Consider the following 71853-nt stretch of genomic DNA (forward strand, 5'->3'; position numbering starts at 1 on the left):
TGCACAGCACACACTATCGTGCAGACTATGAGTGCTGGCTGTGGGCAAGGTTTCGCAGCCAGTGAGCACCCGTACAGAAGTGGTTAACTAATACCTTTAAACAGGATATTTGCTACAAGTCTACCACTAAACCCAAGAATATAGTACCTCAATACTTACAGGTAAATTAGTTTTGTAGCTTTGCCTTTGACATTTTGCATTTTACTCTTAGGTCATTTAGAAGATTTTAGAGTATTAATGAGTGCCTGTCTACCTCCGGTCCTGTTTGGCTTATTTAATTGGCTATAAGCCCCAGTTTAGCTCTTCAGTCCTCTTGGCCACAAGGGTCCCACCAAAGGACTGGATGGACCCAGGGCAGATAGCCATACCACCCTGGCAACGGATGGGACAAAATACAATTTGGCCATAGATGCTGCCTCTGACAGATCTTGGACAAAATGGGGGAATTGTAAACTAAAGTAAAATTTTAAGTCTCACCCCCCCACACACACACACCAGCTGACTAAATGGACCCCCTCGTGGCCAAAGGAATATCCTAAGACTAAATTGTCTGCCAGGAGGAGGAAGGTCAGACATGCCTCATCATGCCCCCCTCCCTTCTTGGGGACTTCCTTTCCAACCCATTAACAGGCCTAAGGGTATGCAAGACAAATCTGCAGGTCCTCAATTTACACAACAAATCTATGTTCTGTGGCTTATCTCTGATAACAGCTCCTTATGTTAAACATTCGAAGCCTTTAAACAAAGCTTCATGTCTTTAATAAATTACTAAGCCAAAGAATCTTTAAACCCACCTATAACCTGTAAGCCCCCCCCCCCTTCGAGATGGCCCACCTTTTTGGGCCAAACCAATGTATGCCTCTCACGTATTGATTTATGACTTTACCCCTGTCTCCCTAAAATGTATAAAACCAAACTGCAACCCAACCATATGGAGTCCACTTGCTCAAGACTTCTTGGGAGTGACTCTGGGTCTTGGTCCTCAAATTTGTCTCAGAATAAACTTCTTTCAAATATTTCAGAGTTTGGATTTTACCGTCCACACTCCATTAAGGAACTCTGTATTGGAGGCACATTAGAGCTGAATGATTAACAGTGTGGGCCCTGGACCAAGATCAGACCTATGTTTAAGACTAGGTTCCACCACTTACTAGCTGTATGGTCTTGGGAAATTCGCTTAACCCCTCTGGGCCTCGACTTCCTCTCTGGAAAATGGGGATAAAAACACTGCCTGACTTATCAGGTTGCTGTAAAGCCTGCCACCTGCAGTATAACACTCTTCAGCTGGACGTGGGGGGAGTTGGCCAGGAGGAAATGGGAATAGAATCTTTTGGACAGCTGTTCCAAATATAGCTATCCCTCCCTATCCAAATGCTTACTATCTCAAATCAAAAATGTATCCACTCAGAGAGTGAGGGATGCTTTCGTAAGTGTCTGGATCCCACTTGCCCCAAATATCCCACTCATGATCATCTGTATGCCAAATGAGAATCTCATGGGGCATGCTGCTGACGGGGGTGCTGTTCTATGCAAATACAGCCTACAATGACCTTTGTGTCTTTGGCAGTACTGTGTCCACCCTCTGAGGGTTCAGATTGATCTATCAGTGGAACCTCAAATAGACAGACACATGCACGAACATATCCTGCAATATTGACACTAAATCAAGGTTCTCCTGCCCCTCATTTGTACTTCTAGGCACATCTTTAAGGGATTTATCCCAGTTTAAACTACCTGCGTCAGGGGCTTGTGGCAGGATTAAATAACGTTTGTGAAGTGCCTGATGTAGTGCTTGGCAAAGAACAAGTGCCAGGTGAATGTAAGCTTGCCACCCCACCTAGGATGTCAAGCTCCCAGGTGCAAGGGACCTTAACAGCTATCGATTTTGTATCTCCGCAAAGTGCCCAGCACAAGGCTGTGCCCACAGCAAGCTCCTAGCTGCCTGCCAGCCCATTATCAAGTTTAAGGTGTCCTTGTTCACTGAGCTACTGACCCGGAAAAATTCTTTAGCTGAGGGCTCTGTGTACCTGGAACAATGTAACCTATAAAATGCAAATGTGTTGTCGGGAAGGGGAAACCTATTAAACAAGTGTTTAGTGCCCATTAGCTAGCTGGGGCCTGACCTATTGGGATTCGTGCAGGGTAATCTGTTGGAAGAGAAAAGGTGAAGGCAGGCAAGTCCTGATGGGGAATTCTGGACCCCCCCGGAGCACGAGTTGAGGGGCTACTGCTGACAAGAGGAGACAGATCTGAAAAGGAGAAAGAAGGGCGGGCCTGAAAGCGCTCGCCCCTTTCTGTCATGGGAGCTAGCCACCTCTCCGTATTTCTCTCCAGGCACCCTCACCTCCCCCTCACTGCCTTTTCCCAGGCCTCAGCGGCGTCCCAGCGCCCTGGTTTGCTGGCTGCCTTTGAAGGCTCTGCGGTTAGTGTGTGAGCTCGTAGCTGCAGCTAGGGGCTGAGCAAACAGGAAGCCGGCACATCCTGAGCGCCCAGGGACAGGCCGCCGCTGCGCAGGCCCAGAAGGTTCTGCAAGATGATCTCGCGTGTACGCTGCTCCTGGTCACCCGAACCCAGGTGTCCCTGGCGCCTGCAGCAGCGTCCCCTACCCTGGTCCCTGCTGGGGCTGCCCTCCCGCCCCTGATCATGTGGAGCCCCAAAGGCCCCATGGGTCCCTTACATGGATGTCAGGCTCAAGCCTTACGCCAGTTACTAGGATCGCTCTCTTACCCATAGGTAGCCTGGGAGGGACTTTCAGGCTGGAAAGCACAGGCCAGTGGGGAAGCAATCTGGGGCATGGAATCTTTTCATGAGTCTGCTTGGCAGGCTGAGTGGGCTGGAGCCAAAGAAAGTAAAGTTTCAGCTTGGGGGAGAAGGACCTTGTCTTCCCGGAGCTCACCCCAGCAGGTGGATGGTCCAAGGGCAGGCAGCGCAGTCAGAAGATGTCACAAGGACATCTTGGGAACAGGGGTGGACCAGCCCAGGATTTCACAAGTGCTACAGAATTGAAAGTCTTAAATAAGTGCATACCTTTTACCCTAGCAATTCCCCTTCTGGATATTTCTCCTAAGGAAAAATTGTGGATGTGAATATTTGCCATAAGGATGTTCAATAAATAACAATAAAGAAAAGTAAGCAGCCATTACAAATCAGGTAGTTGAAGAATGTTTCCTAGCCAGAGAAAATCTTAATGATACTGTGTTCAGTGTGAAAAACAGAGACCAACAGATTGTGAAGTATGGCCTTTTTTTAATTAAAAAAAAAATGAAAAACAGCTTTATTGAGGTAAACTTGAACTACAATAAGCTGCACATTTTTTTTTTTTTTGAGACAGAGTCTCACTTTGTTGCCCAGGCCAGAGTGAGTGCCATGGCATCAGCCTAGCTCACAGCAACCTCAAACTCCTGGGCTCAAGCAATCCTGCTGCCTCAGCCTCCCAAGTAGCTGGGACTACAGGCATGCACCACCACACCTGGCTAATTTTTTCTATCTATCTATCTATATATATATATATTAGTTGGCCAATTAATTTCTTTCTATTTATAGTAGAGACGGGGGTCTCGCTCTTGCTCAGGCTGGTTTCGAACTCCTGACCTTGAGCAATCTGCCCGCCTCGGCCTCCCAGAGTGCTAGGATCACAGGCGTGAGCCACTGCGCCCAGCCAATCTGGTATGTTTTGACATATGTATATACCCATGAAAGCATCACCACAGTCAAGATAGTGTACATATCCATCACCCCCAAAAGTTTTCTGGTGCCCTTTGTGACCTCCCCCCATCTCCCCAAACCAATGATCTGCTTTCTGTGAAGTAGGATTTTTGTAAAAAGAAAAAAAAAAATGTGTACAGACGAGAGTAGATAGATGCTTAAAACAGAAAAGGATATTCATCTAGGCAGTATGGAAAACAATTACTGGAGAATTTTTGAAATTTCTTATTTTTATTTATCTTTGCTAAATTGTATGTGATGAATACGAATTGCTTTTAGAATAAGAATAAGCCATTAAAGTTATTAAAATCTGCCACAGATAACCCACAAAGTGAACATACCGCATAGGCATTCAATAAATAAATGCCTGTTGAACGGACATTTGAGGGTGGTGCGGAGCTGCCTGCAAGTGCTTTTCAGCTGTGGAGGGGTTAAATATACTCGCAGTGGCTGAGGAGTGTTCACTAGAGGAGTGACTGCTCTAGTGATGATGGCTGTAGGTGTGCTCATGGCAATGTGGGTAACTGCAGCGCTGATGGCTGCAGGGGTGATGGCCGCAGGGATGTCACGATGGTTGTAGGGACAATGACGGTAGGGATGATGGTTGTAGGGGTAAGAGGGTCATGGGGCTGGCTGGCTGTAATGTCTGGAAGGGTGGCAGCTGTCGAGATGAAGGCTAGAAGCGTGATAGTGGCAACGGTGATGACTGTAGAGGTGAAAGCTGAGGGATGTCGACTGTAGAGGTGAATACGGTAGTGATGATAGCTTTAGGTATGCCGATGGCAGCGGGGAGGGCTGCAGGGCAGATGGCTGTAAGGATGATGGCCATGGGGTAATGGTAGTGACGACAGTGATGACTTTGTAGATGCAAGTTGACCAGGAGCATTGACCCAACAGGCAGAGAAATGGTCCAACTTCTGGTTTCTGGATTCTGTTCAGTGAGATAAAGGGCTTGGATAGGCCATATAATGTCAAGTTGATTGGCCACCTCTGGGGAAACGAGCAGAACTGGTGATGATTGACGTGAGATACCAAGGTAGGGACTTTTCTCTGACTGTTCAACCCAAGAGCCGTCTACATCAGAATCTCTGGAGGCTAAAGCTGGGACTTCCTTCCTCCCCAGGGGCCGGCAGGGGCTGCGATTGCTGAAAGAGCAGGTCACGTGGCAGGGCTTCCTGTAAGCTGCTGCCGCTGGGTGTCCATGGCCCGCACCCCCAAGCTGCCGCTGTAGCAGTCAGAGTGGCAGCCGGAGGTTCGGTCCATGCCGTACCCCCTGGACGGTGCTGGCAAGGCTGAGCAAGCAGCCTCTGCATCTTGACACCTAGGTGAGCAGGGACGGGGTCTCCCCAGGACGGAGGACCATGCTGCGCCGCAAGCCCTCCAACGCCAGCGAGAAGGAGCCTACTCAGAAGAAAAAGGTGAGGAGCATCTTTGGGAACTCACTTCTTCCCTCCCTCCTCTGCTTTCCAGGACTCTTAGAAGTGGGAAGAGCCAAAGGCCACATGTTGAGTCTGTAGGTGAGGGCCATTGCCCTCTGTAGGTGAGGGCAATGTGACAGGGACCCAGAGGTTACTAAAGTAACAGAAGTACAGAAGAGATTTTTAAAATTCTGGAGCAACAGAGTTACTGAATAGGCTCTCAGAAGTCTAGAGTTATAGAATAATTTAACCTTACATGGATCAGGTAAAGATCTAAACTTAGGGGCCAGAGTCCTAGACTAGAATATAAGAATGACAAAATACAATGCTCAAGTTGAATCTTAAGACTCTACTTAATTCTCTCTCCTCTGTGTTGGTCCTGCCACCACTTCTGCCCAAGTGTGGCCTCTCAGGAGCCATCTCACTCAAAGGGCCCCACCGGGCCGCCCAGCTTGGAGCCATGATGCTCCCAGGGCCCCCACCCTTTGGCCGTGGCCCTGGCCCTGCCTACTTGGCTCAGGTCCGTTGCGGCTCCCCAGGCCCACTGGAGATGGGGCCTGAGGTGATCTTCAAACTTGGGGAAAAGTACTTCCAAAATGGCAGTGGGATGCAAGGGGCATACAGGGTCTTCCCGGGCAGGGAGACGTTGTTTGTGAGGAATGAGAAATGCAGCTGGTGAGATAGTGAGTGTAGGAGTGAGGGCTGAGGAGGAAAAATTCAGCAGATTTGAAAGGCCAGGAGGAAAAGCAGTTATCACGGATGGCTGTGGTGTTCATCTTCTTGGGGCAGAAGGTAGACCAGAAGATTCTTTGAAGCCTCTGCCAGATCTAGGTTTCTCTGGTCGAATTTGAGGATTTCTAGACTTAATTCTTTGATTCGGTTGTCCCAGGAAATCAGAACTTACATCCTGCACATCCAGCAGGATTCTAAAACCATCCCAAAGCAGGCCTAAACCAGGTCCAAGAGGCTCAGGTTGTACCCTGCCAGTTTTCCCTGGAGCTCAGCCCAGGTGCCCTATGGTGGAGCCCCCTTGTCAGGGGAGCAGCTCCTAGGCAGAGGCCCAGACAGCTTGAAAGACTGAGCTTCGGGGCGCTGGGGTGTGCATCCTGCCCCATCTCTCAGGTCCTCGGGTGGCTGCCACTTCCGGCTATACTCTCCGCACCCCAGCTGCGTCTCTAAGGTTGCAGTGGTGGTGGGCGGGGGAGGGGGAGATTCATGAATCTTCACACGGGCCCTGTCACCCCTGTCCAAACCCTGCACAGCACTAGGCCCAGCAGGCCTGCCATTGGCTGCCACTCCTAGACGACTGGGGCCACTTCCCCTTGTTCTCTGGCTGGTGGGGGTGGGAAGCAAAGACTGCGCTATAGGTGCTGCTAGGCCCCAAACCACAGGGACGCTGAGCCGGAGGAAGGAGTCTGAGAAAGAGCTGACACTTTGACACTGGGACCCTGTGCCACCTCAGGTGGAGGTGCCCAGAAGCACACAGAAGCCAGGCATCCCCTTCTTCTTTCCCGCTTCAGTTACCCAGATTCTGTGCTTGGCAAGCAGATGGGCCTCTGGGATTTCCCCCAGGCCTCTCCCAGAAGAAGCAAGGTCCATGTGGCACTCTAAGGTCTACATCCCTTAGGGAAGGGGAGTCCAGATAAACCCCACCCACCCCTGCAAGAGCTGCGCCAGCCTCCACAGCTGGGACGAGTTTGCCTCCACACACTGTCATGGCCCCAGACGCCATGGAAATGCCTTAAAGAAGTCAAGCTTCCAGAAGGTAGAGACAGCATCTTCCCCAGGCCCAGAGCCTGTGGCCTGGCTCCACTACTGCTAGTCCCTTCCCCTTGGAGTCTGAGGTGACGTGGTGGAGGGGAAAGCACAAAGGCAGGGGAGGCCTCTCTCTCTTGTCCCTGCTCCACATCCAGGGCCTGCCAGGTTAGGATGTGCCAGGCGGGGGCAAGAAAACCGAGTTGGAATCCTACAATGTCCCAGCTGTAGGACCTTGGACAGTTCATTGATTTTCTTTGGGCCTCAGTCTCCTCATCTCTGTAAAGGGGAATAACTCCTGATCTGCCCCCTCAGGAGGTCGAACGGATCACCTTGAAAAAATGTCAGTAGGAGAGTTCTGTGAGGGCAGACCCAGAAAGCTGTGGAGTGATGATCCTCCAGGCAGCAGAGCAGAGGAGGGAGCAGAACCACCAGGATGGTGGGGCTGGGACATGGCACCTAGTGTGCACCATGAAGGACTGGAGAGGCCCTGGGGTTGAGGGACACACCCTATAGCTGCCCACTGGAGACTTTCACCTCCTTTAAGTTCTCGCTGTGTACTCCCTTTGATCTGATTTCACCCAAAATCCAATGTTGGGGTGTAGAAAGCTGGAAAGGGGTTTGTCCTGGACTTGACTTCCCTAAGGGTGGTCCAACCCCACCACGTGCCCACTTTCCACCACCCCCCAGAACTCTTACCAGGGACAATGGAGAAGAATCTAGGCTCCTGTCCAAGTGCCCAACTCTTCCCTCTTTTCAGTCTCGTCCTGCCCCTGTCTGCTGCATCCTGGCACATTTCTCTCCCCGTGGCTCCCTCCCTACAGCACACTTCAAGCATGACCCCCTCACCAGCATGCATTTGGTATTTTCTTTTCTTTTTTTTTTTTTTTTTGAGACAGAGTCGCTTTGTTGCCCAGGCTAGAGTGAGTGCCGTGGTGTCAGCCTAGCTCACAGCAACCTCAAACTCCTGGGCTCAAGCACTCCTCCTGCCTCAGCCTCCCAAGTAGCTGGGACTACAGGCATGCGCCACCATGCCCGGCTATCATTTGGTATCCTCACTGCCCACAGGACACTGCCCAAATTCTTTGGCATGGCTACCAAGATCCTTCCATGGCCTTTTTGTTCCACCTGCCGCCACAACCATTGACCTACCTGCCATCCCATCACTATGCCCACAATGTCCCTAAATTTCCCTCTTGTTCAAATCCTTCCCCACTCCACCTGGAGAAATCTTGGCTCCCCTGCATGACCCAGCTCAAATATGCCTCCTCTACAAAGCCCTCCTGAACCCTTCCCCCTTCATACTTCCACCCACCCTCCTGGGACCTATGTTCAAACACCATCCACGGTCAGCACTTCACTCAAGCCACTTCTGTATAGGTCGGGGGGATAACAGCATGAGTTCTGAGCGCCACAAACATAGCAACATGCATGGGCTTCCAGCGTTACAGACCTGGGTTTGGACACCTGCTTTTTCCACCACCAGCTGTGTAACTCTGCCTAAGGTACTGCATTTTGCAGCGTCTCAAATGTCCTCTGTGTGTGGATGTGACACAGGGCTATGGTGAGGTTGGAGGAAGCTGACACACAGGAAGCGCTCGCAGGGAGCCAGGCACATGGGAGGTGTTGAGCCCCTCCTTGCGGGGTTCCCATACACACAGAGACCTGGGCCTGGGGCTCAAAGGGTGCTCCGTATATACCTGGTACGATGAAGGAGTGGGGAGGGTGGTTCGGGAGACGCCTGGGGCAAGCAAAGTTTGCTTAGGAAGCAGGGTAGAGGATGCCACCTGGGGCAGACAGTGTGAGGCTCTGAGGGGGTGATCAGGGAGATTCACTGGAATTGAAAAACTTTTTTATCAAAGTAGAAGATCCATAGAGAAGTGCACAAGTCATAAGTGAATCACTCAATAAGTTTCTATAATGTGATCATCCCCATGTGGGCAGCACCCAGACCAAGAAGCAAAACACTTCCAGAAGTCCAGAAGCTTCCTTGCCAGTCACTACATGCCCCCATTCCCACAGGGTAAGCACTACCCTGACTTCCAGCAGCACAGACAGGTTCTGCTGGGCCTTGAACATTATGCAAGTGGCAGCATATTGTATATACTCAGCAGTATATATTTTTTTTTTTTTCAGGACAACTCAAAACATGGAGACTCAGCAGTATATTTGCAAGACACATCCATATTGTTGGGGCCAGCAGTACTACCTCACTGCTGGGTACTAGTCTTGTGTGTGATTCTGCCACAATTAATTTATCCATTCTACAGTTAATGACCATTTGGGTTGTTTCCACTTAAATTGGAATTTGAGGGAGAGGAGAAACTACAGTTGACAGAAGGGCAGAGTATTCCAGATGGGGAAATGCCCAGGGTAAAAGACTAGAGAGGTGGGTGGTCTGAAAGGCTAAGCATGAACTGACGTTCGCTGAGGGACTGCTATGCCAGACAATGTCCTCACTCATTTCATGCTCACAATAGCCCAGTGAGGTAGGTGCTTTTGTCTTCATTTTACTGATGAGGAAACAGAAGCCGAGAGAAGTTAGTAACTGACTCAGCTTTACACAGCTGGTCAGCCGCAGAACCAAGACGAGAACCCTTGCCATCAGACACCAAGCGAAGAAACTGACATCCAGAGAGGCGAAATAACTCGCCTGTGGTCACACAGCCCAGAGCTGAATTTAGCAATGTCTAAGTTGAGACAAAGAGAAATGCAGCTCTTTCCAAGAGGCCCATGTGCTCTCCTTAGACTTGAAAAAGGGGCCAACTGTGTATGGTGTCACCTCCCTTGCCAGGCATGACTTTCAGGAAGTCCTCATCCCAAAGGGAGGCCAGGAAGAAAACTCAACTAGGCTGAAGGATTTCAAGTCATCGGTGGGTAGGGGGTCACCTTTCACTGAAAGGCAGTCAGGATATTTGGGGCTTCCCCTGAGGTTGGAGGTAGGCTTGGCAATAGGCCACTCTGGCCAGCCCTCACCCTGGTCCTCAAAGAACATATATGCTACTCCCTTCCATCTCCCTGGGCTGAGTGCAGCCAACTGGGCCCAAGCCCTGGCGCCATCTCTGCTGTCCTTTAGGATCGCCTTCTCCCACTTTGGGCTAAAGCTGGGACAGAGGGGCCTTCACACAAGTGCCTGGGAGCCAAAGGCCCCTCCTCCCAGCCCCCAGGCTGCAGATTAATGACAGGAAAAGGCTTCGGGAAAGAGCTGTGATTAGAGGGCAGCCGGCGGTGAGTTTACCCTTCCCCAACAAAGCCTACTTCCTGCCCCACGCCTGCCCTCCTTCTTGCTTTCCAGCCTCACCAGTCCCTAGGGTGTCAGGGGCGACTCTCAGCCTCCTGGGCTGCAGACCAGGCTAGGGGTGCTGGAGAGAATACCATAATAGGCCCCATCCGCCTATAAATAGCAGCCTGGTGCCCACCCTCTCTCTGTTCCCTCTTTTCCATGCATTAAGAGGAGGAAGTTATCCAGGCAGCTGCATCCTAGCCATACAAGAGGAGGAAATAAATGGAAGGTGGAGGAGAGAAGGGGAAAGAAAGGGAGAAAAAGAGGAAAGAGAAAAAGAGAAAAATAGTGGGAAGGGAAAACCAAGGACGGAAGATAGAGGAGAAACATGGGAACTGGAATGGTCACCCCACAGTCATGCTTTCCCCTCACTATGCCCACTCAGGGTCCCCTTTTCCAGCTCCCCAAGGCAGCACAGAGGAGGCTTTCTGACGAAGGCTGCAGGCACCACACCCATGAGGCCCTGATGGTGCTAGTGTCTGCTTGGCCTGACCACTGACCTAGTTTCTGGGCAACTACCTTGCTGTGACCTCTAAGGGCATGTAACCCCAGACCCCCAATTGCTGACTTGGCTTTGGTCAAGACCCACCAAGAGTTCTAAACTGCTACACTGCAGTCCCCGTAACTTGGGGCCAATTGTGTGTGTGTTGGGGGGCAGGTGATATTGCGACTGTCCTGGGGGTTTGTCACTGGACACACTTGCCCCCCTTTCGTAGGAAAGAGGATGTGAAAGCTTCAGCTTTGTGTTAGTTTGGGGCTTCAGTTCCTCAAGTCCTTATCACTGTGTCTGTAGTTTATGCCACTCTATCTGTCTGGCCATCTGTGAACCCTGGTTCCTGTGTATATCTTCTGGTCTTGACTGTTTATCTTGACACAAGCTTGGCCTCAACTTCTTCTGTCTAAGGCCTACCCCTCCTTACCTGCCTTGCGCTGTTTTCTGCCTGCTATTTTGACATGTACATGTGTATGCAGTTAAGAAACCTCATTTCCTGAAAACAATCTCATCAACACAAACAAAACGTCATGCCTAAAAGTCCAAACACCGGCAGATGTCACAGTTGCCAACTCATCACATTAGAGACTAAGGTTAAATGCTAACTGTGCTGCTATAAACATTCGAATACAAGTGTATTTTTTATAAAATGTCTTTTTTTTCCCCTTTGGGTAAATACCTAGTATTGGGATTGCTGGATCAAATGGTAGGTCTACTTTGAGTTCTTTGAGGTGTGTCCATACTACTTTCCATAGAGATTATACTAGTTTGCAGTCCCACCAACAAAGTGTAAGTGTACCTTTCTCTAAAAGCTAAGATGAACAAAGAGAAAATGGGGTTTCCTGTACCAAATTAGCTCCAATCATTTATCCCAAATCAGGGCCCCCTTCTGTGAGTAAGCCTCTACTGTGGTTTTCCAAAAAGTATAATGGCGAGTCTTGCTGGCTTCTGGCCAGATTGTCTTGCACTTCTTGGGACATAGATTCATCAGGATGGAGGTCCCAATATGTTTACCCCTATTAGAGTGACTACAGACCTTGCTCAGAGCGGGCCCAGGGTATAAAGGCAGAGCCACAGGGTTTAGGAGGGATTTTCTCTGTTATGTAACCGGTGGTGCTCTTCTATGTGCTGAGGTATGTCTCTAGTAGCAGATATACGTTTACTTGGACTCATTTAGTCTTTCACTCCAGGGTTCTGGGGACCAAATGGGATACTGGTGGAAATTCAGGCTAAGTCTGAGTCTTGACGGAGGTGTGAAGCTCTTGAGGTTAGGAGCTTGGTCTGTGGCCAGAGTTAGTTTGAAGAACAAGATAAAGCCAGTAGCTCCAAGGACATCTAGGTACTTCACCCCATTAGCCCAGGGCCCTCAGGGCACATGTGGCTCTGCCCTGCCTGGGGCATGGTGTGGTGTGTGTGTGTTGAGAGGGGAGAACAGATCTGTACTTGGGCAGCCATTTTAGCGCACTGATGGCAACATCCCATGCTTCTTCCAGCTCTCCCTTCAGCGCTCCAGCAGCTTTAAGGATTTTGCCAAATCCAAACCCAGCTCTCCCGTGGTGAGCGAGAAGGAATTTAACCTGGATGATAATGTGAGTTTCAGAGCCTCCTGAGGGAACCTGACTGCAGGCCCTGGGCAGGGGAGTGAGGGTGGGAGAGAGGAGGGGGAAGAGGAGATGTTAGGATTGTTGAGGCAAAGCCTCCTTTACCACAGAGGGCCACCTCTCCCATCACTAAGCATTCACCTGCATTCTTTTCAACTACAAAATAAATAGCAAATTATTTATAAAGCAGTAGGGCTGAGGACAGGGTTGGGGCCAAAGGGGAAGGGGACGGTGGCCTCCCAATCCCACCCCCTCCAGCCTGTGGTATGACCCAAAGGCCTCCTTGTTGCCCCAAGTCCTGGACCACCAGGACTTGTCCAGGGTCACCAGGGCCTCTGAACCTCCTCTTTTGTTGTCAGATTCCAGAAGACGACTCAGGTGTCCCCACTCCAGAGGATGCTGGGAAGAGTGGCAAAAAGCTAGGGAAGAAGTGGAGGGCAGTGATTTCCCGGACCATGAACAGGAAGATGGGCAAGATGATGGTGAAGGCCTTGTCAGAGGAGATGGTGAGGCGTGGGGGTCCAGGGAGCCGGGGGTGCCTCTCTGGCAAGGTGTGAGCATGACTGCTTTGACGGCCACTGCTCAGGCCTGAAGGCCCTATTCCATGCAAGAAGGAAGGTCACACAAGAAGGGGAGCTCACTGACGGCCAGTCAGGCACAGTCCTGAAGGGACCTGAGGCTGGCTGGGAAAGGGGTTGGGTTTCAGAGAGATGAAAGTCTGGGCAACAGAAGCTTCCTAAGGCAGACCTGTTGGGAGGGGCAGCTGAAAGGGAGATGAGATGGCCTAAGGCGAATCCACCCACCTCAAAGCTTTGCTTGGAGCTAGCCCCTGGGAATGAGAAGGCCTGTTTTCCCTCATGGGATCCCTATGAGAGAAAATAGAGAAGGGTGGCTTTGGCCCAGGGAGGAAAGGTGGCACAGACAGCTGTGGGGCAGGCACAGCCCTAGTGCCTTAAATCACATACTCTGGTGTGCTCGTGGCTCTTATAGGAGGCAGAGAGGCAATGGTGTGCTGGAGTTGGCGCATATTGGCTCATACTGGGGCATAAAAACTCATGAGAGCAGCTGGTCAAAATGTCAGGAATGCTGTGAGCCAATTGCTAAACATGCCATTATTAAAAATCAAATTATTGGGGAGAAAGGGCATTTATTGAAACCTTAAATCTGTACCCCCATAATATGCCAAAATAAAAAAAAAAGACATGAACAACAACAAAAATCAAATTATTTAAACTGACAATTAAATAAATTCTATTAAAAACAAAGGTAAGCCAAGCGCAGTGGCCTGTGGTCCCCTTGGGAGGCTAAGGTAGGAGGATTGCTTGAGCCCAGGGGTTCAAGGCCAGCCTGAGCAACACAGTGAGATCCTGTCTCGAAAGAAACAAAAAAAGGTGATATAGTAAATCTTATCTTCAAAACCCATCACTCCTAATTCTTGCACTACCTTTCACTCTTATCTATGTTAAGGTTATTTACTTTATGTGGTGGAAATAGCATAGCTATCTCTTCTGACAAAGCATCCAGGCATGTCACAATAATAGTTTGACATTGGCCATGGTAGGCTGTATTTAGAACACAGGAATTGGCAACTCATCAGGGACAGTTGTTAAACAGTTACCACTATATGGAGGTGGGGTGGGATGGGAAGAGCTCTGGAGTCTGGCCAAGTTGGTTGTGGGTTCCTGTGGGCCTTGGGAATGTTAGTCTGCATCTGTAAAGTCAGGCCAACCATACCACTTACCCACAAGTGTCACTGTGAGGATTCAATGAGATGGCAGGCAGGCCTGGCACACAGAAGCACAGGAAAAAGTAATTTATTCCCCAGTATAGAAAAAGACTAGAGGGAGAGACTGCCTTCTTGCCTGCACCATAGCAATGGCTCTGAGGCTGGGCTCTACCACCACGGCCTTTTCTGCATATATATCAGCATTTAAAGCTGACAAAAGCACATTCACATGACACCCCAGTTGAGCCCCATTCTTTGAGGTAGGCAGGGCATGGATGGTCATTCCCATTTTTACAAAAGAGGAAACTAGGGCTCAGAGAATGTCATTCGGCCTGTAAGTGGCAGAGCTGGGGTTTGAGCCAGGCTATAGCCCTTTGCCAAGCCCAAGCCCGTTTCCTTGGCTCCATGTGCAACCCAGCAAGGCTGCTCAGGGCTTCCTGCCTACCCTCCCTGCAGGGAGATACTCTGGAGGAGGGCTCAGCCTCCCCGACATCTCCAGACTGCAGCCTGGACAGCCCCGGCCCTGAGAAGATGGCGCTGGCCTTTTCAGAGCAGGAGGAGAGTGAACTTCCTGTGCTTAGCCGCCAGGCATCGACGGGTGAGTAGGGGATGTGGGGGGACGTCTGCTGAATCAGGAGGAAAAGATTGGGTCAGGGCCATGCCAGTGGGCTGTCTGGGAGGGGGATAAGAGGAAAAATGTTTACTGTTTGCCTGCTGGGAACTTTCCCGGCCCTCTTCACATTAAATATTCATAACATTAAATCTTCACAACAACCTCGTGGGGCCAGTCCTATCATCCCCACTTGATTGATGTGGAAACTGAGTCTCAGCAGGTTAAGTGACCCAGTCTTGAACTCACATCTACCCTAGAGGAGCTTCCACTTGCTGTCCCCAGGCCCTGGAGAGGCCCAGGAGCAGAGGAAGAGCCTCATTGCCCTCTTGGACCAGCCCATCTTTATCCTTCCAAGGGGAGCTAGAGGCTACAGCTTCTTGTGCCCCTGACATGCCAGGGTCCAGGCTGGGGTGGGGGTTATGAGGTCTCCTGTTGTGAAGAGTTAGCCTTGTAGGCCCCAGGTCTTGGTTTTCTGGACTCAAGGTGCCACTTGGCATCTTCTAGAAGTCCATGGGGCTGGACAAGATGTTCCCTGCCTAGAGGAGGGGCCGTGGGCTGTGGGCTGCTGCCCCATTGAGCACTGCATTTATCATCCCTTAGGTCATTCTGAGTTTCCCTCTTTCTCTGGCTCCACAGACACCTCACTGCCCCCACCCCCACCACAGAAAGCCATTTAAAATGCCCATCATTTGTCCCTTCCCAGGGAGAAAGAGCCTGTCTGAGTTACCATGTGATATTGTAACTAAACATTGAGTTTTATTAAGCAAAGAAAGTAAATATTAACATAGGGTGTGGCTTCCTGGGTGGAAGGGGCACTGGAGTAGGAGTCGGGGAACCTGGACTCTAATGGCCCCAGCGCTGCCAATTATAAAGTCAGAGGCTTTGGGAGGTCACTTGGCTTGCATGGGCTCAGGTTTCCTCATCTGCTCATTGGGGTATTGGCCCAGGTGGTCTCTAGAGGCCCTCCGAATTTGCCCATTCTTTGGTTTGTAAGCAGTTTCTCCTGCTGCTACCAACTCTTTTCATGTCTGGGGCCCTGGAGGTGAAGCCATGCTCCTGCAGTGTGGCTGAGGCGACGGGTCAGAAGCGTACGGCCTGCCCGAGCCTAGCTTTCTTCTCTGGCGTGTACCCTTGGCATTTCTAGGCAGACCCCCTGGAAGGCAGCTGCTGGGCACTGTCTCAGCTGTCCTGGGACAAAGGTAAGCCTCCTCCCTACCTATCTCCTGCAGGCAGTGAGCTCTGCAGCCCTAGCTCAGGCTCTGGCAGCTTCGGGGAGGAACCACCTGCTCCCCCGTACACAGGGCCCTTTTGCGGCCGGGCACGAGTCCACACCGATTTCACTCCCAGCCCCTATGACCACGACTCACTGAAATTGCAGGTAAGGTCAGCGTCTGGGCCCCTCCGGAGCCTGGCAGGCCACACCCCTAAAGGAGGCTGGACTAACCCAGGGTAGAGAAAGTGTCAGAGGAGGCCAAGAGGCCACCCCCCTCATCTCTTCCCTGGTCTCCTCTCCTCTCCCCTCACAGAAAGGAGATGTGATCCTCATCACTAAAAAGCCACCCGTGGGCACATGGCTGGGCCTGCTCAATGGCAAACTGGGCTCTTTCAAATTCATCTACGTGGATGTACTGCCCGATGAGGCTGTGGGCCCTGCCCGCCCCAGCCGCCGACAGAGCAAGGGCAAGAGGCCCAAGCCCAAGACTCTGCATGAGCTGCTGGAACGCATCGGCCTGGAGGTTTGAGCTGGGACCTGCACTAGAGTCTAGTCTCATGGGAGGCACACTTGCCCCAGGGATGGGGACAGGGGTCAACAGCTATGTATAGCGGGATAGAGCCCAGGCAGGAGTGGCTTGTAAACAGCTGTGCCAGTAGCCTGCCTCTGCCCACAGGAGCACACGTCCACCCTACTGCTCAATGGCTACCAGACGCTGGAGGACTTCAAAGAGCTGCGAGAAACACACCTCAATGAGCTGAACATCACGGACCCCCAGCATCGGGCCAAGCTGCTCACGGCAGCTGAGCTGCTGCTGGACTATGACAGTGAGTGGCTTTAGAAGCAGGGTGGTGGGGGCATGTGCCTGCTGGCATTCCAGGGAGGGCAGGCTTGCCCTGGCCCCACCCCCTGACCATACTCTGCCGTGGGGTCCCTCTGCAGTGGGTAGGCACTTTCCACTTGCATTGGAATCTCAGGGAAAGTTTGTGGGAGAAAGGGGGTTGTAGGAACGATGGGGCCTTTTGGATCAAAGGGCAGACCTGAGGCCAGAGAAGGTAAGGCATTTATTTACTTGAGGCCTCGAAGCGAGGTAATAACAGAGCCAGGATTCAAACCCAGGTAGCCTGGCTCCAGCTTAGTGCTGAAGGCGTTTGAGCTCCTGGGCTGTGGAACTGGCCTGGAAACAACTCCCAGCTGCTTCTAAGCTGGAAGTAGTGAGAGGGGCAGGATGGTGGCAAGTGCCCAAAGGGAGAGACTGCCTATAGTGAACTTCCCAAGGTCCCTACACTCTCGGGGTTTCTGACCCCCTCAGCTAAGGACCAAGCCCCCCCCCATATTCTGAACTCCCTCCCTCACCCCTGGCAGCTGGCAGCGAGGAGGCAGAAGAGGGCGCCGAGAGCAGCCAGGAGCCAGTGGCACACACAGTGTCAGAACCCAAAGTGGACATCCCACGCGACTCTGGCTGCTTCGAGGGCTCGGAGAGCGGGCGCGATGAGGCAGAGCTGGCGAGCACTGAGGAGCAGCTGCATGGCCTCTCCCTGGCTGGGGCACCTTGAGGTAGAGGTGGCCCAGGCCGAGGCTGGGCCAAAACTGCAAAGGCCACAGGGACAGGCCCAGCCTCCTGCAGCAGCCTGGGCCCAGGAGACTGGTGCCAAGCCTGGCCCTGCTTCCCCAGGGGCGCTTAGGGCCACAAAGGCCTGAACAAGGCCCAACAGGCTCAGCTGAAGTGGATGAGGAGCTGCCCAAGGGCACATCCCACCTGCCCGAATGCCTCCCTCCACCAGCGACTGATGGCACAGCCCCTCCTGGTACCACCCACTCCTTGTCCACCACCACAGCAGGTGGGGCACTGAGGGACCTTGCCCTTATCCTTCACCACCAAGGACCCCAAACCCTCCTTGCTCCCACCCCACCTACCCCTCTTGCATTGCTCCTGAAAAGGGAGCCACGTCAGTATTTCAGGTCACTCTCAAAACCCTAGGGAAGCTGGCTCTTTAAAAGGACCTCAGCTGATCCTGGGTAAATCCAGATTTCCCTAAATAAGGTTTGAAGAAAGCCACGTGTACCAGTCTGGCTTTCTTTCTCTTTAACTTTTTTAGAGGTTCGGCCACTAAATCCTATGAGACTTGAACCAAGTGCTTTCCCTTTCTGGGTTTAGCACTGGTTGGGGTTAGAATGGGTAGTCACTGAAGGCCATGCCAGCTCTGACATTCTGTAACATTAAATGTCTGCTCTCCTGTTACCTGGGGCCTGGAACATCACAGGGGTTTATCACAGGGGCCAGAGCTTTCAAATGAAATGGCTCCTCCTGCTCATCTGTTTTATCCCTCCCTATGTAACTCAGGACAAGCTGCAACTTCTCCCCAGCTTAAAACAATGCCACACCTCGTCACAATCTGCACCTTCTTTTTCTATTCCTGGCCCCCTCAAGCGAGACTTCCAGCAAGGCTGATGGCAGATGGTCAGACCTGGCTTCCAGGGACAAAAGTGCCCCTTGGAAGCCAGATGCAGGTCTGGGTCCAGCCTTGGCCACTTGTGTAGGTCTTTACAAGCAAAAGAAAGCACTACACTTGACATTGGGGAGTCTGCTACCCCGAATTTGCTTTGCTAAAGTTTTGGTGTACACAAAGCTCCAGAATGAGAGTATCTGTTGGTGGGGGTCTCCCTTGACCCCCGTACCAAGTCTGTGCCCTGAATTTCCAGAGTAGCCCTTCCCTGGTGCCCAACTGGCCTGAGGACAAACAATGCCCACTACATGTAAGACTGCCTGCTTAGTGGACACACTTTTTTTTTTATGGCCATTTTCTCCTTCAGATGGACACACGTCTTGACCTCCTACCAGGAACTTTGGTAAAAGTTAGCTTTGGGGAAGGGCTTGGGTGTAAATATAAGGGGGTGGAGGGAGACAAGCTGGTAACAATAAACATGGGTAGAACTGAATTACTGCCTCCATTTATCTTTCCTATGGAGAGGGTTGCGAGGAGACAGATCTCCTTCAAAATTGTTCTCAGCAAAATGTCCCTCCGTTGTCCTTTCAGGGCCATCTTTCCCTTCCCTGACATGCTCAGTGCCCTTGACTCTGCTGACCTAAAGTTCCATTCCGAAGCCCAGGCTGGTCCTGGCTCAGAACAGGGCTCAGGATCCCATGGCCACAGGCCCTGCTGAGGGCTGGCAGGGAGAGCTATTTCCCCCTTCCTATAACTGCTCATTTTTACAGGAGCCTTGAAGGGCCTCACTCTTGTGAGGAAGGGCCCTCATTGGGGAGCTGTCCAGGGTCCAAGAGGGGGAGATTTGGGGTCAGCATTGCCTTTCCTCTAAGGAAAGGCAACTCTTTCTGGGCCCCACCCTGTGTCCACTAAAGCTGCACCATCTCTTGGGAAATGGGATGGAGATAAAGACCCCTGGTTTCCTTTCTGTTTCTGCCACCATGAACTGCGTTAGGAAGGGCAAACTGGAGCAAGAGCTGCCACCAGAGTGAGAACAAGGTCACTCGGCTTCCAGGCCTTGTTCTCAGCTGCACTCATCTCACTGTCCTTAGTGACTACGGGCCTCAGGAAACTGCAAACATTATCCTCACCAAAGAAACAAGAACCCTAACAGGCTCCAAGCCCCAAGGGCACTGAATAATTGCAATCATTTAGTGAGCACCTATGTTTGTGCCAAGCACTGAGAGCTCTGCATATATTAGTATTACCTCATATAATCTTCACAGTCTCTCCCTGAGGTAGGTACCCTCATCATCCCAATTAACAGAGGGAGAAACTGAGGCTCAGAGGGGTTAAAGAAGTTGACTAGAAAGTGGCAAAGCCAGAAGTCTGCCTGCCTTCAGAGCCCACATTCTTAATTCCTATACCACACTGCTTCTCAAAAGGCCTTTTCTGACAAGCTTTCAAAGGCCCTGGGCACTTCAGAGGACAATGTGACCCTCTGACCAGTCCATTTCCCTTCTGGAATTTGATCTACAGAAAGAGACACACAAGTGCACAAAGATACATGGACAAAGATATTCACAACAGCTGTGTTGTCACAATAAAAAATTGGAAACACCACAAATGGGAAATTAGTTAGATACGTTATGGTTCATTCGTACAAAGTCATGTAGCCATTAAACATGATGTAGAAAAATATTTAATGACATGGGGAAAATCTTTGTGATTTTTTTATTCTTTAATTTTAAAATTAGACAAATAATTTACATTTTGTTTATAAAAGAAGTTCCTGCTATTGCAAGGGGAAAAGCAAGTACTAAAACATTACTTATAGGGTGATTCTGGTTTTTTTTTTTCTTTTTTTTTGAGACAGAGTCTCACTCTGTTGCCCAGGCTAGACTACCGTGGTGTCAGCCTAGTTCACAGCAACACAGCAACCTCAAACTCCTGGGCTCAAGCAATCCTTCTGCTTCAGCCTCCCAAGTAGCTGGGACTACAGGCATGTGCCACCATGCCCGGCTAATTTTTTCTATATATTTTGTTAGTTGTCCAATTAATTTCTTTATTTTTAGTAGAGATGGGATCTCACTCTTGTGCAGGCTGGTTTCAAACTCCTGACTTTGAGCGATCCTCCACCTTGGCCTCCCAGATTGCTAGGATTACAGGCATGAGCCACTGTGCCTGGCCATGATTCTGTTTTTATTTAAGAAAAATAAAACACACACAGAATAAAGACTGGAAAGATTTGTACCAAGTGGCTACCAGTGGTGATCTTGGGAGGGACCTGGCACAGGACTGGGTAGCGAGGGAGAAAGGTGTTCACTTTCTTTTTTTTTTTTTTCTTTTTTAATTAATTTTATATTACTTTTTTTTTCTTTTTTTATTTGCAACAATCCAGTGCTTATTGAAAGAGGTGTTCACTTTCTACATTCTTGTTTTATTTGAATTTTAAAAGTATCCATTACTTTCATATGTATGAAAAGGGGAATAATATTTCAATTTTTGAAAGAATAAAACTAAATTAACAAATAAATAGGGCCCTAGCCTCTGGCCTCCAATATGGGGTAACAGCAGCAAAGTCATTATCCTGCTGCCTTTTAGCACAGGTTTTTGGAAAGATGAGGGGTGCATAATGCCCAAAGTGCTTAAAATTCATACATACCAGGGGGCCCCTATCAAAAGAGATTCTTAAACCTTGTAAAACTACTGGGCAATAGCTACCTATTAGCTCTAAGCTTGGGAAAGGAAAAGATCAGAAAAAGAGGAATGCCTGAGAACATGATGCTTTGAAATCCTCCCCTATCCTGGGGAGGAAGCTGGAGGGTGGGAGTATGTCTGGAGCTCTTAGGCTCCAGTTTGGCCTACAGGGTGATTACAGGCTGAAAACAGGCAGGCAAGGGCTCCAGTGACCACACGAGTCTGGGACAGGCAGGTGAGGAGGGGCATCAAGGAAATGTAGAACAGGCTGGGCCTGAGGGGTGACAAAAGCAGGGTCGAGTGGGGCTACGGGGCCCACAGCCACTCCTCCAGGCAGGGCTGCTGGAATCTCTTGTTCAGCTCCATGGACTTCTAGAAGATGCTAAGTGGCATCCTGAACCCAGCAACCATGGTCTGGGGTCCAAGAGGTTAACAGCTGGAGACCCTATCCCTCCACTCCAGCCTGGGATGTCAGAGGCCCAGGGAGCTGTAGTCTCTAGCTCCCCTTGGAAGGGTGGGGAAAAGCTGGTCCAAGAAGACAATGAGGCTCTTCTTCTATTCCCCGGCCTCTCTAGGGCCTGGGGACAGCAAGTGGAAACTTCTCTAGGGCAGGAGGCCTAGCACTTAGGAGCTCAGGCTGACCTGAGTTCAAGTCTTAGCTCTATCACTCACTACCTGGGTCACCTTAAACAAGTCACTTAACCTCCTTGAGCTGAAGTTTCTGTATCAATAAAGTGGAGATGATAGCATTAGCCTTATGGGGCTGTTACAAATTAGTTAATGAACTAGTATAGGGAAAGTACTTAGCATTGTGTTTAGCACAAAATAAATGCTCCATAAATGTTAACCTGTCTGATTGCCTCAATTTGCACCATCCTGATACCTTCATTTTGCTCTTCTCAAAGCCCATCTCACCTCTGAGCCCTAGTTAGTGCAATGCCCAACAGCAAAGGCTTTGGAGTTCAACTAAAGTGTTTTCAAATTCTGGCTCTACCACTTAATAGTTACATGACTTCAGGTAAGTTACATACATATACATTTCTTTTCTGTAAAATAGTAATAATGATCTAATAGTATCTACCTCCTTGGGTTGTTAGAGAAATAAATGAGATAACTCATATAAAGTTCCTGACACATAGTGACATTAAATGGTGGCTATTTGACCTTTTTGTAATCTCCAGGGTATTGAGCTCAAGACTGGGCACAAAGGCCATGTCGATATGTGCTTGTCTGCAGACTGACTGCCATTCGGACCTGCCATGGCCCACAGACAAACTGATATGTGAGCCCCCAGGAGGTGCTGGGATTCAGGCATAGAGGGTGCCAGCCCTGGTGCCCAGCGAGGCTGGTGACAGAGAGAAAGCCCACCTGAGTTGCCTAGGGCAGCCCTGGATGTGCCTAGTTCACAATAAGTTGATCAGCCCTGGGCATCAGACTTATATTGTGCAACTCTCTTGGACTTCCAGGGTCCACTAGAAGGAAAAGGATAAAGACCAGATTCAATAAGAAAGAATTAGAGTCTAGCCAGCCCCTCACTAGTTCAGAGTTAGAGCCACCTTCCACCTCTCTTTCCCATCAAGGGAAGTAGCTCAAGGCATTGGCACATCCTAGCCAAACTATCTCCCCTCTCTCTCGCTGGCTCTACATGTCACAACCTTACCTTAGACTATCCCAGGCAGTTCTGATCAGTTCCCCTAAAGGCCCCCACGGATTCCCTCTCCTGCCCTATGGCTCCATGATCTGATACATGGCATGGGGACCCCAGGCCCTGCGAGTTGGCTTCCAACTTCTCACTCATAGAGCTCCCTGCGCAGGCTCTTCACAGAAGTGGAGGCTGCAGTTGGGCTATTAGAGACCCAGGGCATTAAAACAAAGGCTAAATAAGGGTTTTTTTGAGGGGAAAAAAGAGTACTGACCACCATAGTCTCAAGAAGGCCCCAAACTTTCCCCCCTCCCAAGTCAGGAAACTCAGGATGAGGTATGAGGTTTCCCAGCTGGGAAAAGAAGTGGCTCTCCCACCTCTCCTTCACAATAGAGGCTACCTTAGCTTCTCACACAACGTGGACCACATTACATATTATTCAGCCGACAACACAATCAAGTGGGAAGGAACTACCTCCCCTCTAGACCCAGCCAAGACTTCTCCTCCAGGAAGGACCTAAATAAATGGAATTCTATAGCACTTGATATGTAAGTTTCACCTTTTCCTATAACTTCACAGTGACCAATATAGCATTTGTATACCATTGCCTCTGGGACCTGCCAGGGATAGCGTCAGAAAGAGCCCATGGCAATGGTCCTCACAAAGGGACAGCCAACTTGACTGTGGGAACCCGGCAAGGCAACTTCCTGACTTTCTGTGCTAAAGAAACCCACCATTAGTTCAACCTAAGTGCAGGGGTCTGGAGAAAGATTTAAGAGAGTTAAGTTGAAAACAAAAACCCAACAACCACCCCCAGATCAGCCCTACTATATATTGTCAGTCTTCTGTATACCTAAAATGGAAAGCTCATCAGTAATATTAATCCAAAATGGCAAATAATCCTAAAAGCATTGCTGTTTCTCAACTTAACGAGAGAATGGAGTTGGCAATGCAATTTCTCCTAAAGTTAACCCTAGCACACAGTATTCAACAAGTATTTATTTACTGAATGTTAAATAAATGAAAGTGTCATTTCATTCAAGTGACATCTGTAGTTATTCAAATTCTTATCTGTGTATACTTGCTTGACAGAGTAGCAGTGCATTAGGCCAGAAAGCTCTCTGAACTGAGAGTCAGTACATCTGGGTTTTGGTTTTGGCTCTACCAGTAACTCTCCCATCGAAGTACTAACCAGGCCTGAACCTGCTTAGCTTCCAAGATCAGACAAGATCGGGCATGTTCAGGGTGGTATGGCGGTAGACAAGTAACTCTCTATGTGATCTTGGGTAAGTCATGGTACTAAATTTGGAGAGAGGGAGGGAGAGGGAGGGGGAGAGAGAAAGAGAGAGAGAGGGAGAGAGAAAATCATGGACTACATGATCAATATGTTCCTTTCAGCTATGTTGTTCAACAGAACCTATATTTTATAACAAATAACTATCATGTCTCTTATTTGGGCACAAAACTCCAACCCTTTTAGCCAAGCTGAAACAGCCAAATAGCTGACAATGGGCAGTGGCTGGCAGAAAAGGCCGTGAGAAGGGGACATGAAGAAAGTGAAGGAAGGCCGGGCGCTGTGGCTCACGCCTGTAATCCTAGCTCTTGGGAGGCCGAGGCGGGCGGATTGCTCAAGGTCAGGAGTTCAAAACCAGCCTGAGCGAGACCCCGTCTCTACTATAAATAGAAAGAAATTAATTGGCCAACTGATATATATATAAAAAAAATTAGCCGGGCATGGTGGCGCATGTCTGTAGTCCCAGCTACCCGGGAGGCTGAGGCAGAAGGATCACTCGAGCCCAGGAGTTTGAGGTTGCTGTGAGCTAGGCTGACGCCACGGCACTCACTCTAGCCCGGGCAACAAAGTGAGACTCTGTCTCAAAAAAAAAAAAAAAAAAAAAAGAAAGTGAAGGAGCATTGAATCTCAAGGAGGTGATTCTACTCCATGTTCTAGAGTTGTAAAGTTACTTCTAAATCAAAGGCCCCCTCATTTCCTGGCCCATGGTGAAGTGTGAGTGCTAAGATCTAACTTATTAATCAATTAGAAAACATTCTAATACCAGAAGAAAAACAGACAAAGGCCTTGGATGGAAAATTCACAGAAGAAATGCAAATGGCAATAAACATAAGGCAGATGAGAGGTGCAGAAAGTCTTTAACCTCACTATTAACCAAAGAAATAGAAACTAAATGACATTGACATGTAAGTTTACAACTATCAAATTACCAAATGTTTAAATGAGATGGGTTGAAGCAGATTCTCTGTTACACTGTTGGCAAAATAGAGATAGCCTTTCTGTAAAGCAATTTGGCTGTATTTATCAAGAGCCTTTAAAAAAGCATTGCCTTCTACTCAATAATTCCACTTATAAGAATCTATCCTAAGGAAATAATCACAAATGTGCCCATATATAAGAAAGTTCATCACAGCATTATTTCCAATAATGAAAAATTGGAAACTCCTAAATGTCTGACATTAGGGGAGGGTTATGTACATGTTATGAAGTTATTAATAAGTATTTTCAAATAATTTCTAATGATATGGAAAATACTAAGGCAGGTTTATGAAACTATATTTATAGTTGAATTCCAGTTATATTTAAAAATATACTTGTACAGAAAAAAATTGAAAGAAATACACCAAAACATTAACCGTGACTATCATATCTTGGTGATGAGTTTATAGGTGATTTTTAAAAATCTTATTACTTTCCTATACTTTCCCAATTTTGAACAATGAGCATGTATTATTTTTAAAATTGTAGTCGGGCGTGGTGGCTCATGCCTATAATCCTAGCACTCTGGGAGGCTGAGGCGGGTAGATCGCTCAAGGTCAGGAGTTCGAAACCAGCCTGAGCAAGAGCAAGACCCTGTCTCTACTAAAAATAGAAAGAAATTAATTGGACAACTAAAATTATATAGAAAAAATTAGCCAGGCATGGTGGCACATGCCTGTAGTCCCAGCTACTCAGGAGGCTGAGGCAGAAGGATTGCTTGAGCCCAGGAGTTTGAGGTTGCTGTGAGCTAGGCTGACACCACAGCACTGTAGCTGGGGCAACAGAGTGAGACTCTGTCTCAAAAAAAAAAAAAAATTGTAAAAAGCACAGTAAAAGTATGAGGAGAGGTAGATGTTTGTTTATTTTCTCTCTAAGCTTTCCAAATATTTAGCGTTAGAAAGGGACCTTTGAGATAATCTAGTCCAATGGTTCTCAACCCTAGCAGCTCCAACCCTTCCTTGGCATATACAGTATTTTATAATATACCCTTTGCCATAATTGCAAGGCTGTGGAAACAGCCCAAGTGCCCATCAATCCAAGAATGGATTAATAAAATGTAGTATATGTATACCATGGAGTACTATTCAGCTCTAAGAAACAATGGTGATATAGCACATCTTATATTTTCCTGGTTAGAGCTGGAACCCATACTACTAAGTGAAGTATCCCAAGAATGGAAAAACAAGCACCAGGTATATTCTCCAGCAAACTGGTATTAACTGAGTAGCACCTAAGTGGACACATAGGTACTACAGTAATAGGGTATTGGGCAGGTGGGAGGGGGGAGGGGGGCAGGTATATACATACATAATGAGTGAGATGTGCACCATCTAGGGGATGGTCATGATGGAGACTCAGACTTTTGGGGGGAGGGGGGGAAATGGGCATTTATTGAAACCTTAAAATCTGTACCCCCATAATATGCCGAAATAAAAAAATATATATATACCCTTTGCCACCCTGAAATGAACCTCACAGTTAATATGACCTGCTCATATAATTTCAAGAATAGCAATATAATATACTAATTATACTATAAAGAAAAAATAAAAGGAAAGTAATTTATAATAAGATAATATATATTTCAATATACAAATACCTGGGGCAAAACTATACTAAAAAATATAATAAAGTAGTGAGCTGCTTCTACCTATATGTAAAATCACTGTGAATGCAATCACTGCAAATGAAGACTCATCCAAATAATGGCAACTTAAACACCTCATGAATGGCACTGCTGCCAGCGACATGATTTTCAAAAGTCACGAGCAACTCTTAGTAAAGTTCTAAACAAGAGAAAATACCATCTTCCAGCAATTTACACAGTTGCTGCATTCCTTGAAACTCAATGTGTGTATATATATATATATATATTTTTTTTTTTTTTTTTTTTGAGACAGAATCTCGCTTTGTTGCCCAGGCTAGAGTGGGTGCCATGGTGTCAGCCTAGCTCACAGCAACCTCAAACTCCTGGGCTCAAGCGATCCTTCTGCCTCAGCCTCCTGAGTAGTTGGGACTACAGGCATTCACCACCATGCCCGGCTAATTTTTTCTATATATATTAGTTAGCCAATTAATTTCTTTCTATTAATAGTAGAGACTGGGTCTCGCTCTTGCTCAGGCGGGTTTCGAACTCCTGACCTTGAGCAATCCACCTGCCTCAGCCTCCCAGAGTGCTAGGATTACAGGCGTGAGCCACCGCCCCCGGCCCTCAATGTATATATTAAAACTGTAAAAACATTTGTGTTCATTTGTAAAATAATCAGGCCCTGCTAATTATACCAGGGTTTTCCACCTACATTAATGTTGGGTAGGACATTCAAAGTGTTACAAATGCAGATTTTATAGTTCCCATTCCCCTATCATATTTATTCAAAACATGAAATCCACAATGATTTTTTTGTGTGAGTTGGGCTTGTATCCTTTAAAACTAATGATATTCTGAGTTTTAGTCTTTGGCACTACTTCTAAAACCTATCACCTAAGAACAGCAAGAGATTCCTAGAACATATTCTTAAAATTGACGCAAATGTTTTTGAATTATTGGGAACATGGCTCTTCTTTAGTAGCACCATGGCATGAGAACAAATTATCATTTTTTAAAACCATTTACTGTGCTCCCTTGGTGATTTACCCTAGCCTGGCCCCAGCCCCAGGAGTATAAAATGAACTGAGCTGGAAGAAAAGGACTAACAGGGCCAGGCCACAGGGAGAAGGAAGGGGGCTAGGTTGCTAGGTTACCACTTGAGCCAATCCAAGTGGTCCCAGAGGGGTACCAGACACAGGACAGGTCCCTCTCTCTGCCCCACTAAGCTGAGGGCTCTCTCAAAGGAGGGGGGTCAAAGGGTGAGGGAGGGAGGCTGATCACTCACACTTAGGCACAAGTAAAGAAATGAGGCAGAAGCACAAAGAAACAGACAGCCCTGCATTTCTAAAACCATTCAAGTCTCCTTCATTAATTGGCTTCCCCCCAAAAGAAAGATTTCTTTATTAAGAAATACCAGAGAGTGAAAAACCCCAAACACATACACATTTGTAGGCTCACATAAAAGTGCAGAGATTTACATATTAAATTGCATTTAAGTTAGAAAATAGATTTAAAAACAAAATACTTTTTTTCTCCAACAAGGTAAAGAGATTTGGTCAGTAGGAAAAGGAGCCTTGGAGGTAAAGGCAGGAGAGTCAGGACAGAAAGAATGGAATTTAGCTGCTACAGAATTAGAACTCACCTCTAACCCAACCCTGCTCCTGGGAAAAAAAGGAAACAGGGGAATGATGATCTCAGCTAGGGCCCGGAAGGCTTCAGAGCCAAATGGACATGAAAAAATCGGCCCAACAGAGCCAAATTCTACCCGCCCCGAGAGGTTTGGGATCAGTGCCAACCATCCTGGCTTGGGGAAGTGGGGTGCATAGGAAGCTTGAGGAAGGGGAAGGAAGGGGAGAGTTGGAGAGAGTGTCGGCCACTGAAAAGATCAAACAATATAAGGCCCTTTTCCCCTTCGGAAAGATCAATTCTTCAATCTCTCCTCTGATCAGAACTTAGACTAGGGACAGTCCCAGCTGGTGCATGGTATGAATGGGACAGAGCTTCAGGCCAAGGTCTTAAATACAGAAGATTTATAAAGGAAAAGAAAGAGGGAAGGGAGTATGAAAAAGCAGAAACTTTAAAAAGATCATTTCACATTAGAGATAAAATATTTCCATTTTGACCCTTCACATCAGAAAAAAAAAGCTTCTGTGACTAACCTAAAGGTCAGCGGGAGAGTGGTTGAGGTAAGTTGAGGGAGAACAGAAATTCATCTTGGCCCAGGAGAGGAGATGGGCTGAGTACTGACTAAAAAGTGGTTCATATGAGTGCCAGGTTAATGGGAAAACTTAATAACTTCCAAACTCTCCGGGCTTGGAGCTCTTTTGAATTATCTAAAATCTGTGAGAAAAATAAAAAATAAAAAAACAGCCAGAAAAAGAATGGGAAAGGAGAAGCAGAAGAGGAATCTGAGTCAGTCTCTCTTCTAATCTCTCTCCCTCAGGGATGCTCAACTCAATTCCTGCTACAAAGAAAATAAGAAGACATAGAGAAAAATCTGGAAGCAGCCAAATTTCATTAATTCCGATTAACTGGGAAGTGTGAGATAGGAATTGGTAAGGAATCTGGATTACACACCATTTAAAAAGAAATACATACTGTCACTTGTAAAAGACCACTAACCAAATATTTCCAAGGGGAGGCCCTGATGAGCCTGCTTTAATAACCAAGACTCACTTGCAATTAATAGCATCCATCTTGTTGAAAACAACATCCTAATATAGAGCTTTTTCTCCTAAGTAAATATAATCCCCCTACCCTCCTGATCTTGTTCATACTGTATATTGCTTTGAAAGTCCTTTCTTCATAGTCCAGAGTAAGATAAACTTCAGCCCAGAATGCAGTATAGATCAATGGAGAGTTTGGGAGCTCTCTCTCCAACCCAAAGGTACCCTGGGAAACGGAAGTGTGGATAGTAACAAGCAACCCCTTCCAACCCCCACCCCCACCCTACACAAAAACATTCTTGAAATAGAAGGGGGAAGGAGGAGGCAGGCAGTTTGCATTAGACACAGTTTAATTGCCTTCAAATAGATTAAAAGTTCTGGTTTATACTCCCCCCATAAGTCATCCAGACAAGACCCTGGCTTAGAAAGAGAAAAAACACAGGTGCTCTAGGAAATATAGCCACATATAATACATAAATCTTCTTCCCTGAAATAGAGCAGGTCCTGAGCAGAGCTGACGGGGGGCCACAGCCCACCCCCAGTCAGGATGAAGTGGCTCTGGGACTCTGCTGGTGGAAGTGCTGGAAGAGTGGGGCTTGGAAGAAGCCCCTGGTGTGGTTACCATAGCCCAAGGTGGGCTGAGGCCTTGGAGTGGGTTACCCGGAAGGGCAGCAGTGCTGGGCTTTCGCTTACTCAGCCGAGGCTTAATGGAAGCATTGGTTAGCCTTTTTGTTGTTGTTGTTGTTGTTGTTGTTGTTGTTGTTGTTGTTGTTGTTGAGGGAACATCGAGGGAGGGGAGAGGAGAGGAGAGCCTCTCTGTGCCTTGGTTTCCCCATTTGTGCATTAGGGGCCTCTGCAGGCCTCACACAGGGAGTCTGAGGGGGGTAGTGTTTAAGTGAGCACTTGGGTTTCCTCTGAGGAAAAGAAACCACCAAAGTGCAGACTTTTATTACTGCCAGTCCTGCTCCCAATGGGAGCAAGAGTAGAAAGGAAAACAAATTAAAAGGGGCTAATGAGAAAAAGGGAGAATGAGACAGAGAGTGTGAGGGGCTATGCTGTTGGCATCTCATAAATTCTTATTGAGAATGGCACAGGTATTAAAAAGTTTCTGGGTAGTCTACGAGAAATGTAAATTGTTATCTCTACTACGACTACTTACATATATCTAATGGGAAAAGTGGGCTTGGGTGTTAGGGAGTGGTCTGGGGATAAAGGAGAAGCTACACGAATAAATACAAGTGGAAGTTACCTGCCCCATTCCTAAAAGGATTAGCTGGCAATGCTGGCACTTGGTAGCCAGGAGAATCCTCCAACCCCACTCTCCATCCTCTTCAATTTTGAAGGCTCCAAGAACCCAGTTAGGATCCCCTAGCCAGAGGTCTCTGTGACTGCCTCTAGACTCCAGACATGCAGCATCTTGGGAGGATTTGAGCCTTTAACCCCAGAATGAGACCAATGACCCCAAGCAGAAGAGCTAGGATCTAGAAGGAAGAGAGGGGAGTCCAAGGAGACCCTGTGGCCAAGGCCATGGAAAAGCAGTGTCAGGGCCCAAGAGACCCATTTGTCCAGTTACCAGAGATGACTGACATCTTCTGCTACTGCCTTGAGTCCAGAAGTTTTAAAAAGCTTGCAGCAAGAAAATGCCAGTGTGCAATTGGGTGACTGAAGACCGAAGGGGGGAAAAAAATAGTAAAAGGGACAGCTTACTTGCTCTCTGTCTCGGGTTTACTTCTCACCTGAAATCTCTCATAGCCCTAATTAAACACAAACAAAAGTCTCTTCCATAGATAGGCTATTTCTCAGCTTCAGTCTCCTCCTGTGGTGGCTCTGGGGGCTCTGGAGGTGGCATCTCTTCGGGAGTGCTGGTGTCCTCTGGCATCTCATTTGAGTTCAGATGTTCTGTTGGGCTCTGAGAAGGAAAAGATAGCAGGTTCAACACAAAGCTCTCCCTCAAAATCCAAATGCAGATAATCCAGAGACACTGAACTCTTTCTCTGAACCCCTTGACCACAGTGATGCTACAGAGATGCAGCCACCGACATCAAACTCAGAACCAAGATCAGGCTATCGTCTTCTCAACAGAATGCAACTGAAGTTTATTTGAGTTATATACTTAACTGTCTGTTGTGGATATATTTTCCATTATTATTCATGATAATAACAGAGACCACAAATAACTACACAGGTCTCCCCCACCCTTCAGAACAAGATGTCATAATGTACTTGTCTAACAAGGCCTGATCCAATGGTTCTCAATCCTGTTTCTGTCCTAACACACAGCTCACTAGAATAATGATTCTAAACCAAAGAAGCTGGGGTGTCAAAATCTTCAGATGATCATATGTGGTTGGAAAATGCCCCTAATTGATTCTAAAATACCACCCTTCCCCACATTCAACTAAGAATCACTAACCTAGATTGTTATGATTTGAGACCAGACTCATCAAAAAAAGTGATATTCAAAATTATGACAATAATATATAAACATGGGTTTCTGGACTTTAAAAAGAAAATTCAAGGCCGGGTGCAGTGGCTCACACCTGTAATCCTAGCACTCTGGGAGGCCGAGGCAGATGGATAGCTCAAGGTCAGGAGTTTAAAACCAGCCTGAGCAAGAGTGAGACACCATCTCTACTAAAAAACTAGAAAGAAATTAATTGGCCAACTAAAAATATATATATATATATATATATATATATATATATATATATATATATATATAAAAAATTAGCCGGGCATGGTGGTGCATGCCTATAGTCCCAGCTACTCAGGAGGCTGAGGCAGAAGGATTGCTTGAGCCCAGGACTTTGAGGTTGCTATGAGCTAGGCTGACACCACGGCACTCTAGCCCGGACTACAGAGTGAGACTCTGCTTCAAAATAAATAAATAAATAAATAATAAAAATAAAATTCAAAATTTAGGAAAAGCAAAGTAGAGAACAATTATCTACCTTACTAAAGACATTCATTTAAAGTTAGGATTCTATTTTAAAACAAAGTTCAAATCTACTAAAAATCTATTAGAACTAATAAAAAAGTTTGGCAAGGTTTCAGGATACAAGATCAATATATACAAATCAATTGTATTTCTATACACTCCAAATAAACAATCTAAAAATGAAATTAGGAAAACAATTTCATTTACAATAACATCAAAAAGAATAAAATACTTATGAATAAATATAACAAAAGGAGTCTAAAACTTATACTCTGAAAACTACAAAATACTGTTGAAAGAAATGAAAGAAGATTTAACTAAGTGAAAAGACAGCCCAGGTTAATGGCTCAGAAGACTTAATCTTGTTAGGATGACAATATTCCCCAAATTGATCTATAGATTCAATGCAATCCCCATCAAAATTCCAGCTGGCTTCTTCTTTAAAGAAATTGACAAGGTGATCCTAAGATTCATATGGAAATTTAAGAGGCCCAGAATAGCCAAAACAATTGTGAAAAAGAAATATAAAGTTGGAGTACTCACATTTCCTAATTTCAAAACTTACTATAATGGCAAAGTAATTAAGACAGTGTGGTGCTGGCATAAGAGCAGACATATTGATCAACAGAATAGAATTGAGAGTCCAGAAACAAACTCTCACATTTACAGTCGATTGATTTTCAACAACCATGCCAAGACAATTCTATGGAAAAAGAATAGTCTTTTCAACAAATGGTACAGTGACAACTGGATATCCACAGGCAAAAGAAAGATGTGGACCCCCCCACACTACCTCACACCATTTATAAAACTTAACTCAAAATGGATCAAAGACCTAACTGTAAGAACTAAAACTATAAAACTCTTATAAGAAAACAGAGGTATAAATCTTCATGACTTTGGATTAGGTAATAATTTCTTAGTTATGACACTAAAAGCACAAACAACAAAAGAAAAAATAGATAAATTGGGCCACATCAAAATTTTAAAATTTTGTGCTTCAAAGGACACCATCAAGAAAGTAGGAGAAAATATCTACAAATCATGTATCTGATAAGGGACTTGTATACAGATTATATGAAGAACTCTAACAACTTGACACTAAAAAAGATAAATAACCCAATTAAAAGATGGACAAAGGCTCTGAATAGATACTTCTCCAAAGAAGATATACAAATGGTCAATAAGCACATGAAAAGTTGTTCAACATCATTAGTCATCAGGGAAATACAAATCAAAACCACAATGGGATATTACTTCACATCCATTCCACTAAGATGGCTAGAATCAAAATATCAGGTTAGTAGATTAGTGGTAGCCTAGGGATGGGACTGGGGGAATTAGGGAGAAAGGTAGAGTGACTGCTAATGGATACAGCAATTTTTATGGGAGAGAGGAATGAAAATGTTTTAAAATTGATTGTTGTGATGATTATTCAACTCTGAATATACTACAAACTAGTGAATTTTGTTTTAAATAGGGATCATATGGTATGTGAATTATATCTCAATAAAGCTCTTATTTTTAAAAAAGAAAGTTCAAATAATAACTTTTTAGGAAAATACTTTATAAAGCATATCTTGAGCAGGACAGCTGGGAGAGTTTCCACAACATCTGCATATTCCAATGAGGAAGCCCCCTTCTAAGATTACCAAGGTAACTATATCATTAATCCAACATGATGCCCGGACCCCTATCTTTCCTCCTCTAGCATTTTATGCTTCCCTCATCAAGGCACTTTTGACAATGTTGAACAATGGCCTATTTTCTTGTCTCTCATCCCCACTAGACAATGAGCTCCTTGAGAGCAGGGCCATCATTTGCCTTGTTCATTGGTGTGAACCCCAGCACCTAGCACAGTAGCTGGCACATGGTAGCTATGTAATATATGCCAAAGATGTGAATAAATCTTAATCTACCTCAAGGGCACAAAGATCTGAAGACAAAGTCGGGGCAGAAGCCAAGACAGGGAAGCTAGGGTGACTAGGATATAAAATTGCCTAATTATATTTCCAAGCTATAAAGTTAGCCTCCACCCCCTCCATCACCGACTTAGCCTTAAGTCAGGAACACTTACTGGGCTCTGTGGCAAGAGGCTGCTACTGGTCTCTTGAGTACTAGGAGGTCGACTTCCACTTTCCTCCAGTGGCAAAATACCCCTCCGATCCAGCACACTGAAGGAGACAGGAGAGTTAACAATGGACTTGGCATTCCCCCCATCTACTCACCCCACCCACTGAACTTTGATGTGTAAACTGGAAAACATAAACCTGTCTTTTGGCAATCTGGCCTGATCCTAGCACAGCCTCCTATCCTCCATTCACTTTTTCTTCCACAAACAAGGGAATGCCACATTAACCAGGGAACAAACACATAAAAGAAGAATGAAAGATCATCCTTCCATATAACCACCCCATGGTCTGTGGTACATGTAGATATGGTACCAAGTGACATGCCCTGGGAAGACCTATTTGACACCAAGGGGCCACATTCACAATAATGCATCAGACGAGGTAACAGGATTGGATTGAGTTGCTCATCCTAGGAGCTCCAGGACCCTTCGGTCCCCTGAGTACCTGGGAGGCAAGGGGCCACACAGCACTTCACAGCAGTTCTTCACAATGTTGCCATGGCTGTAGGGATTCTGGACGCGATTCTTCCCTGTCCATGATCCTTTGATCTGCAAGATAAAAGCAAAGGCTTATATTAAAAATTATATTGAAGAAGGCCGGGCGCGGTGGCTCACGCCTGTAATCCTAGCACTCTGGGAGGCCGAGGCGGGCGGATTGCTCAAGGTCAGGAGTTCGAAACCACCCTGAGCAAGAGCAAGACCCCGTCTCTACTATAAATAGAAACAAATTAATTGGCCAACTAATATATATAGAAAAAATCAGCCGGGCATGATGGTGCATGCCTGTAGTCCCAGCTACTCGGGAGGCTGAGGCAGGAGGATTGCTTGAGCCCAGGAGTTTGAGGTTGCTGTGAGCTAGGCTGACGCCATGGCACTCACTCTAGCCTGGGCAACAAAGCGAGACTCTGTCTCAAAAAAAAAAAAATTATATTGAAGAGCCAGGCATGGTGGTGCACGCCTGTAGTCCCAGCTACTAGGGAGGCTAAGGCAGGAGGATTGCCTGAGCCCAGGAGTTCGAGGTTGCAGTGCACTATGATCATGCCACTGAACTGCAGCCTGTGTGACCCAGAGGGAGACCCAGTCTCTAAAAAATAACAATAATAGTAAAAATTAAAACTCTTTAAAAATTACATTGAAGGCTGGGCGCAGTGGCTCATGCCTGTAATCTTAGCACTCTGGGAGGCTGAGGCAGACGGATTGCTCAAGGTCAGGAGTTCAAAACCAGCCTGAGCAAGAGCAAGACCCCGTCTCTACTAAAAATAGAACAAAATTAATTGGCCAACTAAAAATATATAGAAAAAATTAGCTGGGCATGGTGGTGCGTGCCTATAGTCCCAACTACTCAGGAGGCTGAGGCAGTAGGATCGCTTGAGCTCAGGAGTTTGAGGTTGCTGTGAGATAGGCAGACACCACAGCACTCTAGCCCGGGCAACAAAGTGAGACTGTCTCAAAAATAAATAAATAAAATAAAATAAAATAAAAAATGGTTAAGATGGCACATTTTATATTGTGTATATTTTATCACAATAAAAAATATATACATAGCCATGAAAAAATGTTTACCATAGAGTAAAAAAAGAAGATAACTGAATGATTATATTATTTTCATTTAAAAATACCTAATATAAACATACAAAGATAGAAACAAGTCTAGACAAGTGCAGAAGACTATGTAAATCATATCATTAACAAAGGTGATGTATCTAGGAGATAAAGTAAGAGGGGCTTATTTTCTCTTTTTTGCTCATCTATATTTTCTGATTTTCTTTAATGAGTATGGATTAATTGGTACTTTTTAAAAGCAAGGATTCATTCAGTGCACTGTCCCTCTCCATTCTAAATCCAGAGGTACCAGCTAGCCTTTGAGTACCTATGAAGAGTTAAAGACCTTGTACCCACCCAACTTTTCAAGCTCATCTTCCTAATGCCCTACATACACGCAACTCTAAACAAAGCCCTCTGCTTTCTCTTTCACGCATCTCATTTAACAATCTTGCATACCAGGTTTCTGCTTGCCTTATTCTCCCAGGCCCTGGAGACTTGGTTCTCTAGCAAGTAACAAGAGAACAGGCTTTTGGGAGAAGAATATGTAGTGAGGAGAAGAGAAAGTTGACTCACGTCTTCATTGGTTGTCTGGTTGAGAGCCACAAGGAAAGTGTGAAATCCAGTCAGTCCCACGACGGACCAGAGAGTGAAGAAGCAAATGAGGACTTCTAGAACAGTGAGGTGAGGTTAAGGAATGTTGAAAAAGCCACACCAGGGGACTCAAGGCCTCAGCCCATGTTCATGGCACCAATCATATTATCTTTACCTTTTGGAATGTATATCACAAAATGCCAAGTATCTGTATATATCAACAGATGAATTCTGAACTCGCTGGATAGATCCCTTATGAAAGGTACAGGATTCCTATTTATTCATTATGAGTAGATCTCTAGCATCTCTAGTGTAATTAAGTGTTTGTCTGTTTATTCATCATTGGCTCTTTAAAGGGGATGTTTAGGAGGGGCCCAAGCTAAACAATGTTGGCCATAACTGTCAATGAAAATTTCATCAAAAAATAAATTATATAAATGAAAAATTAGTGAGATAAAAAGAGGATGTGATTTATAGAAATCTCATCTGAATCTCCTTTACAAAAATGCAGCCACTGTCCAAAATAAGCCTTAGCTATAAGGGAAGGCAGGGCTTCCACTAAGTAACATAAGAGGTGTACTGAGGCAAAGTACAGCCCAGTAGAGAAAACAGAGCTGAGTCTGGGATCACAAGGACTTGTGAGAGAGACAGCCAAGAAGGGGGTGAGAAAAAGACCTCCCTCTAAGCCTTGGCCATCTTCCATTCTGGTTGCTACCACTAAGACTACATTTTCTTTATTTTAGACCTTGGCACACTCTGGTGTCTGAAAAATAGATAGTGGGAGAACTGTGGGGAGAAAGCATGCTGGAAAGTAGTTTAAGAAGGCTTCACAAGGACATACTGCCAGGGGAGGATATGTTCCAGGAGTTTCTTTCAATGTCTCCAGGAAGCCAATTTTCAAGGATTCTGTGAAATTGGGAGGAGGAGTAGAGAGAAAAATTAGTGAATTTAGTCAAAACTACACACTATCCTAGTGCCTACTCACTTCCTTCCCTCCCTAGCCTGTGTTACACACTGACAAGAGAGAAGCTCTCACTCAGGTAAGGGTGAAGAATCTTACCTCCAAGCTGGTAGCATCATGACTAAAGAATTCCCATTTCCAGTGCAGGGCCAGGCCCGAACTAGAGTCGGGCAAAAGCCAAACATGGGGCTCCTTTCCCTTTTTCCCAGCCCCCAACTATGGACATGTAGGGCAATATTAACAGATGAAAGAAATCAGAAACACCAAGAAAAATCCTATCTCCTCACCAATTTGTGCCCCTCCCTTCCTCAAAATCCAGCTCAGAACTCTTTTTTTTCTAGGAAGCTGTCTTAAGACCACTCTCTTAACTCCACATACCATCTACCCTTTGATTGTTGTATGTGTGTGTTGTGCATGTGCACACATGTGAGTATGTATTTTCTATTTCCCAAAGTAGAGCATAAGCTACTAAAAGACATTCTCAGACAAAACCCTTTCTACCCCCTAGCATAAGGCAGGTCTTACAAGACAGAAGAAAGGATATGCAGATCTAAAATGCACCCCCAACCTTTGGGATCACCTCAGAAATGCCCAGTACTCTGGCTATAGAAAAGTAATTACGGCCCCAGCCCCCAGCAGATGGCCAGGGGACAGCCAACATACTCAGTAAATGCTTATTGATGTGAGCTGAGGTTTGCAGCCCTGCTCAAGAACAGATAGCAGTGCTCATTTCTAACCAGTCCTAAGGTGCCTTCGCAATGGTAAAAGCCCACCAAGAAGCCCAACCATCCCCCTAAGCTGTCCTTAAGTCTCCCCCCACCCCACCCTGCCCCCACTCCAACAACAGGCACTGCCCTCCATACTCACTGAGGGCCACATAGACGATGTTGAAGGCGAAGACATAGATTGTGAGGAGGGAAAGAGAGAGGATGAAGAGGTAGAAGTAGCGGTAGTTCCTCTTTCCAACACAATTCCCCACCCAGGGGCAGTGATGGTCAAAGCGCTCTGTGAAAAGAAAGAGGAAGTCCAATGCCAAAGCCTCCAAAACAAAGAACAACCCTGCCATCCCCAGGATACCTAATTCAAAGACCTCCAGGGTCATTGCCTATAGCAGTTGTAAAAAAACATGGGTTTCTATTTTTTGCCTTTTCAAAAGGTTTTCCTAACCTCTCATTTGATCCCTATAATCACTCTAGAAGTTGGGCAAAAAGAGATATTCTTTTCCTCATTTTACAGATAAGGAAACCAAGGCACTGAGGGGTTAAGTGATCTGCCTCACTCTGCTGGTTTACAGCAGAGACATTGCTTTTCCAAATAAAAACCTTAGCAGGTGAGCCTACTAAGATGAGGGAGAATAACTAGGTGAAAATAGCCAAGGATATTTTGAAAAATGAAAAGTGTGTTTTTCTTAACCCCCAGTTATTAAAAATGTAAAACTATAATAATTAAAATGGTGCAGCATAGCTCAATGGAACAGAAAAAGCCCAGAAACAGACCCTAGAATATGTAAGAATTTACTGTCTGATAAACTCAGCATTACAAATTCAGAGATGAAAGGAAATATTATTCCATAAACAATTATGAGACAATTGGCTATTTGGTGGAAAATAATGTTAGATTTTTTTGTCCTCACATTATTTATCAAAATAAATTCCAGATAAATTAAAGAGTTAAATGTAAAAACAAAGTGAAACCATAAAATAACTATAAAGAATAAATGTACATTTGTCCTCTGTATGCAGAAGGGCTTTCAAAGCATAAAAGTAATGGAAGAAAACACAGATGACAAAGAAAAACAGTTTTGACTCCATAAACTTTTTAAAAAATTGTATATGTTAAAAATACCATAAAACTTAATTCACAACTTGGTAAGGAAAAAAAAATGTAAATACCATAAAAGGCCAAGCGCAGTGACTCACTCCTATAATCCCAACACCTTGGGAGGCCAAGGCGGGAGGCTCACTTGAGGCCAGGATGACCCTAGGCAACATAGTGAGAACCTATCTCTACAAAAAATTTTAAAATTAGCAGGGTACCATAGTGTACACCTGTAGTCTCACCTACTCAGGAGGCTGAGGTGGAAGGATCACTTCAGCCCAGGAATTTGAGGTTACAATGAGCTATGATCGTGACACCGCACTCCAGCATGGGTGACAGAATGAGACCCTTTCTCTTAAAAAAAAGAAAAGAAAGACAAAATCCTTAGGACGTGAAACCTGCATATATGAAGGTTTGACTTTTTGTGTCTGCAGATTCCAAACGGCCGACTGTGGGACTTAAGTATGGGTGGATTTTTGTATCCAAGGACAGTCCTAGAACCAATACCCTGAGGATACCCAGGGACAATTGTATTTTCTTTTTTTATATTTCAGAATTTTGTGAGGATATACACATTTTGGTTACATAATTTGCTTTTGTACAGTTTGAGTCAAAGTTATAAGCGCGCCCTTCATCCAGTTTGTGATGTGGAACCTGCCAATAGGGAGGGCCAACTGTATTTATTGGGGGAAAAAATCCGCATATAAGTGAACCCCAGCAGTTCATACCCATGTTGTTGAAAGGCCAACTGTACACAAAACAAAACAAAAAATAAACCAAAAAAAAAGAAAATAGGGCAAAAATAGTTAATGAATATCATATAAACATATATTTAATTTTTTCACACTCACTAATAATTTAGTGTAATACTAGTAAAATAAGATACTTTGATACTTTTTTGCCTATCAAAATAAGAACATAAATAATAATATCCAGTGCTAGTGAGAATAAAGTAAAACACTCTAATATACTGCTTGTGGGAGTAAAAACTAAGAGAACCTTTTCAGAAAGCAATTTGACAATACGAATCAAGAGCCTTTAATATTCATACCTCTATGGAAGAATTAAGTCCATTTTCAGTAATTTCTCAGAAGGAAATAGAAATGTATTGCAGAAATTTTATGTTCAATAATTTTTATTAACTTTTTATTGTGGTAAAATATATATAACATACAACTTGCCCTTTTAACCATTTTAGCTGTACAATTCAGTGGCATTAATTATATTTACAATGTTGTAGAACCACTACCACTATCTATTTCCAAAACTTTTTCATTACCCAAAACAGAACTCTGTGTCCATTAAGCAGTAACTCTCCATTTCTTCCTTCCCCCAACCCCTGGCAACCCCTAATCTTCTTTCTCTATGAATTTGCCTAAACTGGATATTTAATATAAGTGGAATCATACAAAATATTTGTTCTTTTGTGTCTCGCTCTTTTCACGTTTTCAAGGTTCATCCATGTTGTTGCATGTATCAGTACTTCATTCCTTTTTATAACTGAATAATATTCCATTGTATATATATACCAGATTTTGTTTATCCATTCATCTGTTGATAGACACTTGGATTGTTTCTACCTTTTGGCTATTGTGAATAATGATGCTATGGACATTGGTGTACAAATATGTTTTGAGTCCCTCTTTTCAATTCTTTTGGGTATGTTATGGATTGAATGCCCCCCCCCCCAATTCACATGTTGAAGCCCTAATCCTTAATGCAGTTGTATTTGGAGATAGAACATTTAAGGAGGTAACTAATGTTAGATGAGGTCATACAGATGGGGCCCTAATCCAAAAGGACTGGACTGGTGTCCTTATAAGAAGATGAGATACCAGGAGTGTGTAAGCACAGAGAAAAGGCCATGTAAGGACACAGCAAGGCAGCCATCTGCAAGCCAGAGAGGACCTACCAAAAACCAACCCTGGTGGCACCTCTATCTTAGACTTCCAGCTTCCAGAACTTTCTCATATAAAAAAAACTTTCTCAAATAAGAAGATAAATTTCTGTTGCTTCAGCCACCCAGTCTGTGGTATTTTGTTATGGTAGCCAGAGCAGACTAATATGAGTATATACCCAGGAGTGGAATTGCTGGGTCATATGGTAATTCTATATTTAACTTTCTGAGGAACCGCCAAACTGTTTTCCACAGCAGCTGCACCCTTTTACATTCCCACCAGATATGTATGAAGGTTCCAATTTTTCCACATCCTTAAATTTAATAATTTTGATTGTAGTGTTATAATAATGAATAAAATCGAAGAGTGAATAATGTCTAATGACAGGAGACTACCTAAATAAATATGATAAATTATGTAGTCATTAATATATATATTTAAAAAACATTTATTAAGATGTAGAAAAATGCTCAGGATAGGATGTTAAATGACAAAAGCAGGATTAAAAACTCTATCATATGTGGTCTAATTTCACAGAAAGATTGGAAGGAAATATTGCCAAATGGAGAGTGATTTTAAGATTAACTTTTATTTAAACTTTCTGTACTTCCCATATTTCCTACAATGAACATGTATTATTTTAATTAATAAAAAAAACTACAAATAGACCAGGTGAGGTGGCTCACGACTGTAATCCTAGCACTCGGGGAGGCTGAGGCAGGAAGATCATTTGAGGTCAGGAGTTCAAGACCAGCCTGAACTCAAGAGCAAGACCCCATCTCTACAAAAAATAGAAAAATTAGCTGGGCAGGGTGGTACATGCCTGTAGTCCCAGCTATTTGGGAGGCTAAGGCAGGAGGATCTCTTGAGCCCAGGAGTTTGAGGTTGCCATGAGCTGTGATGATGTCACTGCACTACACTCTAGCCAGGGTGACAGAGCAAATTGAAAGAAAAGAAATAAAAGAAAAAGAAAGAAAAGAAAAGAAAAAAAAAAAAGAAAAGAAAAGAAAAGAGAAAAAACTACAAATAATAAAATATCTCATTTTTAAAAAATAGGGAGCTGTGTACTGGCCAAAAAATAAGGCTATAAGAGTGGTACATCTCCTGGTTAAAGGGAAGGAAAGTGTAGAGAAGAATGGCTATACAAATATATCTTTTTTACTGTATTTTAAATCACACCTTTTCTAATAATACAAGTAATACATGCTCATTGTAGAAAACTTAAAAAAAAAGAAAAAGGAAGGAAATAAAATCACTCATAATCCCACAAACTATAGATAATGAACTATAAACATCCTGGTATATTTCCTTGCATATTTCTTCACACATTCTTATATTTTTAACATATGCAACTGAGATCACACTGCAAATGCAGCCTATTTCCTGTTTTATGTCATTTACCTTTCTGGTATGAGCTCTTTCCAAAAGTCTATTGTATGAATGCCCCAAATTTATTTATCCACTTATCTATCAGTGTACTATTAGGTTCTTTCCAACTTTTCATTATAATAATCCTGAGGTTTACTTAGGATTTCCATTCCTAAATATCTTACCATATCTTGATTTCATGGGATAGAGTCCATAGAAAGTGAATCACTGGCATCAAAGGGTATACATGTTTTAAAGCTTTTGATGGATCTTATTAGGTTGTCTTCCAAAGAGTTTTTTCCAATTTCTACTCTTACCAGTGTAGGACTACGTATTATCAGGTTTTCTTTGCTAATTTTCTAGATTTAAAAAAGCATTCTCTTTTAATATTTATTTGATTAGTATGGACAGACATTTTTTCATGTTAATGAGTCAATTCCTATTTTATACTCTTCATATTTCTCCTTGAATGTTAGTGTTTTTTAATAAAAATGATTTATATGAGTTATTTATAGTTAAGAATATTATTAATAAGAAGAGGGAATTCTTTATGAAAACCTCACATCATACCTTCTTTGAATATCAAGTTTCCTGGTTAACTGAAAATGACTTTTGATTTATAAAAATCCTATGTACATATAGGCTCATGCATGCAATCCTAGCACTTTTGGAGGCCAAGGCAGGAGGATCTCTTGAGGCCAGGAGTTTGAGACCAGCCTGAGCAATATGGTGGGACCCAGACTCTACAAAAAATAGAAAAATTAGCCAGGCGTGGTGGCATGTGCCTATAATCCTAGCTACTTGAGAGGCTGGGGCAGGAGGATCACTTGAGCCCAGGAGTTTGAGGCTGCAGTGAGCCATGATGATGCCACTGCACTCTAGCCCAAGCAACAGAGTGAGATGCTGTCTCTCTCTCTCCCTCTCCCTCTCTCTCTCTCTCTCTCTCTCTCTCTCTCTCTCTCTCTATATATATATATATATATATATATATATATAATAAAGAATTGGCTAGTAAGAGGAGAGCAATGTCCTCAGACATGCTACATGGTATACAGAATATTAAGTATGCCTAGTATTAATATAAGCAATTTCACATATATGCCTATCAAGAGGAATATTTATGGCCTGTTTCTGATCTTTCCCAGGGTTCAGCACACAGTAGGCAGTGATTACAACTAAGCTACATATATGTGGATGGAAGCACAGACCCCTGCATTATGCAGACATACACCTGACACACTTGCAGCAGCAGCAAAGATAGAAGAAATGAGCAGTTTGGTATCACCCCTTTTCCAGCTTCATCACATACAAATTACAGGAACTTACACAGAGGCGTTACACTTATTTCCTCATCTGTAAAATGGGGATAATACCGATCTCACGGGGTTGTTACTTGTCTTAAATGAGAGAAAGGGAAATCACTTAGCACAGTGTCCAGTATGTAGTAGAAACTCAATAAATTCTAGCAACTTTCCTCTTCTTGGGAATACTACTTCTTATATAATAGGCCTTCCTTCCTCAATACTGCCCTCCAGTGGACTAGGATTTTCCTCCCCTCTGTAAGGTGGGCCCAACACGCAACAGATCCAGTAGAGGAAAATCTAGATTTCAAAAACAGGTGAAGTTTATTTTCCCATTTACCAAAAAGGCTTTATTTTAATTTTAGACTAGGAGATATTTAAATTATAAATTGATCTACACAAGTATATTTGATTTGCAGTTGTTTAGGAGTTTGTTTCCTATCTAAATCTAGCTTGTTTCCCATCTACCTATCTTCCCACCCCGACTAATTTTTCCCAAGAATTGGTGACCACCCTGACTTTCTTGTTCAACTCAGCCTTTCTCCCAGGCAACATCCCTTGGTTTTACTCACCCACACAGTTGTCACAGATGCTGCAATGGGAGGCCCGGGGAGGCCGGAAGATCTTACACGTATAACAGTATTTCAGTTTCACAATCTGGTTGTTTATCTGGAAATTCTTGATACGAGGGGGTGGTCGCTGGCCCTGAGGCACCGCACCATTGGTAGCTTCTGTAAATCAGTAAAGACAGTTAACTTGACAGCTAGCCATTATTTGAGCCCCAAAGTCTCACCACCTCTCCAAAAGCAATGGGGGAAGAGGGTGATCAAAGGTTCCCTTAGCCTGCTGTCTTCTCCAGGTGAGCATTTCCACACTATACTTTTAACATTGCAGAGTGTCCCCCACAAAAAAATTCCACTGAGTGCCATGCAGTTCTGTTGTGCACATACAAAAACCTTCATAAAAGAAAATATGGCTAAAAAATATATGAAATGAAAACATCCAACTTCACTAATAATCAGAGAAATAAAAATTAAAATACAAAGATACTATTTCTATCAATTATAGTAACAAATAGTAAAAAGACTAAAAATACCCAGTGTTGGCGAGGGTGGACAAAGGCCATTCTTATAGCTTACCAGTGAGCAATATGGCAGCAGCCACCAAAGATTTAAATGTGTAAGCAGAGTTGCACAGCAGAAGTATGTTGAGCGCATAAATGTGTATACTCTTTGACTTAGCAATTCTACTTCTAGGAACTTATCAAAATTATAAAGAGATATACAAAAGATGTTTACAAGGATATTTGTCACAGAGTCCCTTTTAATAGTGAAAAACTAAAAATAACCTGAATGTTACAATAAGAGGTTGGTTAAGTAAATTATGATATATGCATCGAATGGAGTATTATGGAGCCATTTAAAATGATATAGATGAACGAATGGTGACATAGAAAAATACTCAAAATATATCACAAAATGAAAATGCAGGTCGGGAGCGGTGGCTCATGCCTATAATCCTAGCACTCTGGGAGGCCAAGGTGGGCAGATTGCTCAAGGTCAGGAGTTCGAAACCAGCCTGAGCAAGAGCAAGACCCCATCTCTACTAAAAATAGAAAGAAAATCAATTGGACAATTAAGATATATAGAAAAAATTAGCCGGGCATGGTGGTGCATGCCTGCAGTCCCAGCTACCCGGTAGGCTGAGGCAGTAGGATCGCCTGAGTCCAGGAGTTTGAGGTTGCTGTGAGCTAGGCTGAGGCCACAGCACTCTAGCCAGGGCAACAGAGTGAGATTCTGTCTCAAAAAAAGAATAAATATTGAACACCATAGTTTTAGGCAAAAAAAAAAGAAAAAAAAAAAAGAATAAATAAAGAAAAAGAAAGAAAATGCATGCTAAAAAGCAATATATATAAAAGAATACTATCTTACAAATATAAAACATATGCATGAAAAAAGACTGGTAATAATTAGAATTAGAAAAACAGTTATTAAAATGAGAGTAATATATGCTTATTGTGAAAAAGTTGGAAAAAAACAAAATATAAATAAGAAAATATACAATTACTGACAGTCCCCCAACTTGAGATATTCATACATTTTGGTATATTTCCTCCCAATCTTCTCTTCACAGATAACATTCATGATTTTTAAAAATTAGAGATTATATTATAAATGCAATTTTATACTATGAATTATTTACCTAACATTATAATATGAACATTTCCCATGGTTAATTTTTTCCTAAAACATCATTATTGGCAATATTCTATCATATATATGTACTATAATTTATTGAAACATTCCATGTTGTTGGACATTTAAGTTGTGTCTGATTTTTTACTATTTAAATGATATTGCATACAAAACCTTAAAACATTACAGATAAAAGCTTAAATTCCCTTTGATTTCTACCCTAATCCCAGTCCCCTCCTTCTTTCCAAGAATATATTCATGTGTTAAAATTAATTTCTAAAAGAGAAAGAAAAAAGAAGGGCATGTTGAAGTCTGAGCAGTAATATATGAAGTTGCTGGCATTAAAATAGGTATTTATATTATTATAAAAAGGAAAAAGAGGCAGGGAACAGTAGAATCCTAGCACTTCGGGAGGTCAAGGCAGGAGGATCACTTGAGGCCAGGAGTTTGAGACCAGCCTGGGTAACAAAATGAGACCCCATTTCTACAAAAAATAAAAATAAAAAAATTAGCTAGGCATGGTGGCATGCATGTGTAGTCCTAGCTACTTGGGAGGCTGAGGGAGGAGAATTGCTTAAGCCCAGGATTTTGAGGTTGCAGTGAGCTATGATTGTGCCACTGCCCTTCTCAAACAAACAAACAAACAAACAAAAAACACCAAAAAAATAGGAAGAAGAAAAAAATGATGCACTAAAAATTCTTCTACAGTAATTTGTAAAAATCTCTAATTATTTCCTTTAGCTAAATCCTTAGAGAAGTAGAATTACTGGGTCAAAGGGTATGAACTCTTAAAGCCCATATTCCTTATTACTAAATTGCTTTTCAGACAAACTGTATGAATTTGCACTCCTGCCCATCCACAGCATATGAGAGTGCCTATCTTGTTACACCCTCACCATGCAGTATAATTCTAAAAACAGAATATTTTTCAATTCACTTTGATTTTAAAAATATCTGCCATATGGAACATTTTTCCTTTTTTTGTGGAGTGGGGTGGATGCTGTGAAATCAAACAATAACAGTGTGTCACAAGTCTTAAAAGGATGGGGACTATTCATTAGAGGATAAGTACCAACATGCTACCTTAATATTCCTTTGCATATGCTTTACATGAGGGCACCTGGGAGATAGAGTTCATAGTTCACTGTCCTCAGGAGGCACTAAGAGGCAAACAAATCACATGACTTCTTTCTCCATCCCCCACCCACAGCATACTCAGTACCAGGCTGAATATAAGCAGACAAAAACTTGCTAACATAAACATACATAGGAACTCAAGAATGTACTCTTCTATTGAAAGAAACATGCTAAATGCAGAAGTCACAATGTGACGGCTTGAATCTGGGCCCCAGGCCCGATGATCGGGCAGAAAAGAGCTAACCTTGTTAATCAAAACCTGCTGTGAGATGCAAGAGACTAGTCTTGACCCTCGGTTTCTCTATATGTGAATGGAGAGGGGACTATAAAAGAATAACCAAGATGGAGAAAAACAGCACTCACAACTCTTCCTCAACATCACCATCTTGTTCCTAATGAACTCCAGTTCTATCAGGTCTCCCCAGAATTCCAACTATGCTAACACACCTTGCCTCTGCTTTTTCCCCCACTATTCCCACCCTTACCCCACCCCCAAGTAGCTCTAGCTCACATGTGTACAAATCAATTTCTCCTTAGCTCAACTAAAACAGGCCTGAATGTTTCACAAAGAAATCTACTAAGAAGCTAGGGGAACACAGCTAAAATAAACAAAAGAAATACAAAAGCATGTAAGCCTTCAAATAGCCCTCAAAGAACTAAAGGCTAGCCACAGATTGGTGCTCTACTGGCATAACTTAGTAATGAACTTGAGAACTATTAGGTAGGCACTGCTATTGATCTGGTGGACTCCCACTCCCCTCACACTTACATCATACTTTTCTTTCCCATTTTGAGCTCACAGGATATCTCCCTCCTCTAGCCCTGGGATATTCTGCTTCCATTCATGAAGCCACCCTGGCTCCTGGATAGTGTAGCACATCATCTCTGTCACAAAGATTCTTATCTTGAGCTACAGTCTGTACTGAACTGAGCCTGCAATTGCTTATTTTACCCTTTCTAGAACCCTCAGGGGTTCCCGGCTCCATAAGTGCTCCCTTCTCACTGTGCATGTTCTCCTAAAGTAGGAATTTTTGGTGGGAGGTAGAAGGCATGAATGTGCTTCAGAAGATCTATGAATCTCTGAAATTATATCCAAAATTGTGTGTATACGCATGCATATACGAATATTTTTTTATGGGGAGGTTTATGGCTTTCATCAAAAAACCAGCCCAGTGTGGTAGGTTGTGCTTATAGTCCCAGCTACTTGTGAGCCTGAGGCAGGAGGACTGCTTGAGCCCCGGAGTGCAAGAGCAGCCTGAGCAATATAGGAAGACAGATAGACAGAAAGGAAGAAGGGAGTGGAGGGAGGGGGGAGAGACAGAGAGAGAGAGAGAAAAGAAACAAACCAAACCAAACCAAACCAAACCATCCTCTTGGAAATAATGCAGCGGGACCTTGGTAACAAATCCTTTCTGAAATGTAACCAAATGGAAGGGAGAATACACCTGCCTTACCAAATTCACAAGATGGTCATGATCTCAGAGTGAGAAGGCTAGAAGTGATTGTTAATGTGCAACTACTATTATGGTTCCATTCTCTTATTGATTACAGCCACCTACTGCACAGCAGCTTGCCAGCTGGTTGGGAGACTCACCTATCTCCATTTCTATGAAAGCTGCTTCATCTGGTAGTGCTCGAGGAATCACTCCAGGGTCACTGAAGCTGGTCCTCAACAGCGTAGCCATAGAGAAAAGGAAGAGCATGGCAGCAAACACAGGGATGGCAGGAGACAGCTGAACAGCCAGGTAGCGGCACCTGAAGAAAGTAGGCAATTCAATATTTAATTATACCTACACTATGCTGATCTCCAACTGTTAACTACTGTGTCAACCTGATCTCCACAACAAAACCAGCAGCACCTCAAGGACAAGGACTGTGTTTCTTACCTCTCTTGAATTATCCAAAACTCCTAACATATGGTTCTACAGATAGTGGGAGCTTGACAAATACTTCATTGATTGATGCTACCTATAACATGTAAAAGACAATCTCAAAGGACCTCCCTTTTCCTGCCAAGCCCAGTCCTGTCAGCCTGCTGGGAGGCACATTTCCTCTGCCTTAGAAAAGGCTCACACTTGCTAAGGACAGGAAGGCAACTGAACCTGGATTTGTAAGCACCACAGGTTGATCTCACTCTAGGAATGTCCAGGACTTTTCATACCCACTCATCTGGCATTAGGGCTGAGCTCAATGAGGCGGGAGAAAAGATGAGGACCAATGAGGAAGGAGGCTCACAGTGTCAGGCAGAGGGTTTCTAAGCTGGCTTCAAGACCAGTGAAAAGCTTCAGGGCTGCTGACTCTGCAACATCCATTCCTCTTGTCTCCTTAATTAACTCAACTAGCAGGTGACTAATGACCATCAGCAAGGGAATAAGAAAATCTTATCTCTTTAGTACCCTTTCCCAACATCATGTTCACTCCCCTCTTTCCTCATAATGCACCATTCCTCTTCCTCTCTGTATATCCCAACTCTACTCATCTTTCAGGTATCATCTTTGTTATCATCGCAGCTACAATTTATTGAGTGTTCACCATATGTCAGGCATTGCACTAAGCTCTTTATATACATTATCTTGTCCAGTTCTCACACTAAACCTATTAAGCAGATTCCATTACACCCATTTGATAGATGAAGAATTTGGGACTTAGAGAAGTCTTACTCCTCCGAAAGGCCTATGCTAAGCTGTACTAATCTCTCCATTCTCTACTCCCTGTAGTCCTCACTTCCAGATCCTTGTATGATTTCCCAGCTATTTCTCAGTATGTTGACTGCATCTCCCCCAACTGGACTTTGTAAGAGCAAGAACCTGGTCTCAGTGGACCAAGAATGCTTACATTCGAATTCTGGCTCTACCAGCTCCTAATTGGATGACTTAGTTAACTTCAGTCTCTTTATCTGAAAAATGAGAATAATAACAGTACTTGATGGGGTCACTGTGTGGATCAAATGCACTCATATAAATAAAGTGCTCAGAACTGCACTTGACACATAGTAAATGCTAAGTAAATGTTAGCTGCTAACATCGTGATTCTATATCTTCCCAGAGCTAAATACAAATAAGGGAACAAAGCTATCAATAAATACTTGTTGATCTGAACTGAATTTCAAACCAAATAAATGGGAATATGTGATGAGAGTTATCACTGACCTATTTTTATTGTCCTCCTCCTGAGGCACATTTCTCCTTGAAAACAGAGATTTCACTTGTAGGCAAACTATAAGTGGATGAGCAAGGAGCAGAGGGAGAGCAGAGAAAGTAAGCTAAAGGAAAAAGCTTATCTCATCAGCATAGGGAATAAGCAAGCTGCTATCCATTCAGAGCAAATGTTTAACCCCGGGTTGTATATCTGCTGCAGTTTTGGAACAACCCCCATGAGAGCCTCCCCCATCTCCCCGCCACACACACACACACACACACACACACAACTGCATGGAGGGATGCAAACCAAGTGTATATTAGGCTAAGCAGTTTGTGATGAAGGTGAACATAGGTATTGAACCTAGAAGATGATTTTAGTGGCTTTTTTGTTTGCTTGCTTATTTTTAACAAAATCTTTAGTCTTAGCTTGCTTTTTAATGATTTACTTCCTTCTAAAAGCCAAGGGTAGGGAGAAAAATTTGGGGAACTAAACGATCTGGCAGCTGAGTTTGGGGTAATCAAGGTTCTTGAATATCGCTAGCTTGTGTATTATCCTCTTTTTCATTGCGTTTCCTCACTGGTACAGATAATCAAAATGAGAATTCAGAAATGTAAATCACCTCCACCTATCAGTGACCCAAAGGACACAGGAGGAACATGAGGTTTCCTTCCATGAATAAGCCAAGTGAAATCACCACACTAACAGCAAATAGCCATCTTCCTAGTCACTGTCCATCACTAAGATCACTCTTGCAAACAAAGTAGTAGTGTCTCCAGGACTCAAACTGCCATGGGTATACAGTCTCCAATCAAAAGTCTTAGAAAAATCAGACCTATCGAATTGGTCACCAAAAAGAGTTTAATTTTTTATTAAAGGGAAAAGATACAAAACTAGTAAAACAATAAAAAAAATTCAAAATTAATGCTGGCCCCCTGCACAGAAGGACCCAAGCTTAACTAAGTCCAGTTCCAACACTTGCTTATAGGCCAGACAAAGGACAACTTAGATTTGAATTACGCTACACTATCAAGGATAAAGGTCTCTGTAATCTCCACACAGACTATATTCTGCACCTGCTAAAACAATCCATTCTGTATGTCAACAAGTACACAACAGGCCCATTGTATTGTTCTCCTCCAGAGATGAGGCTACTGGCAGCCAGTTGTCTCTAGTGAGTGGGTGTGGCTGGGAATGCAGATGTGGGACCAGCAGGCCTTTCTACTTTGAGTAAAGGGAAACTTCAAGAGCCAGTAAGTAGCTAAGACTACTGGGAACTACAACTGGTAGCGTCTGTCATCAAAAGTTAGGATTAAAAAAACACCCCTCTGGCTGGGTGCAGTGGCTCATGCCTATAATCCTAGCACTCGAGACCAGCCTGAGCAAGAGCGAGACCCCATCTCTACTGAAAAATAGAAAAAATCAGCCAGGCATGGCGGCGTATGCCTGTAGTACCAGCTACTTGGGAGGCTGAGGCAGGAGGATCTTCTGAGACCAGGAGTTTGAGGTTGCTGTGAACTAGGCTGACGCCACGGCACTCTAACCCAGGCAACAGAGTGAGACTCTGTCTCAAAAATAATAATAATAATAAATAAATTTTAAAAAACCCCTCTAGGCTAGGGGGAATTAGAGAGATGTTGATCAAAGAACACAAAATTTCAGTAAGGAAGAATAATTTCAAGAGACCTATTGCCCTGCATGGGGACTATAGTTAATAACAATATGCTATATACTTGAAAATTGCTAAGAGAATAGATATTATGTGTCCTCACCACAAAAAATAATAAGTATGTGAGATAAAGCATATATCAATTAGCTTTATCTAGCCATTCCACAAAGTATACATATATCAAAACATCATGTTGTATACCATAGATATATATAATTTTTATTCATCAATTAAATTTTTTTTAATACCTCCCTAGTTAGTCCCGTAATTGCAGTAAGTTGGAAGTCTATCTCTGACAGGAATAAGCTATAAGATTTGATGGTAATTCCCTATACTGACCTCAAAAGTCAGGGGTATCCTCAAACATCACTAATTTGCCTTAGAGAAAGACTGGATCTGTCATCCACAAACATAAGCTAATTGTTTTTGAAACCCCCTAGTGATTTCTGTCTATATCACTTCTTGGAATAATGATATCCATACCCTTTTTGGAACAGAACTGTCCTTTGTCTTCAACTAAGTACCAAGAGGCTTTCCTCCTTCCAGGGGGTTAGAAGTTCCTGTTTTCTCTTGTGAGTTTTATAAATGCAACCATGTTCCAACAAAATATTTATTTCTGCCACCTGAACAGATATCATCATTTTAAGCCATCCTCTACCAACTTCTTGACTGGGCTCAGGATTCCATAGCTGAGCTAGACAACTGGACTGCCATATGTCCCCACAGGCCACATGGTGGTACTGATGAGCAGTAACCAGCAGTGCCAGGCTGGGCTGGCGTGTCATGTCCCATCCCCCATCCCTAGCATGCTAGTTCATTGGAGAGATCGCGATAATGACACAGACTTCAATTCACATGAGAAAACTCAAAAGGGATTCGTGAGTGGAGTTGGTAAGAAATGGGACAGATTCCACACCTCACAGACTGGCAACTTGGATTTTGTTCTATACAATACTCTGTTTCTAAGTCTCCCTAATAGCTTTCTTGCTATATTTTTGATCATTTGTTCTTTTATCAGTGTGATCAATCAGCCAACAAGTATTTACTGGTGTAAGAAATGAAGAACAAGAGAAACAGGAGTTAATTTTGTTGGGGGAAACATAACTAACATATAAAACAGCTAAAGAATAAGACCAACAATCAAGTGTTTGAATGGTGACTCAGACTCTAAGGACTGTAAGTGGTCAGAGAAGAGCTCTCTTGGGGAAGCTGGTGGCTGCTTGAAACTGCTCAAATAGCAGCTGTTAGGGATGGCTTTAAGGAAGAGCTGTGATTGGAACAGCAGAAAGGGCCCAAGAATCAGAGTCCTATGATGTCCTTTGGTCACACATGAGAGAAATAAGCCTTTGCTATAAAATCTCCCTGATATGGACAACCATCTGTCCTCCTACTCTACTTCCTATAGACAAAATGTTTGTGCCCCCTCCCAATGCATACGTTGAAATCTTAACCCACAGAGTGATAGTATTTGGAGGTGGGGCCTTTGGGATGTGATTAGATTACCTGAGGCTCCACCTTCATAAATGGGATTAGTGGCCAGCGCAGTGGCTCATGCCTATAATCCTAGCACTCTGGGAGGCCGAGGCGGGTAGATTGCTCGAGGTCAGGAGTTCGAAAACAGCTTGAGCAAGAGCGAGACCCTGTCTCTACTATAAATAGAAAGAAATTAATTGGCTAACTAATATATATAGAAAAAATTAGCCAGGCATGGTGGTGCATGCCTGTAGTCCCAGCCACTCGGGAGGCTGAGACAGGAGGATTGCTTGAGCCTAGGAGTGTGAGGTTGCTGTGAGCTAGGCTGACGCCACGGCACTCACTCTAGCCTGGGCAACAAAGTGAGACTTTCTCAAAAAAAAAAAAGAAAGAAAAAAAGAAATGGGATTAGTGCCCTTATAAAAGAAACCCTGGAGAGCTCCCTCACCCCTTCCACCACATGAGGACAGAGGGAAGATGGCCATCTATGAACCAGGAAGTGGGCTGTCAACCAGATACCAAATCTTCAGACACCTTGATCTTGTACTTGCCAGCCTCCAGAACTGTGAGACATCAATATCTGTTATTTATAAGCCACCCAGTCAATGATAGTTTGTTATACCAGCCTGAACAGATTAAGACACTATCTCTAGAGCACAATAAACATGTAGAACCACTCATAAGATTGTTCCAAGGTTCTTCTAATGACACTCAAAGTCTGCTGAGAGGGAAAAAGTTTCCCTTAACACTAAAAACATAATTTAAAATTAGCCTCCAAATTTACTGCTATGTGAAGGTCAGAAAATAATGCACAACCCTCTTTTTCTCTAATAGCAATGAAGAAAATTAACCAAATAGGGACATTTTCAATTCCAAGGTGATAAGATGTCCTCTCACAGAGGAGGATCAAAATCTCTATCCAGGCAAACCTTGTAGTTGCCAAATTTCAGTTATAATAACAAAGATCAAATTTCAATTATAATATACCCCAGTTCAAGAACTTAGAACCATTCCCTGCTGCCTATTATATTAAACTCCAAACTCCGTAGACCAATATTCTGAGGCCCTCCATTAACTGGCCTGATCTAATCATCATCATAAGGCTCCTGTCTTCTCACTACTCTACTGCAGAAACATCCCACTAATTACCTTGAATTAGCTCATTTCTTGCTATTGCAAAAGGCATAAGGTGCCTCCTTTGTTCTTAAACACAATACCAGCTGTGGCATCTCTGAGGAGAAAGATTTAGGAGGTCTCTTCTCTCCCTCAATAAACAGCTCAACTGATGTCAACATGGCGAGGGACATCCCTGTTCTTTCAGCTCACTTTTCCCAAAACGGAGGATAACTATACTCAATTAAAACTCATTCTCAAAAGATGGTAGAAGCATTCAGTGAAGACTGAAAGTGTGAAACTCATTACTACAAAAGGTAGTAGAGGCTAAAAACATACAGGGAAATTCTGAATGACAGAACCATAAAGAATTGTTAAAGGAAAGCAAACTGTTCAGGAGACATAACCCAACCCTTCCTCAGAGAACATGCTTTGTCAGGAAGTTAAGTTCAGCTAAGTACTATAACAAATTGATATCAAAGAGGCAACTATGCCTTTCTAAAGCTGTCATTTGGTTGGCCAAGTCCCAGATAGAATCCTAGGCTAGGTGAAGCACAAGATTGACCTCCATAGGGTAATTCTCCAGAGAATGCTCTCTTGGTTAGAGATCACAATAAGATACTTTTTCCTCTTTCCAATCTCAACTAAGGATACTCTACAGGAAACTGGACCTTGTCACTATAGGGGCTAACATTCTGCCATGTCAAAGTTTGGCTTTGGTCTGCATAGTCATCCTATGTCTCTTCAAACCTGGTGACTTCATATTGTCAGATCTACTTTTTGTACTCCACTGTCTGCAAAGCCATGATGCCCCTTTCATCAGAATAACCCACAGAGTAACAAGGTAGGGAACACACATTGCTCAATTTTTCTCTGAGCCATCTTCACCCTAGCAGCAGAGACTAGGAGGTACCAAAGCAGTGATGATTCCTTGTTAACTCATAAAGCTCCTTATATTCTAAGTTCACATTCAGAGAGGGGCTTCCTTGTTCCTGCAAGGCTACCAGAATGCCATGTTGGAATGCTGTCAGTTCTCCACAAAGACACCTTCATTTACTAGGAACATGAGCTTGGGAGACCCAAATAACCTAGATGACACTAGGTAACACACACACTAGCTCACAAGAACCTGGAATATGCTGGTCTAACATTTGGCACTATGCACAGCTCTACTAAAGCATGTACATTTGAATGTGTTCAGGATTCCATAGGCAAAGGATAACAATGAGATAAAAGGTAATATCATATAGAGACTCTGGCTGGCCAACCAATATTGATGAAGTAACCTTACTTCTGTGGGCCTGGTTTCCTCTCCCACAAAAGGATGGAGATAGTCTCCAAAGCCTCTTCCAGCTCCACCATCTATGATTCTGTAAGTCAAGATTGTTAAATTTTAAGTGCATCCAGAATGTTTTAATTCAGCAATATTTATTTGCCACCTACTCTATGTGAGGCCTGGTAGAGAGCACTGCAAGGGCTACACAGCCATAAGAAATAGTCCTTGACCTTGAAGGAGATCACATCTAGCTGTGGGGGACAACAAGTGAAAAGTGTTATCACCATATGGTTATTTGTTAAATTAGTGGTATGTACAAATGGCCCAGTGAATGCAGAAATGACTAGAAAAGTTTTCATGAGGAACACTCAAAAAAGAACTTGAAAGAGGAAGAATTGAAAGAAAGAGAATTTGGATAGGCTAGGAGAATTGGGATGACTGATTACTAAGCAGTATTGCAAAGTTTTCTTCAGTTCATCCAATTCAATGACGCTTCTGCCAATATGTACATGAAATGCTCCCATGGGGACGAGTCCAACAGAAATTGGTCTGACAGTGCTTTGATACAATTTCCTCCATAGACGGCACAGACAGAGTATAAGCACTGATCACAGCAGCAAGCTACTTCTATTTCAGGGTCAAGAGTCACAAAGTCATTCTTGCCACAAGATAAATCTAAGGACCTTGACCCCACCAGTGGTCTGGTCAGAAAGTTAAAAGAGAAAGCCAGGAAGCCAATTCCACAAGACAGTACACTTGGTCCCTTCCCTAGGACCACAATTTATCAGAAAGTTGATCCCCAGTTACAAGTCATGTAAAAAAAAAAAAACAGAAAGTTGAATTTGACTGAATATCACAATAGCCTTTCAGTAGCTGGACAGTTCACAGGTTGTCAGTGTCATTCTGCTATAGTGTCCTGACATTCCAAGCCAAATTAGTAGCTATGTGTTCATCACACAAGCTGGACATGGCTTCAGCAAAAAGGACTGAAAATGGTTCATGTGTTGAAAGCTGAAACTAATAGACACACTCACATTTCCTAAATACCTCACACTAAGAATTAATTAGGAAATCCTTTTTCTTTAAGCATTGTATGATTTTTCACTCTGCTTTTAAATTCAAATATATTTACAATGAATACAATTATACTTAAATATAGCCACCTACTGGTAATCTACACTCTCCTTTTGTTTGCATTTGAATCTTCCGATCAGACACGGAATTAGACAGAATTTCAGACTCCTACAGTTGCAAGAGGCTTAGTGAATATCTGGCTCCATTCCACCCTCTGACAACAGCCCTCAGAGATAGCCATCCAGCTTCTTCTGAAACACTTGGAACAATACCGAGCTAACTGGCTCCTAAGTGGACAACCTTCTTTGTTTTATATATTCAGCCTACTGTTCATCCACTGAAAATTACAGGTCTCTCCTTTAAAAAGTCTTCCAGAAGATCTGTAAAGGCAAAATCCAAAAATAAAAGGATATCCACCAGCACTACTAATACTGCATGTTTTTCCTTAAGGGGTACCCACAAGCCTGACCAGATGTCTTAAGCCATCTGGCTGGCCCAGAGCTGTGCCATGGGCAGCTATAAATCAACTCACACTTGTTCCTAAGCACCTGCTGCAAGAAGGACCCTGTTACTGAAATGTGGATCCAGATGTGCCTCAAGATTTGGACTAGCTTCCCACCATGCAAAAATGTAACAGCCAGAGGATGTAGAGTCTCTGCTCCCGGACAATTTAAGAATGAAAATAGATACCTGTTTATCTATTCAGACACCCTCGCCTGCCTGAAGGCAGAAGGCTAGATCAGCTGATTTACTGAGGTCTCACTAAGTTATAATACTAACAAGGAAGCCCATATTCTGACCCCCAAGCCCTAAACCCCACTATGTGGCTGGTAGTAAGTTATAGACTCCAAAGAAAAAGATCAACCAGAAAGAGACGTCATTCCTCAGAAGCATGCTAATATACCTTGCACAGCTTGTCATTGGCTAGGCACAACACAACCACTACCTGGAGTGTTTGTATGTGACAGACAGACATAGACACAGACACAGAGACAGACACAGACACACAGACAGACACACACACACAGATTCCACCATTCTCAATAAAAAGGATACATCATCAGGGTCCTCTCCTCCTTGGTCAGATTTACACTTCCCCACCCCACTCCTCAGCTAACACATTTACTTCCTTCTCCCCTTCTCCTTCCACTACTCCCTCCCCCAGTCTTATCTTCAAAAATATTTACTCTTTCACACAGACAGGTAGAACTGAGGACAGTTTGACAAACAACCTTACCCTTCATATCTGAGGGCAAAGCTAAGAAATAACTTTGGGAGAAAAGTCATCTTGGTAGGAAACTCAGACTGTCTCTGTCAAACAGTAACTTGGCTAATTATAAGCTTCATCCCACCAGCAGTTTTCTTCAGGGGCCTTCAGGGGCCTAAATATAACAGATCCAAATAAGATTCTCTCACTAGCTCCTAGATACAAAAAGGGCCAAACAGCAGTAGCTCCAAATTTCAGGTGACCCTGGCCAGTCAAACCAGAGGTTTCCTGGGCCCAGAACTACCAACTCACTCAGAGCCTAGAAACAAGGCTCATCTGTGTTTTGAATGGTTCCAATCATAAAAATTTAACCACAGAGGTGGAGGGCAGACAAAAAGGGAGAAAAAAGGAAAAATGATAGAGAGCAGAGTTCAGCTCTACACTTCCAGAAAGAAACAAGGCAGGAACAAAGCAAAGCAAACTTGGAGAGAAGGGTGAGGAGAAGGAAAAAACAGTCTAATGTTCTACCTATGCCTACCTGACTGCACATGCTCATTCATACCACACACAAGCACATGCACACACACACACACACATGCACACTCAGACATGAAACTCAAACTGGAAGGCAACTAAGAAGCCTTCTGTAACCTGCCTGACTTCGCCAAATACTTCACAAAGTCAGCACCAGCTGCAGCAGCAGCAGCAAGGGGGCCTTTAACAAAGAGCTCCTCTGACCTTACTTTCCCAGCCCTGTTATAAACTGGGTCCCCCCCCTCCCCCTGCTGTTACTTAAGCCAGCTACAACCATCAAAAAGTCTGGCAAAGCAGCCTGAAAATCACTCTGGATGCACTGGGAAAGCCTGAAGCCCTTACAGAAGGACAAGAATGAGCCCCAAGGGATCAGAGCTCATTTTAATTACCTAGAAAGGCTGGCCAAGGAGCCCCCTCCTACCTCTCATGGCCACGCCCCTGCATGGGAGGGATTTCCAGGTCACCCAGGTACATACACGATAGCAGGTTCACATCAGGTGTGGCTTACAATTGACACACACACCTCTTGGCTCCTCAAGGCCCTCCTCACAGTAATCCCAAAACAATTAGCACTGCTCCCATCCCTAGAGTGTAGACCATTCTCAGCACACCCAGTTGTCACGCCACAGTGCCCTAGAATCCAACTGGCCACCTCCCTAGAGCAGTGACCTACACAGACTTCAAACAGTGGCTCTAGTACTAGGTATTACATCACAGAAAAAAATAACTCCAAGGCTGGTATCAGGCATACACAGAATAGAGAGCTGTTTATGTTGAGCGATTTTTTTTTTTTTTTTGAGACAGAGTCTCACTTTGTTGCCCAGGCTAGAGTGAGTGCCGTGGCGTCAGCCTGGCTCACAGCAACCTCAATCTCCTGGGCTCAGCGATCCTACTGCCTCAGCCTCCCGAGTAGCTGGGACTACAGGCATGCGCCACCATGCCCGGCTAATTTTTTGTATATATATTTTTAGTTGGTCAATTAATTTATTTCTATTTTTGGTAGAGACGGGGTCTCGCTCAGGCTGGTTTCGAACTCCTGACCTTGAGCAATCCGCCCGCCTCGGCCTCCCAAAGTGCTAGGATTACAGGCGTGAGCCACCACGCCCGGCCTGTTGAGCGATTTTGATGGAAAGAAAGACCAAGTCACTTTTAGTATGCACATATGTGCCACATACACAGCTAGTTTGTGGTACAGCTGAGGCTGAAACCAATCAGCAGGTTCCCAATACAGCTGGCTTTTCAGCTAGCTGAAAGCTGTGCCCTAAGGAAACAGGACCCAGAATAACAGAAAAGGCTTGGGAGGAGTGGAGAGAAGACAGTTTGTCACTAAGCTCTTAAGGAGACCACTAATAGGGGGAGGTGAGTCATTAAGACAAACACCCTTATTTCCCAAGTTTGTCAGGGGTAGCACCAAATCAGTGCTATACAATTAGTATCAAAGGTCTCTGTCTTTTTAGGAAGCACATACTCTGCTACAATCACAAAGCAATGAATTCAGTTGACATGATCTATAGACATTGCTCAAGAAGACAGTAAAAGTCACCGAAGGAATGGCCACAAACTCCCCAGAAAGAAATTTCTTCCCCGGGACCCAAAGTAACCATATCAGGCAACTCTACTCAATGGAAACTTACTCAAAGGCGAAAAAAAGTGTACATGTCCCCAGGATGAGGAAAAGGGTTAAGTAGAAGATGCCCTTTTGTCGGGCCATCATGACGCGGCCATCACAGCAAAAGGTGTTCCTCCCTGGCAGTTTCTCCCATTTCCGTGTCACCTTCTTTCTCACCACCATCACAGACATGGTTAGAATTCCTGGTCCAAAATGGGCTTTGTGATTACACGAAAGAAGAAACAGAGGCTGAGCCCAGCTTTGAAATCACGTTGCCTGCTATTGCAGCCACTGGGTCAAACATCATCAAAAGTCCAATTTCTGGTCCTAAAAGAAAGCACAAAAGAAAAAAATGAGGCAGGAATAAGAAAATGCAGTTCAACCCACCTTTGTCAGAGGCAGAAAGATGAACACTGCCTGAGGGGGGTGGGATGGAGAAGTGGAAAAAGTTTATTTCCAATCTGTGTTTGTCTTCTAAAAGGAGAAATGATTTAAGTTTCTTAAAAAAAAAAGAAGAAGAAGAAGAAGAAGAGGGCTAGTATTTCTTCTTAAATAAACCTCTGTGCTTCCAATCTAATATTGATGATCTGATAATTCTAGAACCTTGGAACCAGACAGGACTTTATAGGTGACTGTCCCAACTACTTTCTTTTGTACATGAGTAAACTGAGGACCAGAGACAGGAAATAACTTATCCAAGGCCACACAGCAGCAAAAAACACATCTGCTGACTTCCAGTCCAGGGCAGGTTCCACTATGCCACAATGTTCTTTAATCATCATTAAGAGGACTCTAAAAATAATAGTAGGGTTTCTGTCTTTATGGAGCCTCCCTCCTCGCCTCCACTTCTTCACCTTCTTTCTTCAATTAGCCACTCAAACATGAATCATAGCAGAGAACAAGTCACCCTCTGGCAGGGCTAGGAGGTTCTGGACACTCTGTACACATACGTGCATTGTATTTACACAAAACAGATTTCCCCTAATCAAACCCTCTGTAACTTCCTGAGTCCGGGAAATGAAACAATCTCGCTGGTCTAGCCTAACATTTGTGGGAATCTTAATGAAACCACATCATAGACCTGTAGGTGAAAGGCTGACCTAAGCAGGAGAGATTCTGGAAGGATTAGTGACTGATGAATGGGTGGTTGGTGGGGGGGATGGGGGAATAGCAGCAGCTAAGAAAAGTCATAAGGGCGCTTTCTGGGACGTTTCATAAGTACCATCTCTACTTAGCATCCTGAATTCCCAGGCCTAGCCTTTCTCAGCCACTGCCACCCTTCCCCTCCTCTCAGGTGTGGTGCTATGGCCTCTATTTACTGACACCACATGCCCCACGCTGACAAGACCGAGGCGGAAGCCAGCAGCCTGACTGACAGAGGGAGAAACAACCGACTGGAGATTATTCCCGAGCTGGAGAGGGCAAGTGTCCAAAAAGAGACTAGGAGCCGAGCAGGGAAAGGAGAAGGAATAAGGCTTTGGGAAGGGAAGAGGGGGACCCAGAGGTGCAGAGAACACTTCCTTTGTGTAAAACTAACCTGGAAAACAATCTCCTCCTGATAAACCGGCCCAGCGGGAGAGGAGAGACCAGGAAGGGGAACCCGGCCCGTGAGAACAAAGATCAAAATCCGTCGAGAAGCAGCAACCGGCCCACCAGCCCGGGGCCCGAGGCCCGAGTCCGGGGCCGGGCCGCGGGTGCGGCCTCAGGAGGCCCGCCCTGCCTCCGCCACGCAATGGACCACCGCCCCAGGCAGGTTGGGACGCGCGCCACATCCACACGCACACGCATCCACACGCTCGTACACACTCACACACGCCCCGCCACGTGTAGTCACCCCGGGCCAGGGGCTCGGCTGCTGCCGAGTTGACAAGGGCGGTGCCAATGTCCCCGCGTCCCGGCGCGGCTGAAGGGGAGGCAGCCCACCATACAGCCGATCCCAGAAGACCCCCACCCCCACCCCTTGTTACCTGAACGAGGGACACCGAACTCGGCCAGCAACTAAGGGCAGGAAGTGGACCGTCCCAGGGTACCGCCGTCGGCCACCAAAGGTGGCAGCGACTTCTCCTCCCTAGCCGGGAGGCTGTCTCCTCCTGACAAGGGGCCCCAATAGCCGGGGCCCTAAACCAGCTGTGGCAACCGCCCACCGCTGGCCGAATGGAACGCTCCTCACGTCACTAGGTCGCTCCAGTAGTTGCTTGCCCTCCATTGGCTGATAGGCCTCGGCGTCTCCGCCCCTGCCGCCCCTGCCCCGAACTGCCATTGGCTAATAAGAACGCCACTCAACGATGACTCCGCCCACTCTCCCACCCATCTCCCTGCTACATGCCCACCTGCCAAGCCACTGCCAGCCTCTCTTTGGGGTCTGGGCGCCAGTATGTGAAGTGTTGCCTTCTGTTAATATAGTTACGCAGAGACGGAGGTGAAGGATAGTACCGACGGGACAGGGAAGGGCGGGAACCAGCCTCCCCTTACACACATACATGGTGAGATGCTGAAGCAACACTAGCTTACAGATCCGGGTGCTCATCCCAAACTAGGTCTGCCCTGGGCCTCGCCAGCTCTGCTTTCATTAAAATCAGCCAAGACTCGAGATTTTACTCTTTATCAGCATAAACACAAGTCTTCTGCCTCCCAAGTCCCATTCAGTAGCCAGGCCTCCACCCCTATCCCAGGAACCCTGGCCTGGATCTCTAAGACTTTCAGATCAAAACAAACAAGCAAACAAACATAAAAAGGATGTTAAAAGGGATAACTGTCACTCAGAACTTAGAATCATTTTGCAGCACCGTAAACAAGTAATTGGCATTAAAGGAGTTAGAGAAAGTCCACTGAGAGGACATAAATTCTTCCACATAGGTAATGAAGTAAAGATTACCAAAAAGGTTGTAAATTTCTATTAGATTTGAAGACCTTATGATAATTAAGAGGAGAGGAAATCCAAAGCAGAATTCTCACTCACCAACCAGATTGATTCTTCCCTTCTGCCACCACCCTCTGCATCTACTGTCACCCTAAGCCACTGCTACAGATCCAACTTCAGTGAGTCGCATCCTTTAGAAGTTTTGAGTTGGAATGATGAAACAGTTGAGAACCACAGGATTACATTTTAGGGTGACTTTAAAAGGCACTGGGTCTGTTTCCACTAGTATGGCTCTTGCCTTCCAATGTAACAGAAAACATAATACTGAAGGTGGCCTCTCCTTACCTGCCACGCTGTTGGAAGAGAGTGCCTATATTACCAGCCTACGTTTTCCTAAGCTTGAGAAAAGTTTCTGTAGGGTGAGGGTATTTGGAATTAGTACATAAGAGACTGTCAAACCTCTTCCTGAGGCAGTTTGTTAGTTGAAGGACCATATCCATGGTTAAGAACTATTTCTCCAGCCGGGCGCGGTGGCTCACGCCTGTAATCCTAGCACTTTGGGAGGCCGAGGCGGGCAGATTGCTCAAGGTCAGGAGTTTGAAACCAGCCTGAGCGAGACCCCGTCTCTATCAAAAATAGAAAGAAATTAATTGACCAACTAAAAATATATATACAAAAAATTAGCCGGGCATGGTGGCGCATCCTGTAGTCCCAGCTACTCGGGAGGCTGAAGCAGTAGGATCGCTGAGCCCAGGAGATTGAGGTTGCTGTGAGCCAGGCTGACCCCACGGCACTCACTCTAGCCTGGGCAACAAAGTGAGACTCTGTCTCAAAAAAAAAAAAGAACTATTTCTCCTTAATAGTATTTGGGTCCCACACGATATGAAACAAAAACTACATAATGATAATTACATTTGCTACTTTCATGGCACCCTTCAATCAAACATTTAGAAGGATTAAAAAATCACTAGGTAATTCTCTTATGAGAGAGATGTGTTATAATTAATTTGTAGAGGCAAGTATATCTTTATAAAGCTTCTATTTTTCCTTAGCATTTAGGCTGATTATAATCATCAGTTTATTCCTTATGAAGCGTATGATCAACATCATTGCCTCCAGGTCTCCCCTTTGAATTCTGCGGGGTGCTGGTATTGCATACACTTGGTATGGAAGGGAGAGGAACTTCTCTAAGCCCTATGATCTCTCTGGATTTCCAAGTCTGTGTATATCAGATGCCATTAGGAATAGTATGATCACCCCAGCTGCCATCATTCTGACTGTGGAGCAGTCAAAAATAAGCCTCCACAGCACCCAAACATACTTTGTCCATAGCTCAGGTGCAGGTGAAGCCTGGAGAGTCCTGGAATCAATGTGTCACAGCAACGCATTCCTGAACTCTGCCCCTCCCTGCTCTGGGTCACATTCCCTCTGGGATTAAGTGGCTATGTAAATCAGACTTGTTTTATTACAATCATGCTCACCACTAAAAGAAAAATTTTAAAAATTTATATGGACAAACATTCCATAGCAGTTTCTTTTATGTAATTACATCATTTTATACAATACTTAAAGTCTTAATACACACACACTAAATTGTGACCATAAAGTGAGATGATTTTTTCTCTTTTTCTCCTCTTTACTTTTTGACAAGCCTTCCACTTTATGCTTCCAAATAAGCATTATCTCTTTCGAAGGGGAGTTACACTCACGTGATAAGCACTGGAAACACCACGAGAATCAAGGTATAGCATTTCATTTTATAATATGGCTCATTGTGCTATACCATATATTCTAGCATGCTTGTTTAAAAATATCTGTCTTGGCCGGGCGCGGTGGCTCACGCCTGTAATCCTAGCACTCTGGGAGGCAAAGGCGGGTGGATTGCTCGAGGTCAGGAGTTCAAAACCAGCCTGAGCAAGAGTGAAACCCCGTCTCTACTATAAATAGAAAGAAATTAATTGGCCAACTAATATATAGAGAAAAAATTAGCTGGGCATGGTGGCCCATGCCTGTAGTCCCAGCTATTCGGAAGGCTGAGACAACAGAATTGCTTGAGCCCAGGAGTTTGAGGTTGCTGTGAGCTAGGCTGACGCCACGGCACTCACTACTCTAGCCTGGGCAACAAAGCGAGACTCTGTCTCAAAAAATAAAAAATAAAAATAAATAAAAAATAAAAATACCTGTCTCCATATTTATGCTTCCCGTGTGTGTGTGTGTGTGTGTGTGTGTGTGTGTGTGTGTGTGTGTGTGTGTATAGGTGTAAAGTACTGTTTGGATGGCCTCAGATCCTGGGTGCCACTACTAGGTTAGAACTTCTTTGTTAGTGTCATTCCAGAGGCTCCCTTTGCAACCACCCAGAGACTCATTCAGTACTACATCCAGAGACAGACACACAAAAAAATCAGTCCCCATCCTGCATTCGAGCTCATGATAGCTCTTTTTTTCTCTATTTTCTCTATCCTCAACCCTCCCATGTCCCCTTGCCCATCTCCCCACATACATGTCCTTTTCACCCTACCTACCGGACTTATACACCTCTTCCTACTTTCTGTGTGTGTGTGTGTGTGTGTGTGTGTGTGTGTGTGTGTGTGTGTGTGTAGGATGAATTGATGAGCAAAAGAAAGAACCATGGAATGCCCTACCCACACATAACCATCTAGTAATCTTAAGCAACATCTGTTTCTCTGAGGCATGGGCTGCCATCACCAACATAAAAGAGGCACATGGTATGTAGCGTAGGAAGCACGTAAGCCAAGCAGACCTAGGTTCAAATCTTAGCTCTGCTACTTAATAGCTTGTGTAAACTTTGGCAAGCAATTTATCCTTTCTGAGCCCATTTTCTCATCTGTAAAATCAAGCTAAAACCTACTTCCTTGAGTTATGCAGGGAGTTAGAGATAATGTATGCTAAATGTCTGGCATGGAGGAGAAACACAATCAATCTGCTGTGTTATGATGGCATCTCCATAACTGCCCTCTGCCACCTTCCTCCTTTAGCCACACGGCTGATGGGAGTTGAGAGGTAGGAAGAATGAGACCCATTCTTCACTTTGTAGAGCCCATGTCATCTATGTGCCAACATGTCTTCATAATCTATAAGTTCATCAATGACTGTAATCCTTATCTGACTGGCAGCTTGGTTTGCCAGAGTCCCTCACCCTGAGTGGGAAAAGCTTGGGTAGTAATCTTGTTCTAGTCGAATAGTTGATCTTTAGCATCATTTTCTCAAGTGAATCCTCAATATTGCTGACACATTATCTGTTGCAACAGGTGAGAGAGACATAGAATTGCTTTTATTGAGCTTCTCCTATGTTCACAGCACTGTGCTGGGATTCATGGCTCCTCTCAGAAACTGAGCAGCACTTTAAAGATGCCTGTGCAGGAAAGCCAAACATACAGAAAGCCTGATAAAAATGGCCTAGGGTGGCAAGGAAAGTGTTTATCACAATGCAACTGAACTGCTCAAAACTGAGCCTCTTTTTCTACCTCTGATGCCTGGCTTCTCTTGCTGGTTCCAGATTTGGCTTCATCTCTAGACTGTGGATTTCTTTCTTTCCTTTTTTGAGACAGAGACTCACTCTGTTGCCCGGGCTAGTGTTGTCAGCCTAGCTCACAGCAACCTCAAACTCCAGGGCTCAAGCAATCCTCCTGCCTCAGCCTTGAGAGTAGCTGGGACTACAGGCATATGCCACCATGCCCGGCTAATTTTTTCTGTATATTGTTAGTTGTCTAGCTAATTTCTTTCTATTTTTTTAGTAAAGACGGGGTCTCGCTCTTGCTCAGGCTGATCTGGAACTCCTGAGCTCAAAGGATCCACCTGCCTTGGCCTCCCAGAGTGCTAATATAACAGGTCTGAGCCACTGCGCCTGGCCCTAGACTGTGGATTTCTGATTCCACCTAGAATGGCTTTAGGTGCTATTGAACCCTCAATACTAAACCTCTCGTTAAACAAGAATCATAATAACAGCTATAGAGACTATTTATTGAGAACCTCCTCAGAGCCAGGGATTGTGCTAGGTGTTTATACAGATTAGGTTCCCAGATTATGTTCTAAACGATGTCCAAGTGAGAGCATCTGACACTGGCCTGGCACAGCCCTAGTCTCTGATTCTGCCCAGCCCTCTCATTCCAGGAGCTGACTTGGAGAGATTGTGTAGCTCAAAAATATAAACCGGTTTATCAGTCAATCGTTAAGTATGTACTGAGCACCCACAGTTTGTCAGCTGGTGTATGGGAAATACCAAAGAACTATGTGACATAATCCCGGCCTTCAAGGAACTTAAACTATTCTAAGGGAGAAAAAACTAACACCTGTGAAGTCATTAAAGATAAATACAAAACAGTGCAGAGTCAAATTCTCAACTATGCACAGTAGAGTCTCCAACTTCTTTTTTTTAATTTATTTTTTTATTTATTCAGGATACTATGCAGGTACAAACATTTCAGTTACATGTAATTCATTTGCCCTGCCCCAGCCAGGGCTACAAGGGTGTTCCTCCCCGATACAGTGCGCTCGCTTCCAAAGATCTTGCCACAAAAGGTCGTATCCTCTCGAATACTGTTGGTAGAAGAGTAAATTATTAAAAATCTTTCAGCAGAGCTAATTTGCGGTATCTCTTAACAATTTTGCATTACATAACCATTGACTGAACAATCCTATTTCCATCTAGAAATACTAGCACAAATGTTCAAAGATATATGCTCAAATATGTTCACTATACCATTGTTTTTAATTGCAAAAATCAGCAAACACAAAGATTGTTAACTACTGGACTTCCATATAGTGGAGTACCATGCAGTCATTAAAAATAATGAGATGTACATTGCAGAAAAGAGCAGGCCATTGCCTTCCTGTATGTGTGTATATTTCAATGAAATTTTTACATTAAAATATTTTCAGGCCAGGCGTGGTGGCTCACGCCTGTAATCCTAGCACTCTGGGAGGCCAAGGTGGGCAGACTGCTCGAGGTCAGGAGTTCGAAACTAGCCTGAGTGAGACCCCGTCTCTACTAAAAAAAAAAAAAAATAGAAAGAAGGCTGGGCGCAGTGGCTCACGCCTGTAATCCTAGCACTCTGGGAGGCCAAGGCGGGTGGATTGCTTGAAGTCAGCAGTTCAAAACCAGCCTGAGCAAGAGCGAGACCCCGTCTCTACTATAAATAAAAAGAAATTAATTGGCTAACTCATATATATAGAAAAAATTAGCCGGGCATGGTGGTGCATGCCTGTAGTCCTAGCTACTCGGGAGGCTGAGGCAGTAGGATTGCTTGAGCCCAGGAGTCTGAGGTTGCTGTGAGCTAGGCCGATGCCATGGCACTCACTCTAGCCTGGGCAACAAAGCACAACTCTGTCTCAAAAAAAAAGAAAAAGAAAGAAAGAAATTAATTGACCAACTAAAAATATATATAAAAAAATTAGCTGGGCATGGTGGTGCATGCCTGTAGTTCCAGCTACTTGGGAGGCTGAGGCAATAGGATTGCTTGAGCCCAGGAGTTTGAGGTTGCTGTGAGCTAGGCTGACGCCACGGCACTCACTCTAGCCTGAGCAAAAAAGTGAGACTCTGTCTCAAAAAAATATGTATACATTTTCTTTAGGCTGGGCGTGGTGGCTCACATCTGTAATCCTAGCACTCTGGGAGGCTGAGACGGGAGAATTGCTCAAGGTCAGGAGTTCGAAACCAGCCTGAGCAAGAGCAAGACTCCATCTCTAGTAAAAATAGAAAGAAATTAATTGCCCAACTAAAAATATAGAGAAAAAATTAGCCAGGCATGGTGGTGCATGCCTGTAGTCCCAGCTACTCGGGAGGCTGAGGCAGAAGGATTGCTTGAGCCCAGGAGTGTGAGGTTTCTGTAAGCTAGGCTGACGTCATGGCACTCTAGCCTGGGCAACAGAGTGAAACTCTGACTAAAAAAAAAATTAACTAAACATTTGTACCCCCATAATATGCTGAAATAAAAAAAATTTAAATTAAGATTAACTATGTATGTGCTAACATGCAAGTGTCTCCTATATATTAAATTTTAAAGGTAAGTGTCTAAACACTTTTATAAAATTTATAAAACCCCTCATTTCTAAAACAAAAAAAAATTTATATGTGTATGATTTTATATATGTACACTTTAAAAGTCTGGAAGAATATTTACAAAAAAAGTGTTTACCTCTGGGGAATGGGGATAGTGAGCAAACCTTTAAGTTTTACTTTATACACTTCTTTAATGTCTTAATTAGTTACAAGGGACATGTATTTATTTTAGGACTGAAGAAATAACATATTTTAAAAATTATTATAAGGCTTGTATACCTCTTATTTAATATGGCAGAATGACCACATGTATTTATCTCCTCTCCCTCCTAAGACACCACTGGAATTATAGTACAGGGATTGGAAAAGTATGAGCTCACAAGGAATAGAAGACGGATATCAGAGGACAATATATTTCACAAATTTCTGAAAGATAGAAATTGGAAGGAAGGGTGTTGACTGAACACACAGTCAATTAGGGAGCCAACCAGTCAAGAAAAACTCCATAGAGAACACAGAAGGAAAACTCCAGGAAAAAGGGAAGTCAGCAAAAGAGATGGCATGATTAAGAGCTAGGAACATTGAGGGTACAATAAAGGCACAGAATGCAAGAAACAAACAAAAGTGGGAAATAATGAAATGCCAGGGAAAACAAAAGCTACATAAGAAGTTCGTGGATCAAATGTGAAGAATTGTTTTAATTATACAGGCAGTGGTCTTCAATAAGAACATAATTTATTCTGAGCAATAGACAAAATGAAGCAGCTGGAAGATTGCAAAGATATGGTTTTTAAAAAGTACATATTCAGTCTATTCACAACAACCAAAAAAAAGGCAATCAGAAATTCAGGGAATTTACAAAACTGTCCAAAAATGCTATTTTTCAACAATGAAGGCCACTAGGACATGGAATGATATAGAACAAATTGATGGAGGTTGGGACATTGGAACCATAAGAAAGAAAGTGCAATCAAAGCACATCCTTTAGTTTTACACTGAAAAATATTTATATAATTATAATAATGTAAACACTATTGGTTTTCAATTTTTGGAAGATAACCTAGAGACAAATGACAGAAAACTTAGTTATGATTACAAAGTATAAAGTAAATATTAACAAATTTAATGTGAAAGCATAGCTTGCAGAAGTTGGAAAATAGACACAATTAGGGGAGATGAAAGGACGTATAGAGGCACGAATAAACTAATTTTAGAAAGTATACAATCAAGAGATACTATGGGCCGGGCGCAGTGGCTCACGCCTGTAATCCTAGCACTCTGAGCAAGAGCAAGACCCATTTCTACTATAAATAGAAAGAAATTAATTGGCCAACTAATATATATAGAAAAATTAGCCAGGCATGGTGGCGCATGCCTGTAGTCCCAGCTATTCGGGAGGCCGAGGCAGTAGGATCCCTTGAGCCCAGGAGTTTGAGGTTGCTGTAAGCTAGGCTGATGCCACGGCATTCACTCTAACCTGGGCAACAAAAAAAAGAGAGAGAGATACTATGTACAGATGAACAAGAAATAAAAGTTTATATGTCTTATATAAAAGCTCAAGATAACCAAAAAGACATACAAACAAATGACACATATTAGAATGGTTTTCTGTGGGAAAGGGAGCTACACAGAGGAACTAAAAATAGTGATGTATTAAGAGGAAGAGAGGGACAGTGCTAACACACAGTGGAAGTGAGCTAAATTCCCATCTATCAGAGCAGGAAGTCAATAGATGATGATGTCTAGAGCTGGTAAACCAAGGAAGGATTTAGAAAAAATGGATTGTTGCAACATCTGCCTTTCTGGTCTCCCTGCTTCCACCTTTGTCTCCTTTCAGTCTGTTGTTAACACATCAACTAGAGAGATTATTTTGAAACTTAATTCAGACCTTGTCATCCATGGCTTGTGCAATAGATTCATATCTCACTCAGAACAAAAACCAAAGTCATTGCAGTGGCTTACTAGGCATTCCACCATCATCTGCCTCACCATCCCTCAACCCCTGCATCTCCTGCTGCTCTGCCTTGCTCATTCTGCACCAGTCCCAGTGGCCTCCTTGCCATCCTTGAAAACTGGTCATGTTCCCACCTCAGGACCTTGGCATCAGCTATTCTTTCTAACTAGAATTATCTTTCCCAGGTATTTGCATAGTTTGCTCTATCACCTACTTCAAGTTCTTACTCAAATGTCCACTTCTCAGAGAGGTCTTCCCTGGCTATTCTATTTGCAATTGCTGTTTACCCCTTTTATGTTTAGTTGACATGTAATAATTGTACATATTTATGGGATATAAAGTGATATTTCAATACATGCAAACAATGTGCAATGATCAAGTCAAGGTAATTAGCATATCCATGACCACAAACATTTCTTTTACTTTTTTTTCTCACTTTTTTCTTTACCAACATTAGGTTTCCACTTCTGTGTGACATTTTTTTTACTTTTAAAAAATTTTATAAGGCCAAGCCAGGTGGCTTATGCCTGTAATCCTAGCATTCGGGGAGGCCGAGGCAGGATGATCGTTTGAGCTCAGAAGTTCGAGACCAGCTTGAGCAAGAGCGATACGCCGTCTCTACTAAAAAATACTTAGAAAGATCTTGTGGAAAGAGCTGAAGCAGGCGCTCTTGGTTTGGTGTGGCCTGCTGCAACCCGTGGAGGAATGTGCCGCCGAGCCACCATCATGCCTGGGCACTTACAGGAAGGCTTCAGCTGCATGGACACCAACCGATTCGACCAGGTATTTGACCACGAATCAGATCCCTTCGAGGTGCTCAAGGCAGCGGAGAACAAGAAAAAAGAAGCCGGCGGGGGCGGCGTTGGGGGCCCTAGGGCCAAGAGGGAAGCTCAGGCCAGGACTCAGACCAACTCCTACGTGGCAGGCAAACAGCTGCGTAAAG

The 71853-nt window shown here is 44.2% G+C and overlaps 2 protein-coding genes and 1 pseudogene across 2 annotated transcripts; 2 read left to right on the top strand and 1 right to left on the bottom strand.

Moving 5' to 3' along the window:
- Positions 1–4845: 4845 nt before the first annotated feature.
- Positions 4846–18747, top strand: SASH3 (SAM and SH3 domain containing 3). Its single transcript, XM_012750441.3, has 8 exons — positions 4846–5123; positions 12148–12243; positions 12615–12761; positions 14438–14579; positions 15824–15972; positions 16121–16330; positions 16484–16634; positions 17173–18747. Exons 1-8 carry the CDS (start codon positions 5067–5069, stop codon positions 17361–17363), a joined length of 1143 nt encoding a protein of 380 aa, XP_012605895.1. The 5' UTR covers positions 4846–5066; the 3' UTR covers positions 17364–18747.
- Positions 18748–30808: 12061 nt separating this feature from the next.
- Positions 30809–60341, bottom strand: ZDHHC9 (zDHHC palmitoyltransferase 9). The gene is made up of 9 exons (XM_012750405.2): positions 60103–60341; positions 48579–48739; positions 44225–44383; positions 38135–38272; positions 37164–37212; positions 36289–36391; positions 34616–34719; positions 34117–34213; positions 30809–31010 (listed from the first exon to the last, which is right to left on the bottom strand). Exons 1-9 carry the CDS (start codon positions 60267–60269, stop codon positions 30894–30896), a joined length of 1095 nt encoding a protein of 364 aa, XP_012605859.1. The 5' UTR covers positions 60270–60341; the 3' UTR covers positions 30809–30893.
- Positions 60342–71636: 11295 nt separating this feature from the next.
- LOC105863387 (SERPINE1 mRNA-binding protein 1-like) overlaps positions 71637–71853 on the top strand; it is a 1869-nt pseudogene continuing 1652 nt past the window's right edge.

This window comes from Microcebus murinus, chromosome X, assembly GCF_040939455.1.
Source record: "Microcebus murinus isolate Inina chromosome X, M.murinus_Inina_mat1.0, whole genome shotgun sequence".
NCBI classification, from domain to species: domain Eukaryota; kingdom Metazoa; phylum Chordata; class Mammalia; order Primates; family Cheirogaleidae; genus Microcebus; species Microcebus murinus.

Coding starts and splice junctions, on each gene's coding strand:
- SASH3 (XM_012750441.3), top strand. CDS start 5,067: ATGCTGCGCCGCAAGCCCTCCAACGCCAGCGAGAAGGAGCCTACTCAG. Junction 12,244..12,614: donor AATTTAACCTGGATGATAAT/GTGAGTTTCAGA, acceptor TTTTGTTGTCAG/ATTCCAGAAGACGACTCAGG. Junction 16,635..17,172: donor GCTGCTGCTGGACTATGACA/GTGAGTGGCTTT, acceptor CACCCCTGGCAG/CTGGCAGCGAGGAGGCAGAA.
- ZDHHC9 (XM_012750405.2), bottom strand. CDS start 60,269: ATGTCTGTGATGGTGGTGAGAAAGAAGGTGACACGGAAATGGGAGAAA. Junction 36,392..37,163: donor TTGAAAGAAACTCCTGGAAC/ATATCCTCCCCT, acceptor ACCTCACCTCAC/TGTTCTAGAAGTCCTCATTT. Junction 34,720..36,288: donor ACCAGACAACCAATGAAGAC/GTGAGTCAACTT, acceptor TTTATCTTGCAG/ATCAAAGGATCATGGACAGG.